Source organism: Coptis chinensis, chromosome 4 (genome assembly GCF_015680905.1).
Source record: "Coptis chinensis isolate HL-2020 chromosome 4, ASM1568090v1, whole genome shotgun sequence".
Taxonomy (NCBI): Eukaryota; Viridiplantae; Streptophyta; class Magnoliopsida; order Ranunculales; family Ranunculaceae; genus Coptis; species Coptis chinensis.
The window spans coordinates 2,080,455-2,151,401 of NC_141459.1; the positions used below are offsets into that span (position 1 = coordinate 2,080,455).

At 36.1% G+C, this 70,947-nt stretch overlaps 3 protein-coding genes and 4 pseudogenes across 6 annotated transcripts; 3 read left to right on the forward strand and 4 right to left on the reverse strand.

Moving 5' to 3' along the window:
* The first annotated feature begins 2,026 nt into the window (after positions 1-2,026).
* LOC147501128 (alternative NAD(P)H-ubiquinone oxidoreductase C1, chloroplastic/mitochondrial-like) lies at positions 2,027-7,669 on the forward strand (annotated as a pseudogene). The gene is made up of 7 exons (XR_015221236.1): positions 2,027-2,236; positions 2,435-2,532; positions 2,767-2,982; positions 5,758-6,159; positions 6,310-6,386; positions 7,176-7,278; positions 7,363-7,669. The product of XR_015221236.1 is annotated as an alternative NAD(P)H-ubiquinone oxidoreductase C1, chloroplastic/mitochondrial-like (transcript).
* Positions 7,670-12,903: 5,234 nt separating this feature from the next.
* LOC147501129 (uncharacterized) lies at positions 12,904-34,889 on the reverse strand. The gene is made up of 4 exons (XM_086603770.1): positions 34,849-34,889; positions 14,324-14,398; positions 13,960-14,034; positions 12,904-13,554 (listed from the first exon to the last, which is right to left on the reverse strand). Exons 1-4 carry the CDS (start codon positions 34,855-34,857, stop codon positions 13,390-13,392), a joined length of 324 nt encoding a protein of 107 aa, XP_086459896.1. The 5' UTR covers positions 34,858-34,889; the 3' UTR covers positions 12,904-13,389.
* LOC147501130 (F-box/LRR-repeat protein At3g26922-like) lies at positions 22,106-25,157 on the forward strand (annotated as a pseudogene). The gene is made up of 4 exons (XR_015221237.1): positions 22,106-22,236; positions 22,712-23,666; positions 23,761-23,898; positions 24,555-25,157. The product of XR_015221237.1 is annotated as an F-box/LRR-repeat protein At3g26922-like (transcript).
* LOC147501131 (uncharacterized) lies at positions 32,981-34,675 on the reverse strand (annotated as a pseudogene).
* A 4,988-nt stretch (positions 34,890-39,877) lies between the features above and the next one.
* Positions 39,878-41,099, reverse strand: LOC147501132 (uncharacterized; annotated as a pseudogene). Its single transcript, XR_015221239.1, has 2 exons — positions 40,893-41,099; positions 39,878-40,493 (listed from the first exon to the last, which is right to left on the reverse strand). The product of XR_015221239.1 is annotated as an uncharacterized LOC147501132 (transcript).
* An 852-nt stretch (positions 41,100-41,951) lies between these two features.
* Positions 41,952-48,601, forward strand: LOC147501133 (alternative NAD(P)H-ubiquinone oxidoreductase C1, chloroplastic/mitochondrial-like). Its single transcript, XM_086606162.1, has 12 exons — positions 41,952-42,127; positions 42,216-42,400; positions 42,494-42,589; positions 42,749-42,815; positions 42,981-43,164; positions 43,367-43,460; positions 43,700-43,923; positions 46,701-46,791; positions 46,827-47,105; positions 47,254-47,330; positions 48,107-48,210; positions 48,295-48,601. The coding sequence occupies exons 1-12, from the start codon at positions 42,085-42,087 to the stop codon at positions 48,432-48,434; spliced, it is 1,584 nt and encodes a 527-aa protein (XP_086462288.1). The 5' UTR covers positions 41,952-42,084; the 3' UTR covers positions 48,435-48,601.
* Positions 48,602-48,884: 283 nt separating this feature from the next.
* LOC147501134 (putative transferase At1g60990, chloroplastic) lies at positions 48,885-53,983 on the reverse strand. Its single transcript, XM_086606161.1, has 12 exons — positions 53,752-53,983; positions 53,585-53,686; positions 52,687-52,720; positions 51,813-51,886; positions 51,618-51,683; positions 51,417-51,481; positions 50,610-50,697; positions 50,439-50,504; positions 49,968-50,133; positions 49,798-49,881; positions 49,568-49,695; positions 48,885-49,476 (listed from the first exon to the last, which is right to left on the reverse strand). The coding sequence occupies exons 1-12, from the start codon at positions 53,947-53,949 to the stop codon at positions 49,294-49,296; spliced, it is 1,254 nt and encodes a 417-aa protein (XP_086462287.1). The 5' UTR covers positions 53,950-53,983; the 3' UTR covers positions 48,885-49,293.
* Positions 53,984-70,947: the final 16,964 nt, after the last annotated feature.

The following is a 70,947-nucleotide window of genomic DNA, read 5'->3' on the forward strand; positions in this document are numbered from 1 at the left end:
AGTCATGTCCCTTGTACTCTATATCACTACCGATAAACCTTTATGGGATGAACTTCTCTGCATCGTCCCACACGCTTGGATCACGTCCTATTGCCCATGTGTTTATAATGATTCGAGACTTTTGAGGTATGTGTAACCGTTAACCTGCATGATCCTCAAATGTTACAAAATGGAAAGAGAAAGTCGCTTTCCATCATGCATTTTAGGAGGAATATCTTCTTCTACACCATCACCATCTACTTGTTCATCTACACCTACCAATACCAATAACACCACTATTACTACTGCAACGACTTCTGCAGAAAATTTGAGGTGTCTAAGATGTTATTCACTCATATGTGCAACGATCGTTCATCTCAGGAAAAGGCATGTGCTACCATCGTTCTTCACCCACAGAATGAGGGAAAGCAACATGTTGAACTTAGAGCAGTGAGTGTATATGCCTAAAATGATGAAATTAGGGAATAGCCAATGAGATGAAAATTAATAAGTTTATGGAGTAAATTATTCATGTGATGTCGTAATGGTATTGTATATAGTTTACCTGAAACACTTTAAACTTTTAAAGGTCATGGATGTAGGCAGAGAGGTCTTACTTGTTGTTTCTGCAACATGACCATAAAGACCAGATACTGTGTTGAGTGATTTGAGTAAGCACTCAAACATTTCAAACTTATAAAGCTCTGGTCTGATGGATGTATGCAATGGCTCTACTACTCGTCTCTGCAATATGACCATATTACCGGAGATGTTTGCAATTTCTTATATTTGCTTTTCTATCATTGCGATTGACCTTGCTATGAGCCAGCTAACTGGTGAAATTCCGAGGCTAATATATTGGAATGACATGTTACAATTCCTGTAAGGCATTTTTGCTACTCAAATTTGCCTTACTCAGAATGGGCATTATGCGTAATCTGACTTCTTAAGTTCTTGTTGTTTGTATAGGGGCCTGCGTGGTAATTTATTGAAAACCATGAATGTTAGCTGTTTGCCATGAATGCAAGTTAAAGTTGACGCACTTGCCATATTTCTATGAGGACTACTGGTTGTTTTGGTTTGGTATATATATATATATTATAAAATTAGAAATTACATTATAATGTTGAATTTTTTTTTATAAATTCAGAAATTTGTCGTAATTACTATGGTTTTTGAAATCCTTAACGATGACTAAATGTCTAAATCTCAAAGTGATGATGCATTAAATCTATCCAACTTTATTTGTTTAGGCCCATATAGACATATAGTGCAAACAATACAATTTTATTTGTTGTCCGCTTAGTTTTGAGTGTACACTATTACTTATTTTATGATTAGTTGACTTTTATTCTTCATTTTTGTCCCAGTCACATGTGTGGTTAACAAATGTAGAAACTAAATGTTTAGGCAACTCAATTTATTTTTTCATTCGTTATTTCATTGTCTTTTTCTAAAAAAAAAACTTTGTTATGTTAAACTTCACCTAAGATTAGTGTGGAAACTATTCTTCGTAGTGTAAGGGTTTTAAGAAAATCGTTTTCGGTGGAAATTATTGTTTTTAACAATTTATTTTTTTGTCTCATATTTTTTCATAATTAGCTATAGTGTTTAGGAAAAGTTGGAGAACCTATGAAAATCTAGATAGGATTGTTTACTTCTTTATATCATATTTTTTACTAATTAGTAATAGAGTTTAGAAAAAATTGTTTCATATTAGTCTCTTATTTTTTAGTAATTAGTCAAAGAGTTTTACAAATATTGGAGACTCTGTTAATGCTCAAAAAATAGAGCCAAGAGGGTACAACTATAATATATATCTAAAGAGTTCATATCATACTTTTGTGATAAGTCTGGATATTAAGACTGGGTTTAGGATAGGTTAACAAAAAAAAGATAAAAAGATTCAAAAATTTATGAGAATATATTAAAGACTTTTCTTGCACTTGATCTCCTTGGAAAATTTCTTCACTTTGTATAGACCATTGTGTTCCTTAATGTGTTGGTTTGTTTATTGACTTTATTCCCTTTTGATAGTTGGTGTAGCCTTACATCCCATTTGTTTAATTGCATAAGTGGATGCATGGGAAATTGCGCCTCGCTTCTTGGATTTACTGGCTAACACTGCCGTGCAATTTGTCCAAGACAGGGTGAAAATTTTGCAGCCATCTGATCATTTGGGAAAGAATGGGTCTACAAGACTTAGTTGTGGTGGAAGAGTGCAACTTGAAAGTGGCCTATGCATTGAATATGACTGGTAACATTTGCTACCATTCTACCTTTAAAAAATCTTCCTCTAAGATCTTATATACTTGTAAATCCTTGCAGTTCACTGTCCATAGGTCTCGCAGTATGAAATCCCAGATTTTTGTTTAACCTTGTTGTGTTTGCTTCCGGCATCAAGTTTTTATTTTGAATTTAGAAAACTTAATGTTGTGTCCTTACACCTGGACAGCCAGGTTGGTTCTTGCGCTGGGAGCTGAACCCAAACTTGATCTTGTACCAGGTGCTGCGGAATTTGCATTACCATTCTCTTCCCTTGAGGATGCATTTGTAAGTTATTTTTGAGCTGTAATTTCTTGTTATCTACTTTAACCATCTCTAATTCTGAATAAATTTTGAGGGTAGTCTGCTTCAAGGATATTTCATACTTCATATTTTATCACTGGCTATTGTACTCTACCCATTATTTATTTATTATTATTTAAAAAAAAAAAAATCTAGTCTTGCTTTTTATTTTATTTTAAATCTAGTCTTGCAATATAACATTTGTTAACTATGGTACAGAAGGTCAATACTAAACTCAGAACATTGCAACGAGAGAAATTCGGAAAGGATCTATCTCCAATCCGGGTGGCTGTTGTTGGGTGCGGTTACTCTGGAGTTGAGCTGGCTGCCATTGTATCAGAGAGACTGCAAAGCAGAGGAAGAGTTCAAGCCATCAATGTTTCTACCACTATCTTGCCAGGCGCCCCACCTGGAAATAGGGAAGCTGCAGCAAAGGTAAAACAGTAAAATACTGTCAGTTTCATTCGAGTATGTATGATGTTCTTTTTCAGCAGCTCATCAGTGAATCATAGGCTATGACAATGTGATACTACTATTCTAGATCATTTGCACTTCCTAAAATCTTCTAGATATGAAAGTATATGAAACTAGTCTGTCCAGTCCCAGGATTTCCTGTTATAATCATGTTGACAGACTAGTCTAAAGCTTACAGCAATGTAAGTCGGGATTTCTTAGATTATATGTAGAGAAGGATGGGCTTTGACGATTTATGGTGCAAATGGATCCGAACTAGCGTCTCTACGGAAGTTTTTATATTATTGCCTACCGGTTTATTTAGAAGCAAGAAATGCTTGAGGCAAGGAAACCCAATTTCTCACTTCTTGGAAGCACTACCAAGAAGTCCAAGAGTGGTTGAGAGAGAAAAATCCTTGGATCTGTTGTGAGTTCAGAGCATCAATAATGGTCCGAAGGTAGCTGCCTTACAGTTTGCAGATGGTTCATTGTTCCTTATAGATGCAACATTAAGTCAAGTACTCATGGTGAAAAAAAATCTCTTTCTGTTTGAAGCGGTCTCTGGTCTTAAGGCCAGTCTAGCCAAGACATTAATCATGGGTGTAGAAGAGTAAAGAACATTGGGATATTGGAGATTATTATTAAATACTTGGTGGGACAGCTACCGTGTAAGTAATTGGATTTACCAATTGACTAACTGGGGAAAACTACAAATGCAGAGAAGCTTGGGAGTTGGTTACTCGTATGTTCCAAAGAAAGCTAAGTGGCTGGAAAAGAAAGTTTTTCTCGAAAGGCAGACATTTAACACTTGTCAAAAGTTCCTTGTCGAACGTACTCATACACTGTATGTCCCTTTTCACAATTCCTGTAAGTGTTGCAAATGGGCTGGAAAAGATTGTTAAAGACTTCTGTGGGGTTCTTGAGAAGAAAAATGGAAGTTTCACTTGCATGGGATCAAGTTAGAGAACGCAATTTGGACTTTTGACATTTCAGGGACATGATGGGTGGTGGCTGAAGGAAGTGAGACAAACACATGGGTGCAGCTTTTGGAAGGGTGTCATGGTGAACGGTCCCTTGGTAAATAAAAAGGGATTCAGTACAAAGTGGGTACGATATGAAAATATTGTTCTTGAAGGGTGTGTGGTGTGCTGAAATTTCTCTAGCTAATAGGTTCCCTGACTTGTATGCAATGTCAAGGAGCAAGTTTGGACTGATTAAGAACTTGATGACTGGCGAAGGCAATATGGTATCCTGGAATCTTCTTACTCGAGAATTAATAAATTATTGGGAGGTCGATAGCGTGGTGAAGCTGTTGGTGCTTCTTCAAAATCGTCAAAGGGAGGACGGTCTTGATATGGGAAAAAACATCATCTTCTCGGTTAGATCTTTATATATGCAAACATTGGAGAGGAGAGTGGTTTTGTAACGGGAGTGACAACACCCAACAACTTCCCATGCAAGGTTGCCTGGAAATAAATATCCCTCAAAATTTTGATTCTTCATGTGTTGTGCGCTTGCGCCATTAAGATCCAATTTTAACGGCAGAAAAATTACAAAGGCAAGGGGTGAGTATTCCAAACACTTGTGCGATTTGTGGAACTGAAGAGGAGACAATTTTTCATCTTTTCATGCAATGCAAAGTGTAGGAACGACTTAACAGTAGGGATAACCACCTTTAACATTTTGGCTCTACTCTTCTCAATACAAAGAACGAATTCCTGCTATGGCCAAAACCTTTTGTCAACAATGTTGGGAAAATGGTGTCGGAAGTGACTCTGTATGTGACTATGTGGTGTTTGTGGAGAGCTTGAAATTATCTGACTTTTCGCAACAAGACTATGATGGTGGAGAATATTGTAGTCTCATTTCTCAATAAAGGCTAGCATATGGTATTGGGTATCCACTCTTCCGGAGAGAAGAGGTAGAGGAGCTTATAACCAACTGGGAAACTGCTATTCAAGGCAATACATTATAGCCTATCGGTGTTAGGTTCTTGTGCTCTCCTGTAGAATGAGAGAATCTCCCTCTTTGCCACGTTGTGTTCTTGTGCTCTCCTGTAGAATGAGAGAATCTCCCTCTTTGCTAGCTTTTGCTCTCCCTCCAAATGAGTTGCAGTAGCAATGTTTCTAATTAATGTTGATTGATTTTAATAAGATCTTTTATCAATCAAGAGGAGAGAAGAATTGTTGTCTATTTTAGTGCTTATAGTCCTTTAGTCCTACATTTAGCAGTTGATCTTGCCAAGGCCACTCCTCCATTAAAGGAGCAACAGTAACACAGTTTTCTTATTCAATTGGAGAATGCAATAACATTGTCGTGGCAGCATTATTCTGCTATGTTATTTCTCTATAAATGTATGGGAAGCATCAACACCTTTTCATCTTGAACACTGTTCTGATACTTGGACCACTTCTGTATATTGGGCATTATCTTTTATCATTTATTATTCTTTTTTCATGTCCCTTCCCAGCCCCACTCCTCGTTTCCACGCAGAAGAGTTGTCATTGATTGACAGGCATTGGTCCCATTTATACATACATATATATACTGACTCATATCTGTGTATGTTTATCATTTTCATGAAGTAATTTCGAACAGAGATGCATTTTTATGTTCCTAATGGAAGTCTCTAAGGCTGAAATTGCCATGGTATAAACAAGAGTATAATACGCATCATTGTGCTAAAACCCTTGCTCAAGATCAAATTCATTTTATTTCCTCTTTTTCTGCTTCATAATCGCCTTGTGTGGTTATCAGGTTCTTTCGTCCAGGAATGTGCAGCTTTTCTTGGGCTATTTTGTCAGCTGCATTAGAAAATCTGGCAAATATGAAGATTCAAAGTTGTCCGCCTTCAAAAGGAATAATGACATTGTGTCCGAACAAGCTCATACGGAACTAGTTTTGGAACTGCAACCCGCCGAGAGGGGCCTAAAAAGTCAAATTCTGGAATCAGATTTGGTATTGTGGACAGTGGGGTCTAAACCTCTTGTTCCTAAGGTGGAGTCCAGTGATCGACCTCATATGCTTCCTGTTAATGGCCGGGGACAAGCTGAAACAGATGAAACTCTTCGTGTCAAAGGACATCCACGAGTATTTGCTATTGGCGATTCTGCTGCTTTAAGGGATTCGGCTGGGAGGATTCTTCCAGCCACTGCACAGGTTTAATTGATTTATGTGATATGTCCTTACATTTAGAGAACATGCATGTCTCATGGCTCCAGAGAGAAACTTACTCCTGACAGAATACATGAAAGTGGCTTTGATGTCTTATTGAATTATACTGATGAGTTTTAACCTCTATTTTCCTAGGTTGCTTTTCAACAAGCAGACTTTGCCGGTTGGAATCTGTGGGCCACAATCAACGACTGACCTCTATTGCCATTCAGGTTTGTGAGCTAAAACCAATAAACCATAGATTCAAAAACATACAGCGCATTGAGTTCACATATTTTTTACTTGATCGGGAAATTGTGCTTCCGTTTTGATTTTTTCAGTTGTATACTGGAATAGAAAAGAAGCACAATCCTTTTTTCGAAATTTGCATATACTTCTATTGTTACCCTGTAGTATTCTATCATATTTTAGGATAGAAGAACTCTATTCTAGATTTGAAATACTCTCCAAAAGATTTTTTTTAGTTTTTCCTCTTATTTCTAAAATAGTAAAATCTGAGCAGGATTTGAATACATCAAAAACTCGATGACAAGTTCCTTGCTGAATTTGGCAAGTAGGCACCGTACAACTATATCCAGTGCACTTCTGGCATTGCATGGTATAGACTGTAGTTCCTTGCTGAATCTGGCATGAGTTTTTGGAAAATACTTTCTAGGAGGGAGGTGAATTTGGTAATTTATTTTTTGTGTACCAACGTATTGCTTAGGCAGGGGACATTGCTCTCAGATGTTTCTTCTGTTGGTGACACAGTATTAGGCTATTAGTTTTAACGTGAAAAGAAGTTTTCATGAGAGTAGTAATCTAAGAACAAGCTAGGTACTAATAGGGTACTTCCTTAGTTGTATTTCTGGGTAAAATAAGAAAATTAATTAGACCATTATATCGTCCTCATTCCTCAGGTAATCAACACTAACTATTCCACGTTTCTGAGGTAACTTGTAGCATCATATTCCCCTCACCTTTCTCTAAAAGCCGATTTACATTATTTTTGTTACTTTCAGATTTCAGAATCTTGGTGAGATGATGACTCTCGGGAGAAATGATGGGGCTATAACTCCCAGTTTCATCGAGGGGCTAACCTTGGATGGCCCCATCGGCCACACTGCTAAAATTATTTATTACTCTGGATTAGTTTGTCATTTGTGGATGTCAAATTTCCTAACCAGGTTTTCTGCTGTTCCTATTGTAGCAAGGAAAATAGCATACTTGATCAGATTACCCACTGATGAACATAAGGTTAAGGTGGGTCTCAGTTGGCTCACAAAATCTGCAGTCGATTCTATTGCGTCCTTTCAAAGCAATGTTACCAAAGTTCTTTCAGGCTCATGAATCTTGCGCCTGGAGTTTAATCCACGTTGTTATGTTTCACACGATCTAAATTGTACTTCTTACTGAAAGAGATGAATATATACATATACAACTGAGGAATGAGCACACTACAAGAGTACAGACGGTAATGGCTTGAAGGGAATTCAATGAACCTCACAGATTCGAGTATATTATTGATGCACTCTTTCACTTCCAGGCTTCCAGCGGTACTTAATCCGTAATGCAAATAAGAGGAGTAAACGAATAGTTACTATATACTAAAAGAACAATCCTCATAGCTTGTGATTTCTACATGCGGACGCTCTCTTAGGGGAATCGGGGAACAGCAAAGCTATACCGACTGCACTTGTATAGTGCTTGGCCCCTAGAAGCAGCTCAGGTGCGCGATACCATATCGTTACCACGACCTGTCAATACATGCAACAAAAATCAGCCCAAGAAATAATTGGAACTCTAATATACAAAGAGAAAAAAGAACTTATGCGCAAAATCTATATAGAATGAATATCGGTATTTGTACAGAGTTTATTGAAATTGTGAATTGTGAGATGATAAAAGTAAATGACCCTTTTATTGGTTAAGAACCAGAGTATATATTACAATAAATTATAACTTATTTTTTAACATTACATCCCTAATAAATAATGTCTTCAAAATTATTTTCCAAGAGATCATGATAAAACTTATAAATATTTTTGCCCTCTCCCTCTTTTATTTGCTTTTAATGTTCATATTCTCATATTATTTTAGTCTAGATAAAAACGGTGTAAAATTTATTTAATATTTGAAGAAAAAAATTTGTCTCGGTTATATAAATAATAACCAATATGCTTAAAATCATATAACATCACAAAATAAATATAATGAATCAACATCGATCACAAAAAATGTATCATTGCTTATGTTTATACCATGAAATAACATCTCTAAGATTGTAAAGTATATATGTTACAACTATTGCTAGAGGGATCAGAGAAGAATGCTACATATTGCTAGGTGTTTGTGAGAAAGCATGAGAAATGTAAAAGATTGGATCTAGAGATATAGGGTGTTGTCAATTACCAAATTAAAAAAAAAAACAAAACAAAACAAAAAAAAAAACGCCCTAATTATTTATTTTGTAAAATTCGTTGTCATTATCAAAAAATATAGAGAGAGAGAGAGTGTTGCCATCGGGAAACCGCACATAAGAATTTGTTGCACGGTTGTCCTAATTATTTGTAAAATTCGTTATCATTATAAAAAAAACAAAACAAAAACAAAAAAAAAGATATAGAGTGATCATCTCGAAATCACACTCAGAATCAATGACTTGTTGAATTATTGTGGAGAACTCAAGAATGCACATCCTTAAACCCTTAAGGCTTATTAAAGTGGCTTTTGCAAGCTCATTCATTCTATGTGATTGTGAAGTGGTGCCCGAGCAAATGAATGAATCTTCCTCCTGCCGCTGGCCACAACGGTAGCAACACAAAAAAATTTCTAATTATGAACCAAATAACAGTCATACTTGTTCACACTTTTCAACACCAAGGGAATACTATTCTAAACACAAAATAAAATCATCCTAGCAATTTCACGTTTTATACAAACATATGGGGTCATAACAACAACATAAAACGAGGAAACCCCACCACAAATACAAAAAAGTGTTTCAACACACTTTAGGCTATAAGCTACAAGGATTGTTGGGTTGCTCACCATTATGTTGGTGAAATAATTCAACCCAAAATTTGGGGAAGAAGGACAAAAATCGACCAAAGGTACCACCGATCTCCTGTGATGACAGACAAGCACCATATGGTGGGAATGATGAGTGCGAAAAAATATAAAAATTGAATTGTAGAGAGGAGGAGTGAAATTGACAAAAATCGACCAAAGGTACCACCGATCTCCTGTGATGACAGACAAGCACCATATGGTGGGAATGATGAGTGCGAAAAAATATAAAAATTGAATTGTAGAGAGGAGGAGTGAAATTTCAGTGTGGAGTATGAATTCTATTTATAGAGAGATAGGAAAGATCTAGAACCACTCCCAGATGTTTTAAACAATTGAATTCCCGCAAAATTTCATGGGTTTTGGGAATTTTTTAGTGTTTTGTGTTTTAAAATTTTGAATGTTTTGAAATTTTGAAATTTTTGAAAAGATTTCGAGGCAAATTTTAAATGTTTTGAAATTTTAAATAAAAATTATTTTCCCACAAAAAAAATAAAAAACAGTAAGATAGTTGTTCTTATGTTTTTTATATTGATATATGTTTTGTTCTTTTATAGTTGTTTTTTTTTACTTCAGTTCATTATATTGATTGATCCCAAATTGTGAATTGTGATATGATGAATGTGTTCGTGTCACTGCCATATAAGTTATAAATGACCCTTTATTGGTTAAGAACCATAGTATATTACAAAAAAACATCGCAAAATAAGTTTAATAAATTATAACTTATTTTTGAACATTACAACCCTAATAAATAATGTCTCCAAAATTATTTTCCGATCATAATAAAGCTTATAAATACTTTTGCCCTCTACAGCCTTTATTTGCTTTTAATGTTCATATTCTCATGTTATTTTAGTCTAGATAAAAACGGTGTAAACTTTATTTAATATTTGAAAAAAATTTGTCTCAGTTATATAAATAATAACCAATATGCTTAAAATCAGATAACATCACAAAATAAATCTAATGAATCAACATCAATCACAAAAAATGTATCATCGCTTATGTTTATACCATAAAATAACATCACGAAATAAATCTAATGAATCAACACATAAAATAACATCATGTGTCCTCATTTACCTCACTCAGTACATAATGACGTATCTATTTTTGTACAGTATATACTATTCCACATAAGCTACAATATATATGACTATGGATTATGGCTTGAGCATAGCCTAGCAAGAATGTGGCACTTAGAGATAGATTTTATATGTCAATATGGTGTAAGTATAACAACACAGTATAGTTCCTTTACCACAAAAAAAAACATATAGTTCCCTTATATGTTCTTAAGACCGCTTGCTGCTAATCACTATGTCAGAGAGGGGTTGATAATTTGATATGTAATTTGATGTCATTAGTTTTACGTGTCTGAAAATTCATATTTTTATTGAAAAGTACGGTTTGATGCTTTAGAATTTGAGTAATCTTATTTCCTATTTACTTTGCCATTTGTCAATTTTAGCTGGTTCGAGAAGAAAATGGAGATTTCATGTGTCCACATAATAGTTGTAGCTATTATATGGCCAATGGGTTTTCTCGTATTTGCTGTTTAACAATTCAACATATAGTACAGCAGATATTTGGTTTATAGCTTGTAGAGAAATGTCGGATCTTAAGGACAGATTTTTGCAGTTGAGATCGCTTACTGCTCACAATGGAAATTGTGTTATGTAGTTATGTACTAGAAATCAAAACTTGATCAGGCAAACCAACTATAGAAACTAGCTAGAGCGAAAAAAAAAAAACCGTGGGGAGATTTTTCTAAGACATTCTGATGTAAGAAAAAGTTAGAGAGTTATGAAGTTAGGGCATCACCAATGGGACCTTTATATGGCCCTCTATCTTCATATTTAATGGAACAATAGAAAAATGGGCTTCCAATGCAGTCTGTATATGCCCCTCTATACTTAGCATCCTCTAAAATTGTCTCTATTTCTATCACATTTATAGATAGCCGGTCCGTTCCGCGAGGTAAATAAAAATACGTCCATAAATATTTCGAAGGATAAAATCACAACGTAGTTGGCATAAGGCGCTCTTAGAATAGGCGACACCTAGTGTTCGAGTCCCCTGCCCAGCTAGCCCTCAAGATTATTTAGTCCCAAACTTTGCCAGAGTGTCCACTGTTAACCAAATTGCTCAATATCTTTGAATTTTAACTTTGATTATAAGGTTCACGTTGTAGAATACATGATTTAGAGATCCTTTATACCAAGCTTCTCCTACAAACTAACCTTAAAAATGGTGACATGACCCTCTATTTTGAGGGCCTGCATTGGTGATGCCCTAACGGACCACAAAATTTGTGCCATGTGTCATAATTTTCCATTCAAGTGTACATACTAAGTGATCGGATGACTCTCATTTCCCATCTGGGGGAGGGGGGAGAAATCCTAATTGGTTCATAATCTGGGGGGTTGTAATACTCGTTAACCCAAGAAGTTTTGACAACTAAAGACACTCAAGGCCAAACAAAACACTACTATCAATTTTTATAAGCTTTCTCTTGTAGTAGTATAAAGTAAGAAGGGGTGTCTACCACATTCAAGCTAATGGATCCCAGTTTTAACGACACCTATTAACAGAAAAGTGAGAGAAGGGTTTTTAGTTTTGTAAAACAACTACTTATATTTAAAATACAAGAAAGTAAGAAAGTAAATGAAGTTGAAAAGACAATAACAAGAAGTAAAGGAAGTTTTGACATAAGAAATCTATGAAGAAGAAGGGGATTAAGGAAATATATAGTTGTAAGATCTAAATCTTCAGTTCATCTAAAGAAATAACGAAATGGATAAAACTACTATACATTGGAAACTTACATCATCACATTGGTTTTCACTTAAATAGCCTTAATTGATGGAAAGAGTTGAATGTGTAAATGTTGAAGGAATTCTCAACTCAGATTGATCTGAAGTCAATCCACACAGAGTTTGGACCAAAACTTAACACCAAATGTTATGAATATACAATTTAAATGTACTTATTCTTTACCAATTACCAAACAGTACAAACCTTTTATTTTGTAAGTGTCTTGTATTTATTTGTTAAATCCGAGCATAGTATAGAAACACTATGTCTTCAAGACAGATTTTTCCCCTCACGGTGCTTGAAGGTTGATAGGAAACTATCTCCCAAGATATAATGGATTTCTTTCTGTAGAAAGCTAGCATTTCAATTCTATAAAATCAGCGAACATAATATAGTATTTGACTAAGAACAGAGGGAGAAGAGAAAGATCAGAAAATGTGTGATATGTGTCTTTCTCTCCAAATTTATCCACTATTTATAGATGAGAAGTGTATTTTCGAAACAACACAGTGACTCTTTAAAAAAGTTTGAAAAGTCATATGTTTCAAGAAGACGCATCATTTCGGCATAAAGTACTGTTTCGAACTAGTGCCTATTTCGAAATGTCATACTTTTCGGCATAAAACACTGTTTTACACCAGTGTCTATTTCGAAAGGTCACACCTTTTCGACATAAAACACTGTTTTACACCAGTGCTTATTCTGAAAAGTCGTACCTTTTCGACATAATGCACTGTTTCGAACCAGTGCACCATTTCGAAAAGGTTTTTCTCTATTTACATACTCATTCAAGTGAAACCCACTGACAATAAAAGGGCAGTGGTTAAGGTATTCCCTTGCACTAAATTTTACTTTCTCAAGAGTACAACACATAATTCCACATGCCCTTCACATACATACATTACATGAGCATATTCGTCAATCAGTCAAAAATGCTACAGGTGTAACTAGACATACTTCCCTTAATCAACTTGGATTCCACAGATGCAGTTTGAAAGTCATTTGGGCTAAAAACAGCAGAATGAAGCTTTCCATCTTCCAGCCACTTCAGAATTCAGATGGTTTTCTTTAAAATCTAAACGCATTTTGAGTTTTTGAGAGCTGCATCTGCAATCTCCTCACTGTAAGGTCCCTTCTTCACCATGGTTAGCAACTTAGCAAAATACGGCTATAGCGGAAGCTAAGAATCTGTTCACAAGCGGCAACTAACGTGAAACATGGATGTTCAGGGAAATGGGTGTCTGTGGAGCCATCTTCTCTTAGTACTGGGTAAAAGAATACAAGCCTCCCACCCATGAGTCCATGACAAGCATCCGAGCAGCGAGTTCAAACAAATCGTGGATGCACTCAGCTAAGCAGTAAGGCGCAGTTGATGGTACGTACGTGGTCTAACCGTTTGTCATCAGGAACAGTATATGGATCAACAATACCCTTCAATAATTTGCGACCACCAGATTTACGCCCCCCAGCACAAACCCCATAAGGAGGATCATATATAATGGCATCGAACACCTAACAAAGAAATATCATACAAAACTGGTAGCAGGTTCAGTTGATCACTAACAAATATACTTGGCAAAGCAAGACAGACATGCACATTCACTTATAGGCTACAGCACAAAAACATCAGAATTTCCTTACAGCAGGGCATAATATAGAACGAGACTCATACTCAAATAACAAATATAAATGATGTTGTTCAATTGCAGATCTGACTGTGTTAACGGTCACACTATATCATATTCAAAACAAAAATGTTAGGCTTTTTAATTATGAGCTAATATATTACAGGTTTAGGGTTCTCTTTACATACTTGGGTTGAAGCAGGAGTTGCATTGCAAGGACACCATTTAGGTATATGAGAAAACTGATAGAGACATAATTTTAAATGAGCAACATGAAAGCACAAGGGACTACCTCTTTTAGTCCAGGACGCCAAGGAGGAAGATTGTTATCTGCTCTTAGCAAAGAAACTGGCATTGGCAACCCATACTGCAAAAAAAAAAACATGAATATTATACAAATAATATACATGAATGTGTCTAAACTTGACAAACCAAATTTTCACAATTCTATTAGTCATCAAGCAAAAATGTATTCACAGAACTCTAACGAACTGGTCAAGGCTACTCAAAGAAATATTCCCATTATGGATGGATCCATATCAATTTTCCTTTCACATGCAGACTAACATCAAACTTTTTCGAATGAACTCGGGATTTAAATTTTCTAGATATGCTCTCAATACATACATACAGGAAAAATACATCTAGTGAAATACCTGCTCGAAATTGCTCCAAACATTGCATTCTGGGCCACACCCATCACGTACTACTCTAATGTCAATGTCTGCATCCTGAAAATTTAATGTTAGTCTAATCAAACCATATCACTGACCACTCATTTAAGGTGGAAAATGCATGCTTCCTAAAATAAGTTATGATTGGGTTCGGGTGTCGAAATATCGAGAAAGTAAAAACTCATCAGTGAATCATAGGCTATGACAATGTGATACTACTATTCTAGATCATTTGCACTTCCTAAAATCTTCTAGATATGAAAGTATATGAAACTAGTCTGTCTGTCCAGTCCCAGACTAGCGTCTCTACGGAAGTTTTTATATTATTGCCTTGTTAAGAACCAAATAACTGGGATGCAAGAGTTGGGAGAATTCTTATTGAATTGAACAAAACCAGTTGGCTTAAATAGCCTTACAAAGTAACTGAAAAACAGAGGAAGATGCAACCCACGTTTTACACTACTTCACTACGTGGTATGAAGCTAAATAATAGGTCAAACAAGCAAACACTCCCTTAACAATAGGGATTATTAACAAATCAGTAACAAATCCTAACAACTTAACATCCTCCCTTAAACTGAATGATACTAGCACTCAGTTTACACCAGGTACTGGACACACGCCCAACATGGTCCGAAGCTTCAAGAATGCATCCAACTGTAGAGGTTTAGTCATCACATCTGCTACTTGCTCCTTAGTATTGCAGTGAACCATCGTCACAGTCTCAGCCTTTGTGAGTTCACGAAGGAAATGAAAGCGAACATCGATATGTTTGCTGCGTCCATGCATCACTGGATTTTTGGAAAGCTTGATTGCTGAACTATTATCACAATATACAGTGGTAGACTTACTTTGAGTGTGACTAAGCTTCTCTAAAACTCTCCTCAACCACACTGCTTGACAAGCACATGAAGCTGCAGCGATGAATTCTGCCTCAGTGGTGGATAAAGTGACTACCGGCTGCTTTCTTGAAGACCAAGACACTGCCCCTGAACTCATTAAAAATACATACCCTGACGTGCTCTTCCTATCTTCTGAGTCCCCAGCATAATCACTATCCGTGTAGGCAATTAATTCCTCACTTCCTCCCTTTTTGTAAAAAACACCAAAGTCGGTTGTACCTCTCAAGTACCTTAAGACTCTTTTTGCTGCTTGCAAGTGAAGTTCAGTAGGATTTCCCATGTATCTACTGATAAGACTTACTACAAACATCACATCTGGTCGAGTAGCAGTTAAATACATAAGACTTCCCACGACCTGCTTGTAGAAAGTGCTGTCTACTTTTACTCCATCTTCATCTTTGAAGAGCTTAGTTCCCGGAACAATTGGGTTGTGAACTGGATTGCTTTTATCCATCCCAAACCTCTCTAACACTTCCAGCGCATATTTCCTCTGACTAATGTAGATACCATCAGATCTTTGCATTACTTCAATACCAAGAAAATATCTCATCTTCCCAAGATCAGTCATGTCAAACTCACGCATCATGGATCGTTTAAACTCAGCAAACATAGACTCATCATTGCCAGTGAAGATAAGATCATCAACGTAAAGACTTACAATTAAAATTTTACCTTTTTCTTCTGTTTTGATGAACAAGGTATGTTCACAATGGCACCTTTCAAACCCTTCCTTCACAAAATAAGACTCTATCACGACTATACCAAGCTCGTGGAGCTTGGATCCATATAAGGCCTTTTCAGCTTGTACACCTTCTGGCGCGCTTATTACCCTTACGTTCATAACCAGGTTGTTCAACAAAGACTTCTTCAGCGAGTTCACCATGTAAAGCGGACTTCACGTCTAGTTGGTAGATAGTCCATTCTTCACGAAAGCTGCAAGAGCAATCACCAAGCGAATTGTATCTAATCGTGCCGCGAGGTGCAAACACTTCGATTATAATCAATCCCATGTTGTTGAGCATATCCCTTTGCTACCGGCCGTGCCTTGTATTTATCGACTTCCCCATTCTCCTTGAGTTTTGTTTTATAAACCCATTTTACTCAATTTTCTTTCCTCCAAAGTAAATCGGTCCCAATTCCATGTACCATTCTTTTCTATTGCCTCTATTTCCAAATCCATAGCTTTTCTCCATTTTGCATTTTCGGCATCTTCATAAGAAATTGGATCGGCAAATGCAAACAAGGCCGGATTTTTCCACATCTTCTTCTTCAAAAGGCCTTCTCCACTTTCATAATCTATCATCGGAATGGTGGTTTTTGTTTCTTCCTTCATTTGAGCTAGGTGAACTGTCTTGATTGGCTCATCGGAAGACGAGTTCTCCCTCCTTCTATATCACCATTGAAATCAGCTTCATTGTCATCGACATTTCTTTTTCACTATTATCGACTACATTTGTTTCTTCTTCATGTCACCCAATTCCAAATCGGCTATAACTGCTTCTTCATGGCTCTTGTCCCAATCCCAACTCTTATCTTCTTCAAACACAACATCTCGCTCACTATAATCTTTTCGAGAAATTTGGATCATATAATCTATATGCCTTTGACTCCTCACTAACGCCAAGCAAACAAAACCTGGTGAAGCTTTTGTCATCGAGCTTTGTTCTTTTACTATCAGGCACATGAACATGAGAAACACATCCAAAAACCCGAAAGTAATCAACGGATGGTTTAACTCCACTCCAAGCTTCTTCTGGGGTCATATTTCTCACTGCAAACGTTGGACTCCGATTCAGCACATGTACAGTCCAATTGACTGCTTCGGGCCAGAAAGTTCTTGGAATCTGCTTCTCTGAGAGCATGCTACGAACCATATTCATAATGGTTCTATTCTTTCTTTCCGCAACCCCGTTCTGCTGGGGAGTGTACGCAGCTGTCAACTGTCTACTTATACCATTTACATTACAAAAATCGATGAACTCTTGTGATGTAAATTCACCTCCTTGATCGATGCGTAGACACTTTATATATGATTACGTTTCTTTCTCGACCACGATTCTTAAAAGTTTTGAAAGTAACAAAAAGGCTTACGACTTCTCAACCAAGAAATAAATCCAAGTTTTCACGACTAAAATCATCAATGAAACTAATCGGTACCTCTTCTTATTGTTTGAGATGGGTTTGATTGGTCCACAAATATCGGCATGTACTAGTTGAAGTCTTTGAGAAGCCTTCCATGTGCTCTTCTTTGGGAATGGATCTCTCTGTTGCTTCCCCACCATGCAGTCTCTACATAACTTTGAAGGAGCCTTGAGTTTGACAAAGCCACTCACCATCCTCTTTTTTTGAAGAGTTCTCGGACCTTTGAAGCTCAAATGACCATATCTGATTGCCAAAAGATGAGTTAAGTCTTACGTGATTGTGTTGAAACAGGTTGGATGCTTTTGGCCAAGATGTAGCTAGCAAGATGAACATCTATTCAAGGACATTTCAGTTTCCATAATCAAGCCCCTCGAGGATGATAGATCTTGCACTTTCCCGTTGAATGAATTGCAAGCCCTTTCTCTTGTAGGCTGCCCAATGCTTAGTAAGTTGTTCTCAGCTTCGGTACATAGAACACTTCGGTGATAATCTGAGTAATTCCATTTACTTGTAGCCTTACGTTGCCTTTTCCAATCACGGTCATGTTTGAGAACTTCCACGGTTTCCTTGAAGTTCTCATTAAGATCGAGAAAAATTCTTTGTTACCACACATATGATTCTTTATGCAACCGAGTCGAGAAACCACACATCTTCTCTCCTAGCATTATTAATCTCCACATAAGACATCAACAACATTTCCTCTTCAATCTCTGCATAGTTAGCCTCATTCCCCAAGCTTGGACATTCATATTGAAAATGTCCTAGCTTATAATTGATTAATAGCACTCCACGGTGGACTTGTGGTATATTCTTCTGCCTCTTCCTCTTCCTCTAAAACCTCCACGACCTCGACCCCTTCCTCCAGATCGATCTTCATAAGTGACCTTCAACGCTTGCTCCTCTACACCGTGGCCATTCATGCGTTGCTCATGTACAAGAAGGCTACTTTGCAACTTCATCAATGGATAAGGTGTCTAGATCATTAGACTCCTCAATGGAACACACAACATAATCAAACTTGGGGTTCATAGATCTCAGAATCTTTTCAATGATAACAATATCCCCCATTTTCTCACCATGTACTTTCATCTTGTTGGCTATAGTAAGAGTCCGAGCAAAGTACTTGATTTCTCCGCCTTCATGTGAAGAACTTCGAACTCCTTCCGAAGAGCTTGTAATTGTGCACGCTTGACTCTTGTCGTGCCTTGGTATTTCTGCTTCAAAGAATCCCAGATGTTTTTGCCAGTGTCTTTGTTCAAGATAGTTTCCAGAATTGATCGATCGATCGCTTGAAAGAGATAATTCTTAACTTTCAAGTCTTTCAGCTTCTGTTCATCAATCGCCTTCCTTTGTGCTTGATGAGATCAACTCCTAGGCTGCTGCAGGGATCCCACTCTCCACCAAGCTCCAATATTCCTTTGAACGCAAGAAGTTTTCCATAAGCATAGACCAGTGATCATAGTGCCCATCAAACTTTGGAATAGCTGGTTTCACAAAGCTTTTTTCTGACGCCATATTCTTACTGCTACACGCAAGAAGACTGCCGCTTCTTAAGTTTCAATCAGACTCCCTTGACGTGGCTCCGATACCATATGTTAAGAACCAAATAACTGGGATGCAAGAGTTGGGAGAATTCTTATTGAATTGAACAAAACCAGTTGGCTTAAATAGCCTTACAAAGTAACTGAAAAACAGAGGAAGATGCAACCCACGTTTTACACTACTTCACTACGTGGTATGAAGCTAAATAATAGGTCAAACAAGCAAACACTCCCTTAACAATAGGGATTATTAACAAACCAGTAACAAATCCTAACAACTTAACATGCCTACCGGTTTATTTAGAAGCAAGAAATGTTTGAGGCAAGGAAACCCAATTTCTCACTTTATTGTTAATCGTCATGATGGAAGCACTACCAAGAAGTCCAAGAGTGGTTGAGAGAGAAAAATCCTTGGATCTGTTGTGAGTTCAGAGCGTCAATAATGGTCCGAAGGTAGCTGCTTTACAGTTTGCAGATGGTTCATTGTTCCTTATAGATGCAACATTAAGTCAAGTACTCATGGTGAAAAAAATTCTCTTTCTGTTTGAAGCGGTCTTTGGTCTTAAGCCAGTCTAGCCAAGACATTAATCATGGGCGTAGAAGAGTAAAGAACATTGGGAGATTGGAGATTATTATTAAATACTTGGTGGGACAGCTACCGTGTAAGTAATTGGATTTACCAATTGACCAACTGGGGAAAACTACAAATGCAGAGAAGCTTGGGAGTTGGTTACTCGTATGTTCCAAAGAAAGCTAAGTGGCTGGAAAAGAAAGTTGTTCTCGAAAGGTGGACATTTAACACTTGTCAAAAGTACCTTGTCGAACTTACTCATACACTGTATGTCCCTTTTCACAATTCCTGTAAGTGTTGCAAATGGGCTGGAAAAGATTGTTAAAGATTTCTGTGGGGTTCTTGAGAAGAAAAATGGAAGTTTCACTTGCATGGAATCAAGTTAGTGAACGCAATTTGAACGTTTGACATTTCAGGGACATGATGGGTGGTGGCTGAAGGAAGTGAGACAAACACATGGGTGCAGCTTGTGGAAGGGTGTCATGGTGAAGTGGTGAACGCTCCCTTGGTAAATAAAAAGGAATTCAGTACAAAGTGGGTACGATATGAAAATATTGTTCTTGAAGGGTGTGTGATGTGCTGAAATTTCTCTAGCTAATAGGTTCCCTGACTTGTATGCAATGTCATGTCAAGGAGCAAGTTTGGACTGATTAAGAACTTGATGACTGGCGAAGGCAATATGGTATCCTGGAATCTTCTTACTCGAGAATTAATAAATTATTGGGAGGTCGATAGCGTGGTGAATCTGTTGGTGCTTCTTCAAAATCGTCAAAGGGAGGACGGTCTCAATATGGGAAAAAACATCATCTTCTCAGTTAGATCTTTATATATGCAAACATTGGAGAGGAGAGTGGTTTTGTAACGGGAGTGACAAATTTATGTGAGATAATAAATTTGTGTTTTTGTAATTCGTTTCTTACTTTTTTGTTAGAGATTGGATTTGAAATTTATGTGAGATAATAAATTTGTGTTTTTGAAATTCGTTTCTTACTTTTTTTGTTAGAGATTGGATTTGTTTCCAAAACTAATTTCTATCGAAATTGGAGTCTAAACTTTCCTATTAATTGGGGATATGTTTTAGTAAATCTTGGGACTCTTCAGTACAACTTTGATAGCCTAAATTTTGGGAAAGTAGTAGGGACTCTTCAGTACAACTTTGATAGCCTAAATTTTGGGAAAATAGTAGTTTCCTTAGTTTTAGATGTTATTAAGTGTTTAATTCCTTATCAAATTCCTACTACTTTTTAGAATAGTAATCTTGAGACATGAGATTCAATCTCAGCCACCACTTAGCTTTTCTAAGATTAAATCCTAGCCACCACTTAGAACCATTCTTTTTTTTTTTGCTGGGTAAGTTAAAATGTATTAAAAGAAAAGTAACAAAATACAAAAGGTATTTAGAGATGCAACATGTTGCATTCTCTAATGTTCATGCCAACTCAAGCAGTCGACTATTACCATTTATAAGAATAGTAATAGTTTACATTCACTGAAATCTATAGAAGGTCTGGTATGGGCCTTCCCATTTTATGTTTTCCTTTCACAACGGCTCGTTCATTAGCGACCAACAAAGCTCCAGTCTTGGCTAACCTATCTGCAGTATAGTTAGCTTCTCTAAAGATGCTGGTGATCTTAATATCTGGAACTGCAAGCGTACAATTGTTCCATCTTGTTTGCAATGTCCATGGTACATTTCCACTCCTAAAAGCTTGTTTGCCGAATCGGTTTCGATCCATAGCTTGTACCATCCCTTAGACATTGCAATCTCCACCCCCTCAAGAATGGGCCCAAAAATTGGTACCTACACCAATACTCTTCCCACACCGTAAGCTTGAAGCCACCCATATTTGAAATCCCGATAAGCAGTGGGTTACCTAGAGAAGCCCCATCGGTGTTCAACTTCAATATATTTGGAGCGGTGGAATCCAAATACACTGAGTTAGTGCATTCTTAATCTTCGATGCCACATCCCAGAATTTGATCACACCTGTTTCGAACTGTGATCTGAAGTTGTGGTGTTTGGCCAAGTGTCCCGAGAGTTTCACCTGAGTTCGAATGTAATACTTACAGTCGCGAATGTTTCCTGTTCTTCCTTCAAAATGTACCAAATTTCTCTGCTTCCATATACTCGTCAGCGTAGCCACTATACAAGCATGCCATAACTGTTTCAGTCTAGGGCTCCATTGGTTATTCACCTTCAAAGCATCATCCAAACACACTATATGACTGGTATTAAAAGCTTTCGCTATCCACTGCCACAACTTTTGAGAGAAGCAACACAACCAAAAGAGGTGACCATGTGTTTCTGGGCATTGCCGACAAAGTCTGCAACAAGAAGCCATGTGTACTCCCAATTTTTGTACCCTCTCATCAGTAGCAACACCTTTTTGTAAAATCTTCCATGCTATTGCCGCAGGCCTTGGGTGTATGTAACTATTCCAAATACATTTACTCCAGGTAATAACTTGTTTCTTAGTTCTGATTTCTTCATATGCTGACCTTGTAGAGAAATTTCCTTTCATGTCAGGACACCACACCACATAATCACTGAAGCTTGAATCACACTTTTGCACTTAGAACCATTCCTATTATGTTATACTGATAGGTTTTATGTTTGCTCAATCTTGTGTGATTTGGGTACCTCTCTATTTTGCAGCTCAAGGGGTTAACGGAAGAAGAGGAGGGAGAACAAAGAGATAGTGCTATCAAATGGGTGCCAAACGAACAAAGAAATTGAAGGCAAGTATTTTTCCATTGATACTCCCAATAATATATTGAAACTTGTTTTTTGTTTTTAACTTGACACACTAGATCAACGCTGACTGCATTTGACATTTATACTTGTAACAATTTTTAGATTGAGTATTGAAGTGGAAAGGGAAATGGACAAGAACATGATACTGTCAATATTAGTGAAGAACATTGAGAGCATTAGTGGGGAGGGGTGGGGTTGGGCTGGCTAGTATAGTGGTATTTCTATCTACCTCTTTAATTACTAACCTCCCTAGCCCCCACCTCTTTCCAGGTAGGTCTGTAGCACCAATATGTGATGCACCACATAGAATAAAAATTCACGTAGTCTGATTGCTCTAAAGTGTAAATTTCACTCTTCCGTTCTGCATATTCTCCTATCGTCTATGGGATGGTGTTGGAGGAAAGCTTTGACTCTTCACTAACAAATTTAACAGCTTGCTGAAGTGTTTTGGTTTTCCAGATTTCGAAAGATCTTATTAGTGAATTGCCTGAAGAAATTCTCTATTTCACCCTATCATTGTTGTCGCTGAGAGAAGCAGCAAGGACCAGCATCCTTTCAAGCAGATGGAGATACCTCTGGAAGACAACTTCTCGTAGTATCAGTCTTGATCTTTTGGCTATGAAAGGCAGTAGCCATCCCAATTGCGGTTGCGGTTCTGCACTCTGTGAGAATGGTAAGAGAAGGAATAGGTTACTGCGGACTGAAAGAAGTGAATTTATTGGATGGGTGAACCAGATCTTGCAGCTGGACTATAGTCCTACACTAGATTCATTTAGACTTCGTTTTTATATGAAGAGAAAATTTGCTCATCTTATTGATAAGTGGATTAGTGTGGCAATAGCTAAGCGAGTGCAAAAAATTTATATCAACTTGTCTCCTTTAGATCGAGAGGGAAATAGTTCTCCGGATAAAGGTCTCTACCCGTTTCCATGTAGGCTTTTCACCGTGGAAACAGGGTCCTTAGTGAAGTGTTTGTGTTTGAACTCATGCACAGCCTCCTGAGTTCCACTGTTTTAGCTCCCTTGTAGATCTCCACTTGGAAAATATTCCTATAACGTGGGACAAAATTTCCAAATTTTTGGCCACCTGTCCTAATCTTGAGAAGTTGTCTTTGGCCAATTGCCGGAAGCTGAGTTGTTATAGAATCTGTTTCTCATCCCTAAAACTGTTGTCCTTGAGCGTAGGCGGATGTTTTTCAGTAAGTGAGATAGAGATTGATGCTAGAAATCTCACCAGATTAGAGTATTGGGGGGGTCCAGTAAAGTTCTCCTTTCTGAATGCTCCTCAGCTTTCAAACGTTGCAATCCGGAATATGCTATTTGATTATTCTTCCCCTCTAACGTATGCCCTACGAAGACTTTCAAGTGATCTTCCCAAGCTAGAGTCTTTGATCCTATCAGTTAAGCCCATCCAGGTATGTTGAATCCTGTTTTGGTGCTTACAGCTGTGTATTTGCTCTCGGCTGGGCTTTATGTGATTAGAATGGTTTATTTTGTTGGAGTTTTCAGGAAATAAAGATTCCTTGCCAGTTACCATTGTTTGTTAATCTGAAGAAGTTGGTGTTGATCTTCGTTCTGCCCCTAAGTTTGTGGAGTCTCATTCCCCTGTTCATGGCATCCCCATACTTGCAGAGGCTTGAGGTGCATGTAAGTGGTTATTTTTTATATACATAAATTGCATCTTTATGTAGTACCAACAAATTTTTTCCTCTATGTCCATTATCTATTTTAATAGGTTTCAGTTGCATCTTATTGTTTCCATTTTATTAAAAGTTTGCAAGATGTTGGGGTTTTGTTATGATATAGTATGTTACCTTTTATTTCACTGCATACGGTCTATTACTTTGTCATGTGATGTCAACGTGAAGCTGATATGCAGTGACACATTATGTTTGTGTTACTTGACATCCACATGAAGAAACTACCCCTTACAGTTTCAAAATACTTTTAAAGGGTTTCTGATTGATGTTTAAGATACACGGAATGGTTATTGTTTTGTGGTATACTTAAATGCGACTGCGAAACGGTTTCATGTTGTTTAATCATTTAGGAGCTGCAACCAGTTGGAAGTGTAACTGCTGGACTTCTGGTTCCAGGACTCATAGTGATTGTGCCAGTTCCAACTCTACCGGACTATTAGTCCCATATTTTCATTTTTTTTCGTAACGTCCTCGTTTCAAAAGCCTTAAAAGTTACTGACCCATTGTTCACAACGAGATCAACTTGATTACTTTACAATGTTAATTGTTCGAAATTAAAAAAAGCTTTTGACCCTTATGCAAGTAATCCTTTCATTACTGCAGTTGCACCTTCCCAGTAAGTATTGCGAAAAAGTGGGCAGGCCTTCAGATTCCCCTCATCTCCACCTCAAAGAGATTATGCTTTCTGGGTTTCGTGGCGGTTCTCATGAATTCGAGTTTACAAAATATTTGCGCAGCAATAGCCCAGTGCTCGAGAATATGACCATTGACCGTCGCCCTAAATTTATCTCTTCGAATCCCATCTTTCATTATATTGGGGGTCACTTATATGATGACTTGTGATTACCAAAGGAACATCTGGACACATGCAGCCGAAGTTGCTCGTGAAAAGGAGGCGGTGGTAAAGCGAGCCAGTTTACAGCTTGGTAACGTATTGGCCCTGAGTTTTTAACTATTTATACCACAAACTTTCTTTTTTTTTCCCTAAATGGTACACAAATTTTTTCTGGCCTATTAGTACCACGAACTTTCAGTTTCTTACGATTTGGTACATTTATTTTGACCAAAAGGTAAGCTGCTAAAATATTTATACCTGACTGTCGTAAGTGAGCTTATATATATTTAAGTATAAGTATGTTGCATGTGAGAATGTAACGAATATTTTTCTGGTTTGGCCGTTTGGCAATATGAACGTGTTTCAATCAACTTTTGCATGGTAAAAAACAATTATGAAGTCGGTAATTAAGGTTTGGTAACCCTTTGGTTGATTGCAATTTTCAGAGTTTGCATCGTCACTGGGATATTATGGGTCATTCTCTCTCGTGGAATCCGTTAATCATCTAGAGATTTTTAGTAATTTTAGTAATGAAGTATTCACTTTTGACGTTTTTAGTTGATAAGGCATTAGTAAATTGTTAAAGTAAGACAGTAAGAGTAGCAACAAACCCATTTTATTTTATTTTTATCTTTTACCAATTTAGCAAGCCATGCAATTTCTTCAGCAACTATTTGAACAGGGGCGGCTCAAGGCCATTGGGGGCCCTAAGCAAAACTCGAATAGGGGGCCTTCTATAATTAATACTAATAAAAATTGTTTACAATTTATTACTTTATATATTTACGTTATTTCATCATATGAATGCAAACCCTCATCAATTATCCGGGCTTGGGACCGGTAATGTATTATCAAAATACTTTGGCAGACTTTAAAGTGTTTTTTTTTTTTTTTTTTTTTTTTTTTTTTAACACGAAGAAATTATTACATTTCACAAACTTCAATTAAATTTCATTTTTCTTACTTTTTGAGCTACAAAATCACTAATTAAATCTTTGTATTCAAGTTCTTCTAGAAAATCTCTTTCTATAGATAATGTAGTTAATCCACTCAATCTTAGTTATGTATCAATTTTACCTCATCGTCCGGGGTCATAAATATCTTGAACTAAAGAGTTGAATTGTTCATTGAGGTTCTCATCAATACTAGCAAGCTGCAAGTCTATTGTTGAGTTATCATTTCTTTAATTTGTTTGATTTTCTTCAATGTTATCTTGAACATAAACACTAGGAACAAAATTTACATTATGATCAGTATCAGTTTGTTCTATATTTTCATTATTATCCAGTTCTATTGGTTGGTCAGGCTGTTCATTTGTTAAATTATCACTTGAACTAACCGATTCACTTTGTTTATAGTTTTTTATAAATTTAAATATAGCTCCTCTTTGAGATTCAATCACCTCATCTGCTTTTCTCTTTTCTTGACGTTTTTTTATTACCGGATTTATACTTTCGGTTCATGTCGAAACGTAAAATAATATGCAAGCAGCAAGCAATAAGTCCTCACATAGTCACATAACATACCAAAATAAAAAATTAAATGAAAACAATCATCGTGACATGAAGCTTTATTGATAGCCGAAGTCGCGTTGAAACTTCGAAAAAGTAGACAATCCACGAGACCATGGCAACCACTTTAACTAAGCAACTAATCCAATTATACCTGTTAAATCCACTATCCACTATCTGCAAAAAAAAAATAATGAGTTTGAGTGTAATTATAAAATGATCAAATTAGAATTTAGATGATAACAAATTAACAATTAAAGTAAAAAAAAGACCCCAACCTTTTTTTTCCCTTTCTTGAATAGTCTTCTCACAAGTCACAAACTTTAAACTTTAATAAATTGCTTAACAAAGAATTGCAAATAGAGAAACAGAAAAGAAGAAGAATATAGAGAGTCAAAGAGAATGAGGGATTATAAAACCAAAAAAAGCAAAAAAATAGGTGATAGAGGTAAGAGTGTATTGTTGGCTTTATAAAGGGGTGATGAAGAATGTTGATTAGTTATAGAGGAGTATATTTTTTTTTGTTTGAGAAGGCGTGGGAAAATGAGAAACGGTGGAGAAGGCTGAAGGCGAGAGAAACGAAGGGTTTGTTTATCTGTATACTGTTTTTTTTTCTCTAGTTTCCATAAAAACGTTTTTTTTTTCTCTCCCACGAAGAAAAATGAGAATCACGATAGTGGTCGGACCTTTGGAAAAATTAGGGGGCCCTTGAGCTGCGGGGCCCTAAGCGGCTGCTGATTTTGCTCTATGGATGAGCCGGCCCTGTATTTGAACATATTGATTTTGAAAAAGACTAAGGGGCCGTTTGTTTTTTTGAGCCTCTGAATGCTAAATGGCCCACCCTATGAATGCTGATCGCTAAACTCTGAAAAACATGTTTGTTTTCTGTCAGAATGACCTGGCTCTGAATGCTGAATATAAATCATTTGGACAATTTTATCCCTGTTATCAATTTTGAACACAAACTTATTGATGCTATAAACTTTCCTACACAACATGATTCACTTTGGGTGCATGAGCTTGTGATCATGATCAAATAGATGTGATGAGCTTGTTTTCTTGTTTTACTTTGATTGTCTAAAATGAGGAAAACAAATGGGTTTTTACAAGTTTGTTGTAACAGAATACCCAACAACACATTTACTTTTGTCTAGACTTGGTACCAACTTAGTATAAACAGTGTTCTTAGAGCTATCATGCAAGTTCAACACTAGAAAGTTCATATTCCTACCTTTAGTGCTTCCTTTCTTTCTCAAAATACCCACTAAACAAGTGCTCAAAAGAAAGGTTATTTTATTAGTAAACAAAGTTGTTCTTGCAACACAGAAGACTTTTATTTAGGCATAAGAAGATGAGCATGTCTTCAGTGCGCAGGTCATATGGTGCGCAGGTAATTATGGGCCTTTGGATTCAGTACTTCTGCTATTAAATACACACGCACTCTTGGTATGAGTGGCCGAGATGTGATGGCGCACCATACATCTCGCGCACCATAGATTTAGCCTAAGAAGATATCTCTAATAATTACCAACAAATACATATAACAGTTTTAGCACTAAACCCACTAAGTAATCAAAATAACAAGGTACCCATCATGAATCATTAGATGTAGAGTTGACGAAATAAACTGAAAACACAATAGAGGCAGAATCAGGAAACAAGTAGAAAAGGAAAAAAAAAAAAAAAAAAGCCTCTTGCTCTGAACAACAACACTTGTAACTTGCATGCATCCTCAGAATTAGTGTCTTCTTCAACTCCCATATTTGATACCAAGTCACAAGTATAAACTTCCACAACTCCAAGAAACTAAAAGAAGCACAGTGATGGGTGAACCCAAGTACTTTAGAATGAAAAAGTCAATAAATAAGGGAAACGAAGAGTAAGAATTTTGGTGAAATCGACAGTGGTGACTTTTAATTTTTTGGCTTCTCAATATAATGGCAGTGTTCGAAACGGGTTTAAGTGTAAATTTTCGCATGATTTGAATATTCAGAGAAAGGGTGAAAAGATTGATATTTATAGTGATAAACGAGATGATGAAGGTGGTGACATAATTTTAATCTTATGGTTTCATTTCTTTGTTGTTTGATGTTTCTGTTGCTCACATTGTCTTCAACCCATTTCCAATCAGTTTCGATAACTTGCTCTTTCAAAAAAAAAAATCCTCCTATTTTTCTCTTCAATCTCTCCCTCTTCTCTCCATCGGCTATAAGAAAAGTTCTCTCTCTTATCTCTCTCACTCTCGACAATGATTTGAAAATAAAAATATTGGATTGGTTTTTTTGGATTGCAAGTTTGGAGGCCAGAGTATGAAGATGAGCAATTAAACAAAGAGTAAGACTGGTACTCACACTTTCAGCCACTTCAATTCAGCATTCAGGAGCAACTTTAGCGCGGAACGCTGAAGTCCAATTTAGTCACTGAACGCTTAAACCATTTAGGAAAATAAACAACAATTTGTGTTGCTGAATGCTGAAACTTAAGTTTCAGAGGTGCTGAATGCTGAAACTAAAAAATACAAACAACCCCTAAATGTTTCACCAAGATACTCATTGAAATTTTATGTTTTGTCCAGCAATAATTAATTGAAACTCAGTTCAGACTTTCAGATGCATAGCTACTGACACAATGGGTGTCCTTGACTAGCAAAATTTGAAATATTCACCGTTAGGTAGTATATAAATGGTTATAGATAAACGAAGACTTTTCTGACCTGCTTTCTTCTATTCTTCAACAAAGTTCTGGTTGTTTGAAATGGCATCCCTGTCCACAACGAATAACAAGAAAACCTTACTGACATATATGAAGATCTGTTGTGGGACAAATCATCTTACCACACTACAGAGCAGTGCTTTCTGGCGTTTCGGTGTTTTTTGGCACGTAAATAGCTTGTGGAATTCTTATGGGGACTTGGATTGCAGTATTGCACAACAGCACAAGTGCTTTCTTATGGTAAGCTATGGCTTTGTACAAAAATGGGTTCAACAGATCCCCACAGCCTTGACTGGTGGTGACAAACAGGTCCAAGAACATACTATGTCTCCGAGCCAGATCCAGAGGAGCCTGTAACGTTTAGTGGAAGTTTCAGACTGAATAACAGATCCCTGCGCCCAGAGAGAAAGTGTGCACGTAAGTATCAAGAAAAGTTGCTAAGCATGCAAACCAGATGAGCCAATGAGGATTACCCCCCTATTAGATCGGAAATTAGGGTCTCACCCCTACACATCCAAGTCAACTTGAGCTGTTAACTTTCTCGTGTGTGATTGGGGGGAGGGGAGGGGAGGGCGCATAAAATGTAGAACTTCATTTGCATGTGGGCTCGTACTCGTAAAGGTCCTGTTTGGTTGCACGCGCTACACTTTCTCTTCTTTCTTAGTGTCTGTTTCATCCCCAACTTCATTTTGGAAAATTCAGGACAATATTTTGTTTCGATGGGTGGAGAATTCATGTGACGTGCTGTCACTTACGTGCAACGTTGGATGACTTGGATCATCAACCTTTACCCCGGAAAACTATTAGAACCAAAGTTTTTAGGGGGCGAGTCACTAGAAGGGGCACTGGTGAGAGAGTTTTAGACGTTCAGTAGAGGCTGCCCCAAGTTCTACAATCTTTATCGCAGTACTTTTCAAAGTCCAAATGTCAACTGCATTTGATTTTTGTGAAACAGCTCCAGCTCCAGCTCCATAGCCACATGATCCAACATACCTAGCATTCATTGTCCCCCGATTTATGATGTATTTAGGTGGAATCTCGACCACGTACGACAGCTGCAGTTTGCAATATTGTTACGTGAATCAAATGAGACAATATTCATTTCATCGTCTTTATCACCAAATCCAACCAAGTACTTATAGGCTCTTCTTCGGTAATCATCCTCGCAATGCGACCAGAACTTTCACAAAATTCATGGCTGAAAACCGTAAACATACTCCTTGTAAATATTCTTGCAGCTGGTTCTTCTATGATGGGGTGTTTTGATGTCGAACCCACACTTGTGTACATACTACATAGTCATAAAATCTTCATCAGCTTCTTCATTCCCCTTTCCTTTACAGCCTGTTCATGTTGTCGGATAAACTCATTCAGAGGGAATCTGAGGTGTCCCATCGTGCAAAAAAACGTCAAAATAGTTCTCCCCTCACCCAGCTGCATAGTCATCATGCCCGCAAATAAAGTATCTTGCAAGTACAAAGGCACCCAATGCTCTCGCATATCATACACTATTTAACCAACTATTTTCATCTAAACAAAACATCGCAATGAGTGCCTTCCTACTAGATTCAAATTCTTCTGGTTTTTTACTGCTGTAGACACTTTTTGGCCTGGAAATCTGGATACATATTTGATGTATTTTGTTGGGAAAACTTCAACAATCGATAAACACTAATTATTATTGATTAATAAAACAAATACCTAAAATTAGAGTTTAAACTTTCAAACGTGAAGAAAGAAATAATATTTAATAACAATAAAACCATAAAAACCTGTGATGTCTTTACTTACACCTATTGGAATGATCAATCTAACGTGGCACCCTTTTAGCAGCTCCATATACAAAGGTCTAATTTTGACCGGTGTGATAAACTCAGTTAAAAGTGGCTATTTGAATATTAACTTACTAACAGACCACAAATTTTGTGCCGTTTGTGTCATAATTTTCCATTCAAATGTACATACTAAGTGATCGGATGACTCTCATAAAAAAAACAGGGATCGGATGACAGAAATTGAATTTGTGTCGTCTGCATCGTTTTTGACACTCCACAATTAAAACTTGTATTGGAATGAGCTGCAGCCGCTAAATATACCAGGAAAACTTTTATCGAGATTTGGGAAACTTTCGTGACGGACCATTATTTTTTTTAATATACGGTCCACCTTTAAGCCATTTACCACTTTATGGTCTGAATGTCTGAAGTTTGGAACCGATATATTTCACAAATACAATTATCAAAAAAAAAAAAAAAAAAAAAAAAAAAAAAAAAAATATATATATATATATATATATATATATATATATATATATATATATATATCGGTTTGGCTACACTGCCACTCTTATCTCACACTTCTCCTCAACCGTCCGATCTGTTCCTGAGATCATCAGATCTAATTTGAAATTTAAATCGTAAAATTTTAAATTTTAAATTTATTTAAAAAACTAAAAATCGAAAAATTGAAAAAACGCGAAATTGGTGGGGAAAACTCATCTCGGTCTTCTTCTTCTCCACTCTAGAAGCTCCGACCAAAATGCGAAATCAACTTATTCAACTCTCACTACCACCGAACTAGTTTCTTCTTCATCTCCAATTGTTAAAAAAGTATTCAAGGTCAATTTTATTTAAATCTCTGTTTGTTATGTTTTTCAATTTTCATATCAGATCTAATTTCAACCAATCGTTTGTTATTTACAGGTAATTAGAAAAAGCGTTCAAACCGCCATCAGAAACTCATATTCGAAAAGTTGCTTTTGGTGAAGCATGAGCATCGAGTTCTTGTAATTATGTGTAATGATCTGAATATTATTACTGAAGATCTGAATAACAGTAATGTAATGATTTCAAATGAATGTATTCCTTTACATGTTAGAATGCTTCACCAGAAGCTCATGAGCTAAAGATACGCTGAAAAGTGCCAATATTTGTTCTTGTGTTTGTTTTCAATGCCAAGTGAACAACAATGGTTCTTTTCATTTCATTTTTTTCAGTTAAACATGAAAGTGTTTCAATGCCAGTGAACAACAATGGGTCTTTTCATTTCATTTTTTCCAGTTAAACATGAAAGTGTTTTGGGCCTTTCGAAGTGGTCCACCGCTTCTGGAACAAATTATAATAAATATTGGCACTTTTCAGTGTATCTTTAGCTCATGAGCGTCTGGTGAAGCATTCTAACATGTAAAGGAATACATTCTTTCGAAATCATTACATTAGTGTTATTCAGATCTTCAGTAATAACATTCAGATCATTACACATAATTACAAAAACTCGATGCTCATGCTTCATGCTTCACCAGAAGCAACTTTTCGAATCTGAGTTTCTGATGGCGGTTTGAACGCCTTCTTCTAATTACCTGTAAATAACAAACGATTGGTTGAAATTAGATCTGATATGAAAATTGAAAAACATAACAAACAGAGATTTAAATAAAATTGACCTTGAATACTTTTTTAACAATTGGAGATGAAGAAGAAACTAGTTCGGTGGTAGTGAGAGTTGAACAAGTTGATTTCGCATTTTGGTCTGAGCTTCTAGAGTGGAGAAGAAGAAGACCGAGATGAGTTTTCCCCCACCAATTTCGCGTTTTTTCAATTTTTCAATTTTTAGTTTTTGAAATAAATTGAAATTTTGAAATTTTGCAATTTAAATTTCAAATTAGATCTGATGATCTCAGGAACAGATCGGACGGTTGAGGAAAAGTGTGAGATAAGAGTGGCAGTATAGCCAAACCGTTTTTTTTAAAAACAATGAGGGAAAAATGAGAGAAGGGTTTTTAGTTTTGTAAAACAACTACTTATATTTAAAATACAAGAAAGTAAGAAAGTTTTGACATAAGAAAACTATGAAGAAGGGGATTAAGGAGAGATATAGTTGTAAGATCTAAATCTTCTGTTCATCTGTTCATCTAAAGAAATAACGAAATGGATAAAAGTATAAAACTACTATACATTGGAAACTTACTAAATTGATGGAGAGAGTTGAATGCGTAAAGGCTGAAGGAATTCTCAACTCAGATTGATCTGAAGTCAATCCACACGGAGTTTGGACCAAAACTCAGCACCAAATTTTACAGTGATTGACAAGAAAAGGGCAGTGCTTAAGGTATTCCCTTGCACTAAATTTTACTTTCTCAAGAGTACAACACATAATTCCACATGCCCTTCCCATACATGCATTACATGAGCATATTCGTCAATCAGTCAAAACAGGTGTAACTAGACATACTTCTCTCTGTACTTTGGCTTTGAATCCTTAATCAACTTGGATTCCACAGATGCAGTTTGAGAGTCATTTGGGCTAAAAACAGCAGAGTGAAGCTTTCCATCTTCCAGCCACTTCAGATGGTTTTCTCTAAAATCTAAATGCATTTTGACAGCTACATCTGCAATCTCCTCACTGTAAGGTCCCTTCTTCACCATGGTTAGCAACTTAGCAAAATACTGCTATAGCGGAAGCTAAGAATCTGTTCACAAGCGGCAACCAACGTGAAACATGGATGTTCAGGGAAATGGGTGTCTGTGGAGCCATCTTCTCTTACTACTGGGTAAAAGAATACAAGCCTCCCACCCATGACAAGCATCCGAGCAGCGAGTTCAAACAAATCGTGTATGCACTCAGCTAAGCTGTAAGGCGCAGTTGATGGTACGTGGTCTAACCGTTTGCCATCAGGAACAGTATATGGATCAATAATACCCTTCAATAATTTGCGGGCACCAGATTTACGTCCCCCAGCACAAACCCCATAAGGAGGATCATATATAATGGCATCGAACACCTAACAAAGAAATGTCATACAAAACTGGTAGCAGGTTCAGTTGATCACTAACAAATATACTTGGCAAAGCAAGACAGACATGCACATTCACTTATAGGCTACAGCACAAAAACATCAGAATTTCCTTACAGCAGGGCATAATATAGAACGAGACTCATACTCAAATAACAAATATAAATGATGTTGTTCAATTGCAGATCTGACTGTGTTAACGGTCACACTATATCATACTCAAAACAAAAATGTTAGGCTTTTTAATTATGAGCTAATATATTACAGGTTTAGGGTTCTCTTTACATACTTGGGTTGAAGCCGGAGTTGCATTGCAAGGACACCATTTAGGTACATGAGAAAACAGATAGAGACATAATTTTAGATGAGCAACATGAATGCACAAGGGACTACCTCTTTTTAGTCCAGGACGCCAAGGAGGAAGATTGTTATCTGCTCTTAACAAAGAAACTGGCATTGGCAACCCATACTGCAAAAAAAAAAAAACATGAATATTATACAAATAATATACATGAATGTGTCTAAACTTGACAAACCAAATTTTAACAATTCTATTAGTCATCAAGCAAAAATGTATTCACAGAACTCTAACGAACTGGTCAAGGCTACTCAAAGAAATATTCCCATTATGGATGGATCCATATCAATTTTCCTTTCACATGCAGACTAACATCAAACTTTTTCGAATGAATTCGGGATTTAAATTTTCTAGATATGCTCTCAATACACACATACAGGAAAAATACATCTCCCTACATTCAGATCCTCTGAACTAACATAGGCAGGTCATAGTGACAGTGTCGAGTAGCATAACCAATCTAGTGAAATACCTGCTCGAAATTGCTTCAAACATTGCACTCTGGGCCAAGCCCATCACGTACTACTCTAATGTCAATATCTGCATCCTGAAAATTTAATGTTAGTCTAATCAAACCATATCACTGACCACTAATTTAAGGTGGAAAATGCATGCTGTATAAAGACACAGGTTGAGAGGATAGGTTAATGTTGAAAGAGAAATGATGACAATATATGAGAGGCACAGACCATTGTCATTGCCCCATAGTGTGCAGCCCCAACAAGAATGCATCAAGGGAACAATTTTACCATTCTATCAAACTAGAATTGAAAACTCCATCTAAAGGTACTACATTTTCCAGATATAAATGGTACAACGTAAAACTGAAACAAACCTTGAAAGGTATATATTATATGAGATTCTGCATTTAATATGAGACAAATTCTCATTTTAATAGGGGATGACGTGGAACTTTAATAGAGATCGAAAAATATCCCTTGTGGGAGCTTTAATATTAAGATATAGATAGATATCTTATTATTGTTATTATTTTGGTAATTTCCTATATCTTATTTTAGAGCAAATAAAAAAATCAATGACCAAACCTATATCTTATTTTATTTGCTCATTGATTCAAGCATCAAATAATTAGAGTGTTTCTCCTTGAATTATGCTAGTTTGGTTTATATATGTTATTACCGGAGACAACAAAGTTGAATTTTTTTTAAATCTGAGAGCGTATTTAAATATACAGGGGGGGGTGTTGATATGTGTTTTGTTTTTTATAGTTGTTTTTTTTTTACTTCAGTTCATTATATTGATTGATCCCAAATTGTGAATTGTGATATGACAAAAGTGTTTGTGTCACTATCATGTAAGTAAATGACGTTTTATTGGTTAAGAACCATAATATCTTACTAAAACAACATCACAAAATAAGCTTAATAAATTATAACTTATTTTTTAACATTACAACCCTAATAAATAATGTCTCCAAAATTATTTTCCAAGATCATGATAAAGCTTATAAATATTTTTGCCCTCTCCCGCTTTTATTTGCTTTTAATGTTCATATTCTCATATTATTTTAGTCTAGATAAAAACGGTGTAAAATTTATTCAATATTTGAAAAAAAAAATTGTCTCAGTTATATAAATAATAACCAATATGTTTAAAATCAGATAACATCATGAAATAAATCTAATGAATCAACATTGATCACAAAAAATGTATCATCACTTATGTTTATACCATGAAATAACATCTCTAAGGCTGTAAGGTATATATGTTACAACCATTGCTAGAGGGATTAGAGAAGAATGCTACATATTGCTAGGTGTTTGTGAGAAAGCATGAGAAATGTAAAAGATTGGATCTAGAGATATAGGGTGTTGTCAATTACCAAATTAAAAAAAAAACAAAACAAAACAAAAAAACAAAAATCGCCCTAATTATTTATTTTGTAAAATTCGTTATCGTTATCAAAAAAATATATATATATAGAGTGTTGCCATCGGGAAACCGCACATAAAAATTTGTTGCATGTTTGTCATAATTATTTGTAAAATTCGTTATCATTATAAAAAAAACAAAAAACAAAAAAACAAAAAAAAGATATAGAGTGATCATCTCGAAATCACTCTCATAATCAATGACTTGTAAGGCTTATTAAAGGGGCTTTTGCAAGCCCACCACAAATACTAAAATGTGTTTCAATACACTTTAGGCTATAAGCTAAAAGGATTGTTGGGTTGCTCACCATTATATTGCTGAAATAATTCAACCCAAAATTTGGGGAATAAGGATGAAAATCCAACAGAGGCACAAAAGCTCTCCTATGACGACAGACAAGCACCCTATGGTGAGAATGATGAGTGCGAAAAAATATAAAAATTGAATTGTAGAGAGAATGAGTGAAATTTCAGTGTGGAGTATGAAGTCTATTTATAGAGAGATAAGAAAGATCTAGAACCACTCCCAAATGTTTTAAACAATTGAATTCCCGCAGAATTTCATGGGTTTTGAGAATTTTTTAGTGTTTTGTGTTTTAAAATTTTGAATGTTTTGAAATTTTGAAATTTTTGAAAAGATTTTGGGGCAAATTTTAAATGTTTTGAAATTTTAAATAAAAATATTTTCCCACAAAAAAAAATTAAAAATAGTAAAATAGTTGTTCTTATGTTTTTTATATTGATATATGTTTTGTTCTTTTATAGTTGTTTTTTTCTACTTCAGTTCATTATATTGATTGATCCCAAATTGTGAATTGTGATATGATGAATGTGTTCGTGTCACTGCCATATAAGTTATAAATGACTCTTTATTGGTTAAGAACTATAGTATATTACAAAAAAACATCGCAATATAAGTTTAATAAATTATAACTTATTTTTAACATTACAACCCTAATAAATAATGTCTCCAAAATTATTTTCCGATCATAATAAAGCTTATAAATACTTTTGCCCTCTCCAGCCTTTATTTGCTTTTAATGTTCATATTCTCATGTTATTTTAGTCTAGATAAAAACGGTGTAAAATTTATTTAATATTTGAAAAAAAAATTGTCTTAGTTATATAAATAATAACCAATATGCTTAAAATCAGATAACATCACAAAATAAATCTAATGAATCAACATCAATCACAAAAAATGTATCATCGCTTATGTTTATACCATAAAATAACATCACGAAATAAATCTAATCAATCAACACATAAAATAACATCATGTGTCCTCATTTACCTCACTCAGTACATAATGACGTATCTATTTTCGTACAGTATATACTATTCCACATAAGCTACAACATATATGACTATGGATTATGGCTTAAGCATAGCCTAGCAAGAATATGGCTCTTAGAGACAGATTTTATATGTCAATATGGTGTAAGTATAACAACACAGTATAGTTCCTTTACCACAAAAAAAAAACCATATAGTTCCCTTATATGTTCTTAAGACCGCTTGGTGCTAATCACTATGTCAGAGAGGGGTTGATAATTTGATATGTAACTTGATGTCATTAGTTTTACATGTCTGAAAATTCATATTTTTATTGAAAAGTACGGTTTGATGCTTTAGAATTTGAGTAATCTTATTTCCTATTTACATTGCCATTTGTCAATTTTAGTTGGTTCGAGAAGAAAATGGAGATTTCATGTGTTCACATCATAGCTGTAGCTATTATATGGCCAATGGGTTTTCTCATATTTGCTGTTTAACAATTCAACATATAGTACAACAAATATTTGGTTTATAGCTTGCAGAGGAATGTCGGATCTTAAGGACAGATTTTTGCAGTTGAGATCGCTTGCTGCTCACAATAGAAATTGTGTTCTGTAGTTCTGTACTAGAAATCAAAACTTCATCAGGCAAACCAACTATAGAAACTAGAGTGAAAAAAAAATAAAATCGTGGGGAGATTTTTCTAAGACATTCTGATGTAAGAAAAAGTTAAAGAGTTATGAAGTTAGGGCATCACCAATGGGACCTTTATATGGCCCTTTATCTTCATATTTAATGGAACAATAGAAAATGGGCTTCCAATGCAGTATGTATATGCCCCTCTATACTTAGCATCCTCTAAAATTGTCTCTATTTCTATCACATTTATAGAGAGCCCGGTCCGTTTCGCGAGGTCAATAAAAATACATCCATAAATATTTCAAAGGATAAAAGCCCAGCATAATTGGCATAAGGCGCTCTTAACCTCAAGATTATTTAGTCCCAAACTTTGCCAGAGTGTCCACTGTTAACCAGATTGCTCAATATCTTTGAATTTTAACTTTGATTATAAGGTTCGCGTTGTAGAACACATGATTTAGAGATCCTTTATACCAAGCTTCTCCTTCAAACTAACCTTAAAAATGGTGACATGGCCCTCTATTTTGAGGGCCTACATTGGTGATGCCCTAACGGACCACAAATTTGTGCCATGTGTTATAATTTTCCATTCAAGTGTACATACTAAGTGATCGGATGACTCTCATTTCCATCGGGGATGACTCTAATTTCCATAATCTTGGGGGACGGTAATGCTCGTTAACCCAAGAAGTTTTGACAACTAAAGACACTTAAGGCCAAACAAAACACTACTATCAATTTTTATAAGCTTTCTCTTGTAGTAGTATAAAGTAAGAAGGGGTGTCTACCACATTCAAGCTAATGGATCCTAGTTTTAACGACACCTATTAACCAAAGGGAAAAGTGAGAGAAGGGTTTTTAGTTTTGTAAAACAACTACTTATATTATTTAAAATACAAGAAAGTAAGAAAGTAAATGAAGTTGAAAAGACAATAATAAGAAGTAAAGGAAGTTTTGACATAAGAAATCTATGAAGAAGAAGGGGATTAAGGAAAGATATAGTTGTAAGATCTAAATCTTCAGTTCATCTAAAGAAATAACGAAATGGATAAAACTACTATACATTGGAAACTTACATCATCACATTGGTTTTCACTTAAATAGCCTTAATTGATGGAGAGAGTTGAATGTGTAAATGCTGAAGGAATTCTCAACTCAGATTGATCTGAAGCCAATCCACACATAGTTTGGACCAAAACTCAGCACCAAATGTTATGAATATACAACTTAAATGTACTTATTCTTTACCAATTACCAAACAGTACAAACTTTTTGTCTTGTAAGTGTCTTGTACTTATTTGTTAAATCCGAGCCTAGTATAGAAACACTATGTCCTTAAGACAGATTTTCTCCCTCACGGTGCTTGAAGGTTGATAGGAAACTATCTCCCAAGATTTAACGAATTTCTTTCTATAGAAAGCTAGCATTTCAATTTTATAGAATCAACGAACAAAACATAGTATTTGACTAAGAACAGAGGGAGAAAAGAAAGATCAGAAAATGTGTGATCTGGTGTGTCTTTCTCTCCAAATTTATCCACTATTTATAAATGAGAAGTGCATTTTCGAAACAACACAGTGATTCTTTGAAAAAGTTTGAAAAGTTGTATGTTTCAAAAAGACGCACTATTTTGGCATAAAGTACTGTTTCGAACTAGTGCCTATTTCGAAAGGTCACACCTTTTCGGCATAAAACACTGTTTTAAACCAGTGCCTATTCTGAAAGGTCGTACTTTTTCGGCATAATGAACTGTTTTGAACCAATGCACCATTTCGAAAAAAAGTTTTTCTCTCTTTACGTACTGGTTCAAGTGAAACCCACTGACAATAAAAGGGCAGTGCTTAAGGTATTCCCTTGCACTAAATTTTACTTTCTCAAGAGTACAGCACATAATTCCACATGACCTTCACATACATGCATTACATGAGCATATTCGTCAATCAGTCAAAAATGCTACAGGTGTAACTAGACATACTTCCCTCTGTACTTTGGCTTTGAATCCTTAATCAACTTGGATTCCACAGATGCAGTTTGAGAGTCATTTGGGCTAAAAACAGCAGAATGAAGCTTTCCATCTTCCAGCCACTTCAGATGGTTTTCTCTAAAATCTAAATGCATTTTGACAGCTGCATCTGCAATCTCCTCACTGTAAGGTCCCTTCTTCACCATGGTTAGCAACTTAGCAAAATACGGCTATAGCGGAAGCTAAGAATCTGTTCACAAGCGGCAACTAACATGAAACATGGATGTTCAGGGAAATGGGTGTCTGTGGAGCCATCTTCTCTTAGTACTGGGTAAAAGAATACAAGCCTCCCACCCATGACAAGCATCCGAGCAGCGAGTTCAAACAAATCGTGGATGCACTCAGCTAAGCTGTAAGGCGCAGTTGATGGTACGTGGTCTAACCGTTTGTCATCAGGAACAGTATATGGATCAACAATACCCTTCAATAATTTGCGGCCACCAGATTTACGGCCCCCAACACAAACCCCATAAGGAGGATCATATATAATGGCATCGAACACCTAACAAAGAAATATCATACAAAACTGGTAGCAGGTTAAGTTGATCACTAACAAATATACTTGGCAGAGCAAGACAGACATGCACATTCACTTATAGGCTACAGCACAAAAACATCATAATTTCCTTACAGGGCATAATATAGAACGAGACTCATACTCAAACAAATATAAATGATGTTGTTCAATTGCAGATCTGACTGTGTAAACGGTCACACTATATCATATTCAAAACAAAAATGTTAGGCTTTTTAATTATGAGCTAATATATTACAGGTTTAGGGTTCTCTTTACATACTTGGGTTGAAGCAGGAGTTGCATTGCAAGGACACCATTTAGGTATATGAGAAAACAGATAGAGACATAATTTTAGATGAGCAACATGAATGCACAAGGGACTACCTCTTTTAGTCCAGGACGCCAAGGAGGAAGATTGTTATCTGCTCTTAACAAAGAAACTGGCATTGGCAACCCATACTGCAAAAAAAAAAACATGAATATTATACAAATAATATACATGAATGTGTCTAAACTTGACAAACCAAATTTTAACAATTCTATTAGTCATCAAGCAAAAATGTATTCACAGAACTCTAACGAACTGGTCAAGGCTACTCAAAGAAATATTCCCATTGTGGATGGATCCATATCAATTTTCCTTTCACATGCAGACTAACATCAAACTTTTTCGAATGAACTCGGGATTTAAAATTTCTAGATATGCTCTCAATACACACATACAGGAAAAATACATCTCCCTACATTCAGATCCTCTGAACTAATTAACATGGGCAGGTCATAGTGACAGTGTCGAGTAGCATAACCAATCTAGTGAAATACCTGCTCGAAATTGCTTCAAACATTGCACTCTGGGCCAAGCCCATCACGTACTACTCTAATGTCAATATCTGAATCCTGAAAATTTAATGTTAGTCTAATCAAACCATATCACTGACCAGTGACCACTCATTTAAGGTGGAAAATGCATGCTGTATAAAGACACAGGTTGAGAGGATAAGTTAATGTTGAAAGAGAAATGATGACAATATATGAGAGGCACAGACCATTGTCATTGCCCCAACAAGAATGCATCCAGTACCAACAAATGGATCATATACAAGCTTCCCCGGTGTCACCACTCACCAAGGCTTGATTGGCCATAAGAAAAGCCATTTCTGCATCCATGGCAGCCAACCTTATAATCAATTTAATATAATCAGATAAAAGTCATAGCCAAGAAGGTGAATGCCTGGTGCCAACTACCAGCCCTCCAGGGATCAATTTTACCATTCTATCAAACTAGAATTGAAAACTCCATCTAAAGGTACTACATTTTCCAGATATGAATGGTACAACGTAAAACTGAAACAAACCTTGAAAGGTATATTATTATTCTGCATTTAACACCGTTAGTTGCGTCAACTTTTGGGGTTAAATGAGTGGACAGGTGTCAATAATTATTTGCAAGGTGTAAAAATGTGATCTTTTCCACCCGGGTGGAGAAGATACCGAACTTTTAAGGCTACGCCGAAACAAACGTGTCTTGTTAAGTCCTAAAACAATTTAAATTTTCTATCACCTGAATTCAAGAGAGATGGGTTCGTTAGCTGGTTGGGCAACTGTAACACCATTCAGTTGTAAGTCAACGTTTGGTTCTTATTATTATTATGATGACAAGAAACTAAATTCTATTTTACTTCAATTTTATCTGTAAAACTATTTCAGGTGGAAAACAATTTCCCATTTTCCTCAGAAAAAATGCAACCAGCAATTTACCCATGTTGGGTAAATTTTCTAGGAGAAGGACATTTTGTTCAGTTGTGTCAAGCTCAAAGGCAAAGAGTGGTGGCGACGTTGTTGATGGGGAAACGCCCAGGCCCTTGCCATTATATGCATGGTCAGATAAACAGGTAATTAATTATTTATTATTCCAAACTTTGTTCAATTTCACAATTGTTAATTTTGCTGTTACATAACATGTTTGTTTTGGCACTGTATAACAGAGGCCAAGGGTTTGTATACTAGGTGGAGGATTTGGTGGGTTATACACTGCTCTAAGGCTAGAGTCTCTTGTTTGGGAGGATGACAAGAAACCACAGGTAACAACTTATCATTCCTCGGCATGTTAATTTGTTTCGAATTGATTATTGTAAGATTCTTTAGCTATTTATTTTGTACATGCTCCACTATTTGTTTCTTACATTTGCATATAGCTTATTTACTCATTATTTGGAAATTTACTTCGGGTAACGTTTCAGGTGCTTCTTGTAGATCAATCTGATCGATTTGTTTTTAAGCCATTGTTGTATGAGCTTCTATCTGGAGGTATGCTTTTATTTTTCAAAGCTCAAATTGAGTTACCTTTATTATGTGTATCTTTCAGTACTTCAGTTATTTTGTACATTCATTTATTTCTGTTCCTTAATGTGTTGGTTTTTTTATTCCCTTTGATAGTTGGTGTAGCCTTACATCTCATCTGTTTAATTGCAGAAGTGGATGCATGGGAAATTGCACCTCGCTTCTTGGATTTACTGGCTAACACTGCTGTGCAATTTGTCCAAGACAGGGTGAAAATTTTGCAGCCATCTGATCATTTGGGAAAGATTGGGTCTACAAGACTTAGCTGTGGTGGAAGAGTGCAACTTGAAAGTGGCCTATGCATTGAATATGACTGGTAACATTTGCTACCATTCTACCTTTAAAAAATCTTCCTCTAAGATCTTATATACTTGTAAATCCTTGCAGTTCACTGTCCATAGGTCTCGCAGTATGAAATCCCAGATTTTTGTTTAACCTTGTTGTGTTTGCTTCCGGCATCAAGTTTTTATTTTGAATTTAGAAAACTTAATGTTGTGTCCTTACACCTGGACAGCCAGGTTGGTTCTTGCGCTGGGAGCTGAACCCAAACTTGATCTTGTACCAGGTGCTGCGGAATTTGCATTACCATTCTCTTCCCTTGAGGATGCATTTGTAAGTTATTTTTGAGCTGTAATTTCTTGTTATCTACTTTAACCATCTCTAATTCTGAATAAATTTTGAGGGTAGTCTGCTTCAAGGATATTTCATACTTCATATTTTATCACTGGCTATTGTATTCTACCCATTATTTATTTATTTTTTATTATTATTTAAAAATAAAAATCTAGTCTTGCTTTTTATTTTATTTTAAATCTAGTCTTGCAATATAACATTTGTTAACTATGGTACAGAAGGTCAATACTAAACTCAGAACATTGGAACGAGAGAAATTCGGAAAGGATCTATCTCCAATCCGGGTGGCTGTTGTTGGGTGCGGTTACTCTGGAGTTGAGCTGGCTGCCACTGTATCAGAGAGACTGCAAAGCAGAGGAAGAGTTCAAGCCATCAATGTTTCTACCACTATCTTGCCAGGCGCCCCACCTGGAAATAGGGAAGCTGCAGCAAAGGTAAAAAAGTCAAATACTGTCAGTTTCATTCAAGTATGTATGATGTTCTTTTTCAGCAGCTCATCAGTGAATCATAGGCTATGACAATGTGATACTACTATTCTAGATCATTTGCACTTCCTAAAATCTTCTAGATATGAAAGTATATGACACTAGTCTGTCCAGTCCCAGGATTTCCTGTTATAATCATGTTGACAGACTAGTCTAAAGCTTACGGCAATGTAAGTCGGGATTTCTTAGATTATATGTAGAGAAGGATGGGCTTTGACGATTTATGGTGCAAATGGATCCGAACTAGTGTCTCTACGGAAGTTTTTATATTATTGCCTACTGGTTTATTTAGAAGCAAGAAATGTTTGAGGCAAGGAAACCCAATTTCTCACTTTATTGTTAATCGTCATGATGGAAGCACTACCAAGAAGTCCAAGAGTGGTTGAGAGAGAAAATCCTTGGATCTGTTGTGAGTTCAGAGCGTCAATAATGGTCTGAAGGTAGCTGCTTTACAGTTTGCAGATGGTTCATTGTTCCTTATAGATGCAACATTAAGTCAAGTTCTCATGGTGAAAAAAAATCTCTTTCTGTTTGAAGTGGTCTCTGGTCTTTAAGGCCAGTCTAGCCAAGACATTAATCATGGGCATAGAAGAGTAAAGAACATTGGGAGATTGGAGATTATTATTAAATACTTGGTGGGACAGCTACCGTGTAAGTAATTGGATTTACCAATTGACCAACTGGAGAAAACTACAAATGCAGAGAAGCTTGGGAGTTGGTTACTCGTATGTTCCAAAGAAAGCTAAGTGGCTGGAAAAGAAAGTTGTTCTCGAAAGGCGGACATTTAACACTTGTCAAAAGTACCTTGTCAAACTTACTCATACACTGTATGTCCCTTTTCACAATTCCTGTAAGTGTTGCAAATGGGCTGGAAAAGATTGTTAATGACTTCTGTGGGGTTCTTGAGAAGAAAAATGGAAGTTTCACTTGCATGGGATCAAGTTAGAGAACGCAATTTGGACTTTTGACATTTCAGGGACATGATGGGTGGTGGCTGAAGGAAGTGAGACAAACACATGGGTGCAGCTTGTGGAAGGGTGTCATGGTGAGCAGCTCCCTTGGTAAAAAAAAGGAATTCAGTACAAAGTGGGTGCGATATGAAAATATTGTTCTTGAAGGGTGTGTGGTGTGCTGAAATTTCTCTAGCTAATAGGTTCCCTGACTTGTATGCAATGTCAAGGAGCAAGTTTGGACTGATTAAGAACTTGATGACTGGCGAAGGCAATATGGTATCCTGGAATCTTCTTACTCGAGAATTAATAAATTATTGGGAGGTTGATAGCGTGGTGAATCTGTTGGTGCTTCTTCAAAATCGTCAAAGGGAGGACGGTCTTGATATGGGAAAAAACATCATCTTCTCGGTTAGATCTTTATATATGCAAACATTGGAGAGGAGAGTGGTTTTGTAACGGGAGTGACAACACCCAACAACTTCCCATGCAAGGTTGCCTGGAAATAAATATCCCTCAGAACTTTGATTCTTCATGTGTTGTGCACTTGCGCCATTTAGATCTAATTTTAACGGCCGAAAAATTACAAAGGCAAGGGGTGAGTATTCCAAACACTTGTGTGATTTGTGGAACTGAAGAGGAGACAATTTTTCATCTTTTCATGCAATGCAAAGTGTAGGAACGACTTAACAGTAGGGATATTAACATTTTGGCTCTACTCTTCTCAATACAAAGAACGCATTCCTGCTATGGCCAAAACCTTTTGTCAACAATGTTGGGAAAATGGTGTCAGAAGTGACTCTGTATGTGACTATGTGGTGTTTGTGGAGAACTTGAAATTATCTGACTTTTCGCAACAAGACTATGATGGTGGAGAATATTGTAGTCTCATTTCTCAATAAAGGCTAGCATATGGTATTGGGTATCCACTCTTCCGGAGAGAAGAGGTAGAGGAGCTTAGGACCAACTGGGAAACTGCTATTCAAGGCAATACATTATAGCCTATCGGTGTTAGGTTCTTGTGCTCTCCTGTAGAATGAGAGGATCTCCGTCTTTGCCACGTTGTGTTCTTGTGCTCTCCTGTAGAATGAGAGAATCTCCCTCTTTGCTAGCTTTTGCTCTCCCTCCAAATGAGTTGCAGTAGCAATGTTTCTTATTAATGTTGATTGATTTTAATAAGATCTTTTATCAATCAAGAGGAGAGAAGAATTGTTGTCTATTTTAGTGCTTATAGTCCTTTAGTCCTACATTTAGCAGTTGATCTTGCCAAGGCCACTCCTCCATTAAAGGAGCAACAGTAACACAGTTTTCTTATTCAATTGGAGAATGCAATAACATTGTCGTGGCAGCATTATTCTGCTATGTTATTTCTCTATAAATGTATGGGAAGCATCAACACCTTTTCATCTTGAACACTGTTCTGATACTTGGATCACTTCTGTATATTGGGCATTCTCTTTTATCATTTATTATTCTTTTTTCATGTCCCTTCCCACCCCCACTCCTCGCTTCCATGCAGAAGAGTTGTCATTGATTGACAGGCATTGGTCCCATTTATACATACATATATATACTGACTCATATCTGTGTATGTTTATCATTTTCATGAAGTAATTTCGAACAGAGATGCATTTTTATGTTCCTAATGGAAAACTCTAAGGCTGAAATTGCCATGGTATAAACAAGAGTATAATATGCATCGTTGTGCTTAAATCCTTGCTCAAGATCAAATTTTATTTTATTTCCTCTTTTTCTGCTTCATAATTGCCTTTTGTGGTTATCAGGTTCTTTTCGTCCAGGAATGTGCAGCTTTTCTTGGGCTATTTTGTCAGTTGCATTAGAAAATCTGGCAAATATGAAGATTCAAAGTTGTCCGTCTTGAAAGGAATAATGACATTGTGTCGAACAAGCTCATACTGGAACTAGTTTTGGAACTGCAGCCAGCTGAGAGGGGCCTAAAAAGTCAAATTTTGGAATCAGATTTGGTATTGTGGACAGTGGGGTCTAAACTACCTCTTGTTCCTAAGGTGGAGTTAGGTGATCGACCTCATATGCTTCCTGTTAATGGCCGGGGACAAGCTGAAACAGATGAAACTCTTCGTGTCAAAGGACATCCACGAGTATTTGCTATTGGCGATTCTGCTGCTTTAAGGGATTCGGCTGGGAGGATTCTTCCAGCCACTGCACAGGTTTAATTGATTTATGTGATATGTCCTTACATTTAGAGAACATGCATGTCTCATGGCTCCAGAGAGAAACTTACTCCTGACAGAATACATGAAAGTGGCTTTGATGTCTTATTGAATTATATTGATGAGTTTACCTCTATTTTCCTAGGTTGCTTTTCAACAAGCAGACTTTACCGGTTGGAATCTGTGGGCCGCAATCAACGACCGACCTCTATTGCCATTCAGGTTTGTGAGCTAAAACCAATAAACCATAGATTCAAAAACATACAGCATTGAGTTAGCATATTTTTTTTACTTGATCGGAAAGTGTGCTTCTGTTTTGATTTTTTCAGTTGTATACTGGAATAGAAAAGAAACACAATCCTTTTTTCGAAATTTGCATATACTTCTATAGTTCTATTGTTACCCTGTAGTATTCTATCATATTTTAGGATAGAAGAACTCTATTCTAGATTTGAAATACTCTCCAAAAGATTTTTTTTTAGTTTTTCCTCTTATTTCTAAAATAGTAAAATCTGAGCAGGATTTGAATACATCAAAAACTCGATGACAAGTTCCTTGCTGAATTTGGCAAGTAGGCACCGTACAAGTGTACAACTATATCCAGTGCACTTCTGGCATTGCATGGTATAGACTGTAGTTCCTTGCTGAATCTGGCATGAGTTTTTGGAAAATACTTTCTAGGAGGGAGTTGAGGTGAATTTGGTAATTTATTTTTTGTGTACCAACGTATTGCTGAATCTGACAGAGTATTAGGCTATTAGTTTTAACGTGAAAAGAAGTTTTCATGAGAGTAGTAATCTAAGAACAAGCTAGGTACTAATATTGTGCTTCCTTAGTTGTCTTTCTGGGTAAAATAAGAAAATTAATTAGACCAATATATCGTCCTCATTCCTCAGGCAATCAACACACACTATTCCACGTTTCTGAGGTAACTTGTAGCATCATATTCCCTTCACCTTTCTCTAAAAGCCGATTTACATTATTTTTGTTACTTTCAGATTTCAGAATCTTGGTGAGATGATGACTCTCGGGAGAAATGATGGGGCTATAACTCCCAGTTTCATCGAGGGGCTAACCTTGGATGGCCCCATCGGCCACACTGGTAAAATTATTTATTACTCTGGATTAGTTAGTCATTTGTGGCTGTCAAATTTCCTAACCAGGTTTTCTGCTGTGCCTATTGTAGCAAGGAAAATAGCATACTTGATCAGATTACCCACTGATGAACATAAGGTTAAGGTGGGTCTCAGTTGGCTCACAAAATCTGCAGTAGATTCTATTGCGTCCTTTCAAAGCAATGTTACCAAAGTTCTTTCAGGCTCATGAATCTTGCGCCTGGAGTTTAATCCACGTTGTTATGTTTCACACTATCTAAATTAATTTCAATACATGAACATTCTGTAGAGATAGTGATGTAAGGCCCCAAACAAACAGTTGAAACTTGTAAGTTACAACAGATGTCACAACTCTGAAATTGTAGCTTCTTACTGAAAGAGATGAATGTACACATACAAGTATACAACTGAGGAATGAGGACACTACAGGGTACAGACGGTAATGGCTTGAAGGGAATTCAATGAACCTCACAGATTCGAGTATATTATTGATGCACCCATTCACTTTCAGGCTTCCAGCGGTACTTAATCCGTAAAGAAAACTTGTATTATCTGCCCCAGATCGTGAAGGAAGGTTGGCTTAAGAGTTCGGAAAAGAAATGTATGATAAGGCCGTCCTCTATATTACCGATTTACCATCATTATGAAAATAAAAAACAAATTCCAACAGCAATCATTTTTAGATATAAGGCTGAAGAAAAAAAAACCTTCGGGTATATAAGGACTTCTGCGTCTGGGCAGGGCTTTAATTTACACAGTAAATGGATTACACGAGGACAAGACATGTTACTGGTTGGTTAAGAAAAACCAATTCAGATCAAATTATTTGTTGTACAGGGCAGCCTAGCAAATTTCATCAAATACCAACTGCCCAGCATTACACCTAGGCACCTAGCGAGTGGTGCATCCTCTTCAGAACTCTTGATTGGTACATATCACATCGAGCATCTTACAATTTCCTCAACAATTGTTGTATTGTCTGAAAATATTGGACATTGACTTTGCTGCATGGCACGAAATTGTATCAATTGATGAAATCAACAAGTAGTATCTTTTGCTCTGCATTATGTTTATGTTTTGGAGGTCTTCGTCAGAGGTGTTTGCCTTACGAGATAAGGAACTTCTACAAGTGTCCCCACAATGTCACCAACGAGTACCTTATCTCCGTTGGAAGCAGTTCGTCTCTTTATATAACCTAAGCCAAAATGCTCATTTGCTTCTCTTCCAACTGCACAACTTGTTAACTTCCCCACCTGTTAGGATCCCAATTCCTTGTTTAATATTTTTAATTACAAAACATGGGAGAGCAAAATGCATGTGAGGGGGCGGGGGGATGGTCCATACCTTTTTTCCATCTATTGTGATGGGGATCCCTGGTTCTGCTGGGGCTGGTAGATAAATGCCGTACAATTTCAGTTTGACACCGTCGTAGGTAATGAGTCTGGATATAGTCTCCTGCCCTTTATAACACCCTGAAGAGTTATAAAACGTTTTGGATCAGCTTCATGTTCATAACCAATAACACAAAATCTAACTGGGAAGTGGAAACATATTGTTGTAAGAATTGAGACAACCTTTGTTAAGAGAAACAGCATTCCAAAGTCCTGCTTCTAAGACATTGAATTCATCACTAAGCTCTCTGTCTGGAGCTGGCCTACCTGCAAAACCATTGGTTGCAGTGTCAGAAGTAGTGATGCAAATACAAAGAAATTAGAATGTGTTCACAACTATCGCTGGTGAATACCTTGGAAGATTCTGAATCTCTCCCAAGCATTAGCACCCATGGGAACAGCACCAAGACTTAGAAGAGTCTTCCAGACCGACCCCGCAGCAGCTGGCGACAATAATAATGAAAACCCATCCTCGGCAATAACACTTCCAACACCTATCGTTATGGGTGTCCCACTTACCTGCATGTGATAATTTGATATTTTATTATTCCAATATTCTACATAACAATAAATTACAACTATCGAGAAAAAACTAAAACTCATTTGTCCCCTTTCATTGGAAATCAAAATCCATTAGATTTATCGTTTTCATCTCTGTAGATATCAAGGTTACAGATAGGATTGAATCCAATAATAAGAACATCTAATGAGAGCTGAGAGTGTGTATGTGTTTGTTTTGAGAAGGGCAGGGGAGGGGAGAGGTGGTGACAGCTCACATTACTAACAGATAGATTATTACATTTCACTAACAAGTCAGAGCTTACACTGTAATGTTGATGTGTACCATATGGCTGTCCAACTAGATCCCCAAGATTTAATTCGTCCATTACCTTAGCATGTTACAAAAGGAAACAGTTGAACTTCATCAAATTTGGACTCACGAAGAATATTATCAGAAGTAGAAACGAGGTTGAATCGCAAATGGAGTTCAGTACCTGGTTGCTCTTGGGACCAATGAGTGTGAAAAAACATGTTTGCTTTGTGATGTCTTGAATTTCTACCTTATCAGCAAAAAATATGTACCTACAACCATCAACAGAGGAACAAGTGACCACAATGGGAAAATAACATACTGCACACCCTTCACAATATTAGATCATCATTTCTTTTAAAGTAATAAAAATCATTTTCAAGTTGTTTGTCTTGATAAAACTGCATAAATTCATTCAGTTTAGAGGAGAAGAGAGGGGGGTGGGGGTGTTGGACCTTGCATCTTACTTGTTGTATATATTTATATATAATATGAGGTCTATCTGCAAGAACTGATTAGAGCAACATCACCCACTATGAAAATTAATACCACTGGAGGTTGGACCTTGGCACCTTGCACCTTTACCCAATACCCTTATCAAGTTATCATTACTTCTTCAATGTTATTTTACCTGTGTCAGGAGCGTCACTGGTAGTTCAAGTACTTCCCTCAGGAATACAATAGAAACTTTTCAAGTTGTAACTCCTAACCACATAATTTGGCAAGCAACCAAAGTTGCAAATGTAAGTTTTTATCTACTAAAGAAAAGTATACGATTTTAGTAGATACAATCATACAATGTCTATGTCTCTATGACTTCTTGATGGACCAAGACATGGAGTCTCTTACCCTAAAGGAAAACTTAAACAGAAGGATGTAAAAACATATTGGAAACCCAATAAGCAAATCTGACACAGTGAATGCACGCTAATTAAATCCACTTCATGTGAGTTATATTTAAATAAAGATATAGTGAATTACACTCACATACTTCGTAAGCATTTCAGTTATGCTTCTGCAGGTTATTGGCGAGACTACCAATGTTATCGCACTTTTCTGTAAACAAAAGGACATGCTTAATATAGAGAACTATGGTGCATCTGTATAGGCAGTCGATTACATGATTATAAAAAATACAATTAAAATAAAAAGGAAGAAAAAATCTAAATAAGATGCGGGCCTTAGAAATTACCATCACCCATGCATGGGCAATATCGATTGTCCGAGCTGTTGGCGTAACAAAAACAGTGTCGCATCCCTGCATATTTCAATAGGAACAGAAAAAAGAGGAAAACAAAAAGAATGAAAGCAAGAAGAAAAAAGGTAAACCATGAATTAGCATGCCAAAGATGTTATAAAGTACATGATAATGAAATTTAGAACTTACTTGTCCTTCAGATAGACCTTCAAAATTTGCCGTAGTTTGGTTGTGGAGGAATTGAATTCGGTCTTCTCCAGTCACTACAAGAAAAGTGGAAATCTCCGATTAATCCAACAATACATGTTGTATACTGAAAATTCAAAAGACTCTCTAACATGCAAGGACGTGACACAGATTGAGCTCAACCGCTCGATGACATATATTCTTGACAAGAACGTAAACAGAGTATTTGCATTTTGATGAAAAGATAAATAATACCCAGCAGAAGAGTGTATCTGTACACAAAAATGAATTTAAGTTTCTCAGAAGTGCGATCAACTTAGTATCTTCATATGAGAAAATTCAACTCTTTGATGCTTATGATTGTAGAATTATCAATGATACTTGACTATGCAAACCTCGGGAATAGGAAGATTTTCTAGATTCACACAGCTTCCAATTTCCAACCATGTAGGGCAGACAGGTGCTTCCTAGAGTTTTGCTCCCATAAACTTGTTCTCTATTGCTTCAAGTGGGGAAGTTCTACTAATATTTGAATAGGACATCTTCAGTTCTGGGCAAAGAAAAAAAGTTGCATGCAAGATAAAACAAAATTTACTAGAGACCTATTTGACATTGTTGAGATCCTTGAAGTCCTTGTTTCTTAATATTTTTTACATGCAATACTGCACTATTTTCAATCCTAATGCCAAACATGTCTGAATTGACATTCTACAAACAGTTTTCAATAGGCTTACTTCTCCAAAGTCAGTTTTGGACACAATTAATAATGGATATATGGCATGAATTTTGGTATAAGGTACAATGTCAAAGGAACGGGTACTTTACAACAACAGAAATGCCAAATGTAGCCTGGATCTTGATGGAGAAAGAAACATACCTCTTATGCGTCCAAAATGTGTAAGGTCCACAACCTAGGACACATGAACAGAATTAACTCATGAAAGGCTTTGAGAAAAGTAATATAAGTTTATACAGTTCTAACAAAAAGTCTGTGTGGCAAGTAATTTTTGAGTAACCAAACACAAAATGGGCATACCTACGCTAATAATAACCTCTACAGCTACCTCACTAGCTACTTCACAGTTAACTTCAATATGCACTCATGAAAGTAACTTCATTTCATTTGCAACACCCCGCCCTGCCCAGGCCCGGCTCTACCATATAGCAGAATATGCAGCTAGGGCCCCAGCAGTCCAAAGGGCCCCCAATTCAGCCCACTGATAATTTATTTGGATTTCATTTTTTATTTTTAATAGTTAAGAACTTATAATAACATTTGAAAAAACATTAATGCATTTAACACAAGAAAGTACAATTACATTTTCAATAAAGAAATCCCTCAACTCGTTCCCCTCACTTCTCATAAGTAATAAGAGTACTTAAGTAATAAATAGTTCTTCACCAATGAACCAAAAAAGAAACAATTTATTTATTTATTGTGGCACTATTTGTAGCAATTATGTACCCTACATAAGGATGTCCACACACAATAGATGTATAAGGAAAATATTAGAGGTATAAACAAGAAACAAGCAAGTGAAATCAATAGTAGAAGGCCACTTTTCGAACTTCGCTTAGGCCCCCAAATGGCTTGAGCCGCCCCTGGCCCTGCCCCGCCTCAGCTCAGCAATATGTGATCGTTCATATGGGCAGAAGCGTGGGGCGACACCATTGACTAAGTAGATTACAATCAACTAGTTCACTTTTCCTTTTTTTTTCCCCATTGAGCATATATCAATTACTGAAATGTGAACATTAGTATAGTGAAACCTTACCGCTACGCCCTCGTAAGCAGCATGAATTGCTTCATCATCATTTCCAAATGTCTCAACAACTCCCTCTTCTGAAACTTTTGCACCCAAGTCCACCATGGTGTCCTATAACAATAAAGAAACTTAAAATTTTAACATACGAATTGAGAGAGTAACTTAAAAAGACTTACCAGAAGGTCATGGTCAATAGGTGGAGGGGCAAGGTTGAATTCAAAAGAAGATGAAGTTGAAGAGATTGAGGTGAGTTTATTTGGCATTTTGAAAACATGGTTAGAATGAAAGACAGAGCTTCTGACAAAATGGTGCTTTTTTGGGTTTAAAGGTGTTGTGCAGAAAGCAATGCACCAAGAAGCAGAGATAGTCGCCATGGTGGAGTGAAGTGGAGTTTAAAAAATTGTCGTCGACTGATCAAAGGTTAAACAATATATATCGGGTGATTAAGTATATTTGGGCCTTGCAAACAGGCCTTGAAATCTGTAATGGCGACAGGCCCTAAATGTTTAGGCTTGAAAGTTGAAACGCAGCAAATACTTTGTATATCAGTATATCAGTATGGGGTGTTGGCATCAACCATACTTGATCTGTAATGGGGAAGGTACTAGCCTATGGCATCAACCATGGTGTTCAACTGAGTGTTTACACAACAATGCGGAAGCCAGACAAATGTTACAGCTATCCGAGGAGGCTACGGTTGCTGAACTGATTCAACAAGATCAGTGGAACCATAAGGTTACAAGCTTACCAGAGGGTACGGTGCGTTGAAAAAGAGCATAATGAGTGTCGAAATTCACCATTATTTGGGGGAGGACAAGATTGTGTTGTCTGCTACTTCTTCTGGGAAATACAGCACAAAATCAGCTTACTTGGGGCTTAAGCATATAAAGGAAAAAGTGAAATGGTACAAACTTGTATGGGGGAAACTCTGTGTACCTAGCTAAACACTCCTTTATAGCTTGGCAGCTTATCTACTCAGGATAGACTCTCTAAGAAGAACATACTCCAACAATCTGAATGTATATTCTGCAAAAATTCTAGAGAGAATTCACATCATCTCTTTTTCAATTGTCCTTATGCCAAGGAGGTGTGGTCAGGAGCTAAGAGAAGTATGGGATTGGAAGCAGATGTACTTGATTCAAATCAAGAGTGGTACATGATATTTAGAAGAACAAGGAAGAATACATCTGATTCTGAGATCATAAGGGCCGTAGCTAGTGCAGTGATTTATGCATTATGGAACGAGAGAAACAACAGAATATTCAAGAAGAGATTCCACTCGCCTTCTCAAGTTCTAAAGGATATATTAAAAAAAATGACGCTCTATTTACAGCAGGAACTCAAGAATGCTGATAACACAGTGGCAACAAGGCGTATGATGGATAGTTTGGGCATCGACATGAGCTATAGAAGTATAAGGATAAAGCAAGTGCAATGGCATAAACCTCCTCCTCATACTGTTATGCTAAACTGTGATGGTACACTTCAAAATCTTCGTGTAGGTTATGGTGGAGTGTTTAGGGACGAAGAAGGAAGAGTTATACTTTTGTATAAGGGTGGCTGCAAGAAGAGGTCTATTGTGTTCTTAGAACTCTTAGGCATTGAAGTATGCATGAGGATAGCAGTAAGGATGAGATTTCAGTGTTTACACATAAACTCAGATTCCGAAATAGTAGTGAATATAGTAAATGAGAATGAGGCAGCATCATGGTATTGTTGGAATGTGTTGTAGGCTATCAAGATGCATAAGCATAAATTCAATAGACTGGAGGTCGCACACATTTACAGAGAAGCCAATAGGGCAGTTGATTTTGTTGCTAAATATTGTTCCCCTGAAGATGAAAATCTAAGCTGTCATATGTGTCCGCTTGAGGAAAAACTGTCAGTAATAGTGCACGAGGATGCCACAGGATGTATCTACAAAAGGTTTTAACTTAATACAGGTTTGGGTCTGCCTTAACGCATAACTTCTTCAAAAAAAAAAAAAAAAAAAAAAAAAGAAAAAGTATGGGGTGTTGGGGTGCAGCAAGTCCAATAGGGTAATATATGGGGCTGCTAAATCCAATATATATAGCACCCAAACACCAAAATGTCATTCCAATGAGGACTGTTAGAAGTTTCATAAATTTGGATGGTGTGATAAACCCAGCAAAATTTGTGGCCTTGTTTAGCAGCTGCCATAATTAAGTTTTGAGAGACGGACGACACAGTTTCTGCTGTCTGTTAGTAAGTTGTGTACAAACGGCAGAAATTGTGTTATCTGTCTCCCGTTTTAATTAAATGGACGGATGGTAGAAAGTCTGCCTTCCATACCATCCAGACTCTCAACATGATTTTTACTTAGCCAAATTCAACCAATTCTTCATTCACATGCATTTACTTGTCATTAAAGTCTCAACCCTCATAGCCTCAACCAACTTTATTTACACCATTTCAATCACATCGATCAGTTCCACTAACTCCATTTCTTGTTTTAATCACATTCATCCATTTCATCAACTTCATTTCTTGTGTTAATTGTATAGACTACAAATTTATAATTTTCTTCTTCACTCACACTTTCCCAATTTGGTAACTTCAATTTAAGCTAAAATCAACTAAAGAGAACCAGCCAACGAACAAAGGAAAAAAATTGTAAGAGGAAGGAGAAATCAAATTTGTAAGAGGATCCAAGAAATCATGTGAGAACTCACAGTAATAAAAGACACGATTATGGTTGCTTGATGCTGTTTTATGGCTATTAAGACACGTTATGTTGAGTTAAACCAAGCTCCTCATTAGAGCATCTTTAGGAGAGAAACCAAGAAAACACCAAATATTTGAACCAAACTAAAAAAACACCACCCAATTTCATGAGCGATATCAAATAATTGACATCAAATGACGCGGTTTTGGATAAACCGCAACGTATAGCCCACGTAGCTTTCACAAAACCGTGCCACAAAAGCCCACCTTATAAGTCCAAGCCCACGCGGTTTTCCAGAAACCGCGCGATGTGTCGCACATCAACTTTTTTTTTCTTCTCTTTTCAAATTTCTCACGTGCTTTTCGCAAAACCACATGATTGAAGCCCACACTCTAGCCCAAGCCAATGCAGTGTTCAAACAACCGCGCGGTTTGATTTGATACAACACCAAAGCAAATACCAAATTTTGGCTGATTTGGTGTTTGTTTTGGTGTTTTCATCAACATGTCCTCTCCTGAAAATGAAAAAACACCAAATTATTGAAAATTTGATGTTTGATGTTTGATGCTAGGATAGTGTCTCACCTAAAGATGCTTTTATACTCAGGTATCATAATGAGAACTTAGTTTGGCCTTGGAACAACACTATATCAGTTTCAGCAGGTGCCCTTAAGCACAACATGTTGGTAAGAGTTACCAAACCAAACTGGAGAATTGAAGAACTGTCCATGTCAAAAATTTAGTGTAGCTATATTGCACTAATACAAAATCTTATTGTTCTCATTTGTATTCAAGAATATAGTTTCAATGGATAATAGCAATACACCATTGACTTAATTGAGCCTAGTCTACTTCATTACATGTACAACATTGTTTTTTTTTTTCTTATTTTTTCCCGATAAAAACCACTCCAACAACAATAGTAAAGCACCATTGACATAATTGAGCATTTGAGCCTAGTCTGCTTCACGGTCTGGGTTCATCATTCAATTTCTTACCTTAAGATTCTTTTGAGTTATAGATGTATGTACCACTGTACTTGTACCCCTACGAACGACCATCATTGGGTACCACTATAAGAGAATCGCCCAATTTTATGGCGTGCACGCCGCCTTAATTTTATGGCGTGCGACTGCTTAATTTTATGGCGTGCACGCTGCCCAATTTTATGGCGTCATAAGCTAGATATAGCAGTTTCAGATTTAGAAAATATATTTGGCAAGATACGCTTCCATATTAAGACTTTACATAATTACAGAAGATTTTTTAGCAATAAAGGAAATAATATTTATCATTATTATCCTATAAATACCCCATTCCTCTAAAACAAAGAACTACGTTCATTTGAAGACTTGATTCCAGAGAACGATTTGGATACGTAGGTAGCCATTGAAGGTACAATCTCAACAGTTCATTGCAACAACCTCCCTTACGAAACCATTGGTGTGTTTGGGCGAGTTTCTACCAAAACAATAGAGTTGTCAACATCTACTTCTATGTATGGCTCCATTGAAGGTTCCTTCCCCATAATGAGTTTAAGCTTACTTAAGCATGCTCAAGTCCTTCTTGTCTAATATCCCATGATTTGTAAGAGTACTGCCAAAAATCAAGTTCCATCCATAATCATCTATTATTCCTACCAACGACAATTAAGCCTTATAATCAGTGACAATTCCAAAATCATTTTTTGTATAGTCCCACCATTTTGCTATTGGTTTCTTTTCGTATGTACAGTCCACTATATTGGGATTGGGTGTTTTTGTCCTCATACACTATTTACACATCCCCGTCAAACACATGCAGTTATTCACTAATACTCCATCGTGAAATACGGAAATAATATTGAAAGAAATGTTAATTGGCTAACTCTTCCACATAACATTTGATAGTAAAAGGGATAATGGAGAAGCAGCTGGAGCAGCAGTTCTTAAGGATGAGCAGGGACATATTCTGGGAGCAGAGTTTGTGATCACGTTTGACGAAGGTTGGTGGTTTTGTTTTATTGTCGATTGCTCTTCTTCTGTGAGATCGATTTCTTTTCTTGTTATGTAGATTTGTTGTTCTTATAATTTGAAATCAAGGTTTCCTGGGAGAGCTCTCACTTTTCAAGTTTCCTTTTTTGTTTTTTCGTTTTTATGGCGTAGGCGTGAATTTCTGATTGTTTTCACTACACCATAACAGGCTATTTGCAACGGCAAAAAAGCGTTGCTAATAATTTTCGCAACGCTTTTTAAGCGTTGCAAATATGGCGTCGGTAAAGTGTTGGAAATATTTGCAACGCTTAAAAAGCGTTGCAAACAGAAATTTCCAACGCTTAAAAAGCGTTGCAAACAGAAATTTCCAACGCTTATTATAACTATTTCGTACACATATTTAAAACATTTGCAACGGTTTTTTATTTCACAAACGCTTTTTAAGCGTTAGTAATTTGTTAAAATTTTTACCAACGGTTTGTAACCGTTGCAAAGTTGTTAGTTAATTAAAAAAAATTTAAAATTCATTTGTAACGGTTATAAACCGTTGCTGATGGGTTGCTAATAAAAAAATAATAATTTCGCATATTTTGTAGCGAGACCAGCTAAACCTACAATAACCAATGAATACAAAAATGGTTTAGACAAATATATATATATAGCTACAAACTCACTCCAAACTGAAACAAACAAAATTAAGGGCGACGTAAAGCAAACTTCCCACCTAAACAAACCACCCTTGCTTTCAAAATCTTCCTTCACTCTAAGAAGTCCTTGGCATCTTCAAACCCAAAAGCTCAACGCCTTAGCATTCCCCTTCCACCATACGTAAAACCTGCCCGCCATGCGCCCTCAACCCATCGCTCTAGCGATAGCATCTCCTTGTGCACTCTCATTTGGAAATTTGGATTATCAATACAATGCAAAGAAAAATTAAAACTTGTGACTACCAAGGATGGCCTTTGTGACTACTAAGCAAAAAATACAATACAAATCACTTGTAAACACCAAGTACTTCAATTTTCCAAGCAAAAAAGTACATTACATTATGCTTACAACTAGCTAGAAAGACTGGTTTATGCTTACATTACATTATGCTTACAGGGATCAAATAAAGATTTGGTTTAATAGCAGGAGCTCGTCATCATCACGAAAGTCAGATGTTGACTTATCCTCCTTCTCACGAAGCACTAGAGATTTCACTGCAGAAAAACTTATCCCTGCCCTCTCACGAAGCACTAGAGAAGACAGGTGAAGAATTTCTAGATGATGCCAGGAGATCTTTCATTGAATTAGACTTTGCAGATCTGTCAAACAAACAGAAACGGAAAAAACGAAACTATTAACTTACAGAATCAGTAGATCTTAGAGACACCCTCTTTTCTTTTCTTGATAGAGATCAGTACCAAGGCAGCATAGTATACTTTACACCATAACATACAATAAGACACAATGCAAAATCTCCTACATATAATTAAACGGACACATGACTTGACGTCTAAAGAGGGAGAAACACTTACTCAATTGTTGTTGCCAATTGCTTAATGATAGTTGTAGAAGGTATCACATTCATGTTTGACGCATTTAAGTCTTCTACGTCGGAAAAAATTTCTCTTCGACCCTAAAACCATTAATTAATGTCTACACACCATTGACTACAATCTATGATAGTATTGATCTTGCCAATAAAATCAGCATTGCCCCTCACCGGATTATGAACGTAAAAAACACAAATAATTAACTTTAGGAAATATGAGCCATATGGCGATAAAATATCACAAGAAATAGTCAACTTACTTGATCTTAATCATATGTACATTACTAAATTGATAACCGATAAAGCGAGGAATACAAAATCCATGGTTGGGAAAAATGAAGACCGTAGTACCTTCTTTGAGTGCAAAATTTTAAGATAAAAATCTAAGACTTCAATCTATCCACTTGGCTATCCCTATATTAAAACCAATTGAAACAACATATAAATATATGTACTTTGGAAGGATAGACTATAGAGTATTGTAAACTCGAATCAATTCAGAAACAAACAAAAGAGATAGAATAGGCCAATACTTATCGATAAATGCCACCTCCCTCTTTTTTTTCATTTTAGGTCTTATAAATGCATTTATGAGTATGCTAATACTTACAAGCTACATAATAACAATTTAATAATCTCCGGACTTATAAGTTTATTCATAAGCAGATATCAAGTTGCCTGATTTATTTCCCCATTCAACAATTTATTTCCATATTCATTATCAAAAATCATTTGAGTTGTTCTTTAATGCCAAAAAAGAAACACATAATAACAAGCTGTCACATAAATTTCTTTTTTCAGAACCACTAAAACAATAATAACCAATAGAATAATATCCCAAGGTTCGAAGCATCACAAAGTAATTGATTATATGTAGAAAATCACAAAGTGTAAGGACCTATGAAGCTCACCTAACTTTACTTTACCTTTTTGCATGTACAACAGCCAAGATAGTCTTTTCGATTTAATATGAGCACTTATTACTGTTGGCACACGTTATACGAGTTCGATCACAGTAGGCGCTTGCAATCTTTTTCCGCTTCAACAAGCTCATTTTGAGTAAAGTTCTTCCATTCATAATTTTAGTGTACATCATATGCAAGATCAACTAAATACTGCGTGCACTGTCCACTAATAATTAGCACCATGTCAATGTCAGGAATTTTGAATAGAATAAGAAATTAAGAATCATGTCTTCAGCAGGTCCCAAGAAATGTTCCAGAAAATAAGTTTTAAACAATTCATACGTTTTTCAAATATGGACATGTGCTTGTAATAAGTGGAAAATTAATCAAGAACCGCCCCATTCTTGTTGGAGAGGCATTGAAGAACAAAATGATTTACATAGAAATTCTTAACAGCTCCTTGCCTCATTTGTAACTTTGTTCTAATTTCATGCAAAGTTCCTTGACTATCACACCATCCTTCGAAGATAACAATGTTATTATTACAAATTTGAATGCAACTCTAAGAAATTTGCATAGTAGCAAGCACATTGAAAAGAGAATACATCGTTCCACATTCTGAGAAGTCGGCTACCATACCTCAACTTGTTTCAACATATCTTCCTTCTTTGCGACAATCACTTTCGGCAATTTCTGTACACTGACTGACCCTCTACAAACACGTGAGCCGCTTTTGCTTTTTACGGGCTGAACACGAACAAGTGCACGCATGCACCTCAATGTCACAATTTGTTTGTTTTCTCACTTGCGAACAAAGAGCACACGCGCGATGACTCCTTCAAGGCTCTCAATGCCCTTCTTGCACGAAAATTTGTTTAAACACAATTCAAGGAAGAGTATACCAATTTAACTACAAGCTTAAGTATTGTTGGATAAATACATACTACAAAAGATGATGTCCTAGCTAGATGGGGAAGAGAGTTCAACTAAGTTGAATCTAATATTCCTTGTTGTATTTCTAATGATTACACTCTATCCTACCAGGGGTTCATCAGTCATACAATGCTTTCAATGTTCCACACCAAAGGACATTTCTCATCCCACCATTATCCTAATTAAGTAGCCAACCACATTTATCAAGAATTATCCTCTCCCTAGCACCAAATGAAATTAGATTTTCATTGCCTTCTTCATAGAATTACCACACTTATCCAACTCAGCCATAGGATATCCAAGTTTTTAAATGATGAATTCTATAAAATAATAAAAGATGACAGCTTAGACCCTTAGGAAAATCAGTATTTGGTTATACATTACCTTGTAAAAGCACAAGAAACTTTCTGTCGGTTCCACAAACACAACAAACATTACACAATAAAACTTGGAGCACCAAGGCAATGCATCTGACGACAAGCCTTGGCATCTTAAGCACCTTGGCCTGACTGGTGCCTGACATAAAACATAAAAGTATCATTCTGAGGATCGAGATACATACCCGAGAACCACCAACTTCCTCTCTTGAAATAGAATCTGCATATCCCAAGTCATCGAGGGTTTGGTGGCTAAGCTTCAAAGCTGTCACCAAAGTTAAGAAATCACGTTAAAGAAAAGTCAAAGTGATTTTACTTTCGAGATCTAGTAAAGATAGCTTACAAGAGCAACGGCACCCGGTTATGCAATGAACCGCCTCAATTCAAACTTTGAACTGATTTTTTAGAACCATAAGCCTGGAAATGAAAATTATGATTGTGGTGAATGATCACTAAATAATTTTATTAATATTCTCCTATTGATTACGGAAGTATATGCATTTACCCTCTTGACCATAAATGGTAGAAACCAAGAAATGGATGACAATCATGTATTTCATGTCTTTCTCTGATTACATTTCAGGAACCCATTCGGTGCTCATCACTTTCGAATTCTTACCAACCGATAGTAAAGCCGCGGTTGAAACTTAATGACTTTGGTCATGTGACAAAACAAATAAATTTACTTGTAACGCTTCATGAAATGTAATGCCATCTCACCAATCTTTGCTCCCACCTCGACAACGACCTTGGCTTTCGAGTCAGTCCAAGCTGCTTTTTATAAGCTCCTCAACTTTAGCTTCCTCTGTCTTTGCATAGTTTTCAAGCGGCAAAGAGACCGTATGAGACTAGCTTGTAATCAAAGTGTAGAAAAAACATCCCATCCCATGCAATTTTGAATAGCAATACACCTTGATGAGAAATAACGGGAACAAATTTAAAGGAAATACAAAATATCACGTTTAGGAAGTAGAAGCGGTAGCACACCACAGAACTAGGCTTGTCACGGAGAGAACATAATACGGACACTCTTCAACCTCGGTGAACCATCTAATGGTGCATTTGTAAGGGAAAATACAAAGTCGAGGAAATCATAGGGCCTATTATTAATAGTCAAAGGAGTATTAGTTTCCTAAAATTTATGCACACCACAAGCACTTCAAGTTCATGTGTTCAACAAATGTTTGTAGCTTGTTTTGACTTCTTGGTACAATGAGTAGGAAAGCGGAAGACCACGGGCTAAAGATTTTTGTCAAACCTGCCTAACATGCATTTTTTGATGTGTAAATCCCCAAGATTTACTTTTGAGCTCAGATATATATCTAACCAATTAAAAAAAAATAATCTGAAGTAGCCACAACATTTGACAGAGGCGGCCGTTACTAATACTTGAGGAACCAAAAGCGGTAACAACGGTAAAAGTATAAAATGAGTTGAAGTTGTAACTTTATATCGTTGCTTGACTTGATTCTGTAACATCCAAGACTCGATATGAATGCACATAAGGGAATAGATGGAGTTAAAGCACCACGAACTTTGATAACCATTTTCACAGGTGCAAATAAACTTAAAATGGCACATAAATAAGAAATGCAGAAATGATCACAAACACGCAGTAAATAGATTGCACACATATCAAGATCAGATAAGTATTATTATAACAACGTAAGAACAAAGTATCATCCTTCATACAACCTGCTCAAAGACTTTGAATTAGTACGGTTCCCTTTGTTTGATTCGCGAGAAGTATCAACACCTCCAACAAAACACGACAATCTACAAAATAAAAATCAGCAAATACATAATTTTATCATGTGTCCATTAAGCACTTTACTAAACCATATCTGAGGAGGACATCTATTTAACAAAATGAAAATGAAAATTATAACTAAACTCCTATGCCAACTTCTAGAGACAAATTATTAACGATTTGTTTAGAGATAATTATTGAGATAAACCCGGTCGGAGAAAAGTGTCATACATTCTTGAAATCATTAATCTTGAGCGAAACAATTTTTGAGGCTCAAATGTTACCTCGATTTCATACATTTTATAATATGAGCATATGACTTATTAAAGCGGTAAAGTGATCTTCTTAAAAATGGAATGTGTGACACCGGGAGGGATGTAAGTAATAAGGCAATTTTCACTTTAGGTGTTAAAGCAAAAAGAAAATTGGAATTTCGTGAACCATGAAAAATCATGGTCACGGCACCTTCTTGATCGGTGATAAGCAATTACTTCTACATATTGTGAAATTGCAAGTAATGCAAACCCTCAAAAAGAAGTACACCATAAACAACAAATAAGTTTTCTCGACTAAACAACTACATAAAATTGGTGATAACGATAATAAGATGAAAAGAGGAAGTTGATGCCAAACGCACTACCGCGTTAGAATTAACTAGTTCACTTTGCTATGCAGATTCATACCAAGCCTAGATACAAGTCCAGCGTCTTGCTTTATTACAGTTCACAAAAAAAGATTTTTTTTAAAAAATTAACTTAAAAAGTTTAGTACTCAAAATAAACTTAGTATTTTCAACCATTCAATGAGCAATGATATTCACTAGCCGAGTCCCCATCTCTCAAAAATTAGAAATGGTCCATCCATTCAAGTATTAATAGTGGACACAAACTCTAGGAGTCTAGGACCAACTAATCAACTAAAGAGAAAAACTCAATTGCATGAACATCAATGAGCTGAAAATTAGAACAAATACTAACTATTCTTCAAATTCTCTCTAGTTTCAACTCTCTTTCCCCAATAAGTGAACGCCGTGGCGAGAAACCAACAACACGTCAACACTAACAGTAAATTGAGATCGATGTACCTCAACAACACACATTCCATCATAATCTAACCATCCATCAATCTAAAAAACAAGCTTAAGCAATTCAAACTAAAAACATAACAAAACATTAAAACAAAAGAAACTCGATTACCAGAAACCCACGAAAAGCAGTTTGAATCCGGATAGCGGCCCATTCTTGCCTCACAACCTTGAAATTTTTAGGTGGAGCCACGAACTATAGTAGCAACAACGGCATTAAAAGCATCGGTGGGTTGAAGAACACTTTCGAAGTCTCAAGCGGACTCTATGATGACTTCCTTTTGAAAACCTTTTCCACCACGTACTCAAATCTCGATGAGCTTCTCCATAGTTTCCACTTCTTGTTCTTATTACCACTAACCTTCTCCTTCACAAAACAAAATATCCAAACCTTAAAACTTCGGTAAACAAACAAAAACAAGAAGAAATGAAACAAAATGAGAGTTTTTTTTTCGGCTTACTTGGTCATCTTTTACGGTTTTTCACACCAACTATTGATTTTAGGCATTTCCTGAAGCACCCATTGTTAAAAATCAGTTCTTTTGGTGATTCCACCTTCAAAACTTCAAGCAGAGAGTGTGTGTGTGTCCTTTCTCTTCGACCCGACCCTTCTATATATATAAACGAGATTAGTCGAAGTAAGAGAAAGAAAAAAGAAAAGGGAAATTTCAAATACCTAACCTGATTTCAACATAAGGTTGGAACAATCGGAAGTCTCAGATTAATTACGAGCTTTCACGGCTATTGTCCCTTTCTCAATTAAATCAGTAGCATCTTCGAGCGTTATTCTAGGCACATCTCCTTTTTCTTCAGCGTCTTATTTGCCTTCGAGCAATGATATTCACTAGCCAGAGTCCCCATCTCTCAAAAATTAGAAATGGTCTAGCATATCTCCGGTAGATAACCTTGTGTGTGGGAAACTAGAAAGGCCATGACATGAATTAATAAATAATAAACAATAATAAAAATTGAAAGTAATAAGTCGATAGAAAGAAACCTCGACAAAGTTTGTGAACTTGGGATCGCGATTAACAACGTGACGATGAACCTCGATTCGACTTTGTGCTTTTTGAAAAAGGAGGAGGGGGTGAAGGAAAGAAAGAGGGACAAGGGTCACCGGCAAATATAAAAACCCTAACCTAACTAACCCGGTACTGTGAGAGAAAGAGAGGTTTTCTATTTTGACATACCGGCAATGGCGATTTCTTTTTGCTTCCCTATTTTTGAAATTTCGAAGTTGTTTTGGTTTTTTGGATTTGTAACACTTCTCCAACGCTTTTTAAGCGTTAACAATTAATTCCGGAAATTCACTCAAATAAACCAACGCTTTACAACATTGCCAACGCTTATTTAGCGTTGGCAATTTACTAACGGTAAATAAGCGTTGCAAAGCAAAAAAGGTGCGTGTTGCAAATATCCTATTATGGTGTAGTGTTTTTTTTTTTTTTTTAGAAAAATAGGGCGCTGACGTGTTTCACTGGGCGCATTAATATTAAGGGTATCGGAATTGTCAAATTAACTGATTTCGGTGAGTATTACCATTCTCATTGAGTCCGGATTCAGTGAGGTTAACTGCACAAGTCAACTTGTGTGGGCGTAACTAATCCCATTAGATTAACTTTGAGATTAAGATTAGATACTCTTCTTTAGAATGTTGATCGAAACTTTAACGTATGAGTGATTTCTATATCTCAGACTCTTGCTAACACTATGTGTAGCACATCTTCTGTTCTTTTCTTCCTCAATATCCAATTGGAATAATTAATTCCAGAAAATCCAAGATGAGTTTGATTAATCTCCATATATTTCTTGCTTTGTTGTTTTTTTGCACATCCAGGTGAGTTACCACTACTCTTTAGTGCTTAAAGCTTTATGAGTTAAGACTACTCTAAAGAAGAACAACAGGTTTGTTGTTTTTTGAGTTTTGCAAGCGTTGCATTTGCACGACATGCTATATTTAATTTTCTCATAGAGTTAGTTACTTTGCCTGCTACTGTTTTCAATTGAATGAGATAATATTATTTCGATTATTTTTTTATTGGATATCACATAATTTACTCTTTTTTTTGTACAATATGTAGGTTAATTTATTGTAAATTTCATTATTATTTTACTTAATAAACTGAAATGGGTATCTTAAAGTGTGTATTGTAGATTGAAGACTTTTATCAATTTTAATTATAAGGATCATATACACTGACAGGGGTGTATTAGCTCAATGGTGTGCACAAGAAAATTTTCTACTTTCTCTAGTTACAAGTTTTTCTTATTAATTTTTTTTGTTGTTGTTGACTTAGCTTGCTGTTAATGGTTGGGTTGTTAAGACTGAGGAAATTAACCATAACTCTATGAGAAAATGTCATTTTAGTTTTGCATTTTTGATGTTTTGTTCACAAAACAAGATAGGTCCTCCTGACCATTATTTCGGGATGATAAATATCGTTTAGGTTTGTAATAGTTTGGGTAACTTAATTGCGATATCTTTTTTATGTGTAATTCGTTTTCAAATAGGCGCCTATCTCTTGAACCTAAAACATGTAGTCTTTTTTAATATATATATACATATAATAGCAAGCCCCTTTCGAGCTCTCTCGAGCGTCCACGTCAAATTTTACTCATGACAAATGTAGGAGAAAAAAAGATGCCCATTTTGACGAAAAATCATGAGAAAAAAGGAATATTACTAATTTACGCAAACAAAACACTATCTAATAAACCATCGTACCTCTTTCCAAGACCCATCATTTTCCCTCCCTTCCCCTCCCTTCCCCTCCATGAAGATTAATCTAATTTGATTTGTGGTTCTCTCTCTTTGCTATGTTTTCTCTCTTTGAATTCCAACTATTAAGGTTTTTCTCTATCGCAATTTGGAGGAGTAATATATTACTCTCCACATCCTTATTTTATTCTGAGGGGAGGATTTAACAGGACTAAATTTGCTTTGTTGGTTTAACTATGGAAGCTGCTCAACATCTCGAAGTATTTTTCTATTATTATTAAGTGCTTGACATCAATCTATACACACTCATTTTCTTTGTGATTGCAAAATTAATGGAAGCATCTTCGTCTCTTTAATACTCTGTGTGTCTTATCTCATGTAGATGTATGTGTTGTTCTTCAAGTCACTTTAGACTAGGCAAGGCTGCCTCAGGCCCTAATAGTTAAAGGCACCTCAAGGATTTTATCAATATGTACATGCACAAAAAACGAAAAAAAATATGGCACTATGGCTTTTTTGAGCTGTTCAACTTTTCTTCTTTAAGGGCATAACTGGATTAGTATACACTTGATAGGCTAATACTGGTTTCTTACCTTTGTGCTATATGCTTCTCTAATTGATGGTTCTCTGTCAAAGTTTGGGTTCCACTTGACATACGGGCTTGGCAAATTAGAGATAAGCTATGATAGTCTTTAAGCCAACAACAAATGGCGATAACTATTCTGCCAACTATGGCTGTACTTTAGCGGTTTGAATTACTATACTATTGCATTGGCCAGAAGGCTTATGATTTGGTTGGTGGGTCTACAATTTTATGACTGTTACGATATTACCGAAAATTAATGTATAATAAAACCTCAATATCAAAATAATTTTGATCTAATACGGATATTTATAATCATTGTTGTTTATTAATATAATTTTTTTCTTTCTTTGGATGATATTTTTTCAGTGGCAGTTTTTTTGTAAGGTTCTGCGTTAGAATAATGATTGTGCTTATTAGAAGTCTAAGAGGATGAAGTGGTGAAGAAGTCCTAAACCAAGCACCACAGCAAGTAAGTCTTTGGACATGATAACATGTACTGTTGGTTCATCACATGTATATTGTTCCCTGTGAGATATGCTTTAAACTTTAAATCTTATAGAATATTAACCATTATCACAAAGTTATCTTATCCAAAAAAATTATACAGTGTTAATCTCAAGTACGTTCTTGGTATGGTGTTGCATTTTCAGCTTTTATGATTTTGCATTGTAGATGGTTAGATTATAGGATTATGCTTAAAAGATTTCATTTAATTCAATTGGGCCTACCTAACCTAACTTTATTCTTTGGGTAGCTCGCTTTCTCTACCAAAGAATGATATATATCAATTTTCCATATAATTTATGACCAATGATATGGAATATTCTAACTTCTTAAATTTGGACAGAAATATATATAAAATATTGAAACTTAAGTAAATACTCTTAGAATGTCTCAAAGCTGCAGATTTTACATAATGAGATTATGTCAATTTTGCATAACACGTTGTACAAGAGATAACTTTGAAGTTTTTTATTTTTTTTATTTAAACTATTTGTTGCAATTTCTAACTTCAAGTATTTATAAATCATAGAATTGGTGGCAACGATGAAAAAATGGCTTGGAGTTTCTTGGTAATTCTGAGGAAAGGAGGAACTCACAGGTGAAGTGGATGACGCTGAACTGAGGCGCGCCAAGTTGCTACAAACCGTTTTTGCTATTTTTTTTTATAAGGACAGTGATGGTTTTGTTGAAGCATTAGAGGTCAAAAGAGTATAAGAGTGCTTGGGTTTAGCTAAAACATTTTCTTTTGCTTGAGGTAAATATAAGTGCACCATTGCTATGATAAATGACATGTTTTCTACATCTATTTTGATTGAGCTTTGTGTGTTATAATATTAGATTAAATTGTCAATTTGACATTATAAGTTTCATTGATTGATTTATCTGTATCATTAGGGGTCTATTAGATAAGAAAGGATATTCAACATGTTGATGGTTATATCAAGTATCCTGTGTAAGTTTTTTCAACCACCCATGAATTAAGACACCGGTCTACTAGCTTCTCTCAAAACACTCGATCTCAAATTTAGACACAGACCAGTTTTACAGTGTGGATAAATCTGGAATTGGTGGACTGGTGCGTATTAGTGATAATCAAAGTGGACCAACGACTATTAGGACATCTAGCACAGTTGCCTATCTATAGTTTTATTTTGTTGGTGATTAGAAGTTTTTTTTTGGTTTATGTGATGGTTTTAGTGGATCAGATCAGACTATTAAAATGACTCATCACATGTCATTTCAAGGTATTTTTATAAGTTTTCGATGATCCCAAATAGTTTAAATCATATATAACTACAATATTATAATTTGATAACTAATAGAAGCATTTGTGAATTTGATTTTTATTGCTATTTTTTGCAGAGACACTGCGGGAGGATCTATGTACACAGTTGGCTATTATATATCACTTTGATTAATCAATGGGAAATCAGGAGCTTGATTAATCAACGGGAAAGTAGAAGCTTGATGTTAAAGAATTGAATCAATTTCAAAACACACACAAGACGGGAAATCAGAAGTTTGATGAAAAAGAATTGGATCAATTTCAAATAACCACTTTAGACGGAAATCGAAGCTTGATGCAAAACACTCACAAGACGGAAAAATTGGATCAATCCCAAAGCACCAACCAGACGAGAAATCAGAAGCTTGAATAGTACTTACAATGTCTAAGGTTCGAGCTTATTCTATCCAACCAACCAAGAAGGCCCAATGCAACAAAATATTAAGTCTTTGTCATACACATTGTTCATTTGAAGTTTTGGAGCAAACTAAACCACTAATGCATTTGTTTTCTCATGATTTTACCATGTTTCTTGAAGAACATTATTGTTTGAATTGTACACCCATGAGGTGCTAATTATAACTAGCACAAATTCCGATTGTATCATGACTTTCTTCTAATGGCAGATGTCTCTAAAAAAAAATATGAAGATGGAATTTCAAATGGGATTCATTACCAAAAGTCCAACATAGATAGTCGATCGGGCTTAGGTCGGTTAGGTTGAGAATTTCTATTTCATAGAGAATAATATAATCAACAAAGTTAGTTTTCCTTTCAAACAATCAAATCCCTTTGATTTCATTAGAAGATTTCAATTTCAATGTTTTTTTACTTCATAATTCCAAAAAAATACGTATTCAATAGTAAAAAAATTAACAATATTAATCATTGTTCATACTTATTGGACTATGAAGAATCATTGTTCACACTGAACAATCATTGTTCATACCTATTGGACTATGAACAATCATTGTTCATACCCCTATTGGACTATGAACAATGATTGTTCTTACCTCAACAACTATGAACTTTTT

Coding starts and splice junctions, on each gene's coding strand:
- LOC147501134 (XM_086606161.1), bottom strand. CDS start 53,949: ATGGCGACTATCTCTGCTTCTTGGTGCATTGCTTTCTGCACAACACCT. Junction 53,687..53,751: donor CTATTGACCATGACCTTCTG/GTAAGTCTTTTT, acceptor TTATTGTTATAG/GACACCATGGTGGACTTGGG. Junction 51,887..52,686: donor ACATTTTGGACGCATAAGAG/GTATGTTTCTTT, acceptor CTTTTCTTGTAG/TGACTGGAGAAGACCGAATT.
- LOC147501133 (XM_086606162.1), top strand. CDS start 42,085: ATGGGTTCGTTAGCTGGTTGGGCAACTGTAACACCATTCAGTT. Junction 43,924..46,700: donor GCTGCAGCAAAGGTAAAAAA/GTCAAATACTGT, acceptor TGTGGTTATCAG/GTTCTTTTCGTCCAGGAATG. Junction 46,792..46,826: donor ATGAAGATTCAAAGTTGTCC/GTCTTGAAAGGA, acceptor GTGTCGAACAAG/CTCATACTGGAACTAGTTTT.
- LOC147501129 (XM_086603770.1), bottom strand. Junction 14,035..14,323: donor TTTGGAGCAATTTCGAGCAG/GTATTTCACTAG, acceptor TTTTTTTTGCAG/TATGGGTTGCCAATGCCAGT. Junction 13,555..13,959: donor GGCGTCCTGGACTAAAAGAG/GTAGTCCCTTGT, acceptor TTTCTTTGTTAG/GTGTTCGATGCCATTATATA.